General features: G+C 34.0%; 1 protein-coding gene across 6 annotated transcripts; it reads right to left on the reverse strand.

The window, feature by feature from the left end:
- Nucleotides 1-46,025: 46,025 nt before the first annotated feature.
- Nucleotides 46,026-60,681, reverse strand: LOC147393101 (subtilisin-like protease SBT2.5). Of its 6 annotated transcripts, none has more exons than XM_086455489.1 (13): nt 60,532-60,681; nt 60,212-60,337; nt 59,823-60,076; nt 58,908-59,142; nt 58,186-58,330; nt 57,687-58,081; nt 57,121-57,216; nt 56,941-57,013; nt 55,499-55,784; nt 50,258-50,583; nt 49,158-49,425; nt 48,339-48,620; nt 46,026-46,845 (listed from the first exon to the last, which is right to left on the reverse strand). In XM_086455489.1, exons 4-13 carry the CDS (start codon nt 59,072-59,074, stop codon nt 46,439-46,441), a joined length of 2,445 nt encoding a protein of 814 aa, XP_086311615.1. In that variant the 5' UTR covers nt 59,075-59,142; nt 59,823-60,076; nt 60,212-60,337; nt 60,532-60,681; the 3' UTR covers nt 46,026-46,438. The 6 variants fall into 6 exon arrangements, with proteins under 6 accessions (XP_086311615.1, XP_086311612.1, XP_086311614.1 ...); XM_086455486.1 differs by having other exon boundaries at nt 60,206-60,337; XM_086455488.1 differs by having other exon boundaries at nt 60,206-60,268; nt 60,532-60,598.
- Nucleotides 60,682-65,109: the final 4,428 nt, after the last annotated feature.

Consider the following 65,109-nt stretch of genomic DNA (forward strand, 5'->3'; position numbering starts at 1 on the left):
AATCCAAATCCTTCCTTTTCTTCATTTGTTATACTTATACATCATGTACGTAAACAATAAATTAAAAAAAAAAATAGCCACTTACCAACGAGCATTGGGTATAGTGACCTAATCATCCCCAAAAAAGGAGAGGTCTTGTATTCAAGCTCCCTTGTTGGCCACTTAGAAAGATGTATCCCTATTTACCTAGTATGTGTGGGTTGTTGGGTATTGCATGTACCCAAGGGATTTGGATGAGATATGGTGCTTTAAGAGGTCAGTTGCCTCACCCTTGCTAGTCGAGCTTACAGATCCAAAAATCCTATCATCAAAAAACACAAAAACGGGCACTATTATTTTAGTATTAAATCAAGTAACACTACTGATCATTAGGCCTAAGAAGGAACTTCACGTGCCTATATTGCTTTTTCTTTTTTATTCATTTTATGTTGTGAAATATAAAATTCTGCTTCAATTCATTCTTGATTTGAACTATATAATGAGGACATGTAAATATCTATATATATATATATATATATATATATATATGGGAAATGTTGAGCACCAAACATTTTGGCAAAACATGAGTTAGAAGTTTTGGAATGAGCTGATTTTTGGTGAGGATGATCTCTACGGTGAGGAGATCATCATCACCAAAAATCGGCCCATTCCAAAACTTCTAACCCCATAAAAAATGGTTTATAAAAAATGGACGATCCACGATTTTTCAACTTGTAAACATGGGGCTAGAAGTTTTGGAATGGGCTGATTTTTGGTGAGGATGATCTCCTCACCGTAGAAATCATTCTCACCAAAAATCAGCCCATTCCAAAACTTCTAACCCATGTAGAACAAAAATGGTTGGCTAAAATGTTGGCCAAAATGTTTGGTGCTGAACGGGACCTTATATATATAGGGAATGCTAACGTTCAATACTTTATGGGGACGTTAACATTGTCCAACACATTTTTTTTCCAATAATACCCATCTTCGTTTTGTCTTTTAATAAAAAGACAATGGTGTATTAGTCTTTTACATAGTAAATGCTTGTTTACATAATAAATACTATAAGCATTTAAGTATTTTGAATTAAATATATATTTTTTTGTAGTAAATGCTTTGACAATCAATGTTAACATAATAAATGTATTTTCTTAGTGACATAATAAATGTATTTATTATGTAAAAACTAATATGACTTTGTATTTTTTACTAAAAGACAAAACGATGAGTGTTATTATTGAAAAAAGAGGGTTGGACAATACTAACATTTTATATATATGTGTGTGTGTGTGTGTGTGTGTGTGTGTGTGTTGATAAACGACAAATGTATAGAACTTTTCAATGAGATAGTGCTTTTTCAAATCTCTTAAAATGGAATTTGTTCCAAACATATATGCCATAGTTCTTTACTTCAACAGGGTGCAAATATCTAAATTTTGTCCTTTTAGATACTTTTTCAGACCTATTGCCGATACTAAGTAGCAGTAAAAAATTTGTATCCATTTTTCATGATATTATGCATGGATCAGATATATCATGGCCAATTCCTCAGAAAAAATTGTGGGCGATTCTTCCACAATGGAATCTGATAAGTGAGATTTCGAGTAAGTGTTTACATAATCTTCTTCTGTCCGAAGAAATGATTCATCGAAATAATGAGTCACCCGTTCCATTGATAGGGGCACATCTGAGATCACCAAATGCTCGGGAGTTCCTCTATTCAATCCTTTTCCTTCTTCTTGTTGCTGGATATCTCGTTCGTACACATCTTCTCTTTGTTTCCCGAGCCTCTAGTGAGTTACAATAATGAAATGATATTGAGCATGTTTCCCATCTCTTCACGAGAAACACGTGTAGTATTTCTTTGCAAAGTTGTACTTAATTTCATATGTGGCAATTCTACCAAGATCTCTTCATTAGTTGGGGGAAGAATTTGCACAAATCGAATTTTTTAAAGAACATATTGAGAGAGAATTTGATTTGGTTAGACAATGCGTGGTTGGTAAACAATGATCGATTTATATGTATAAGGGGAATGTTAATGTCCAAAACCTTATGAGGAAGTTAGCATTCTCCAACTCTTTATTTTTCTAATAATACCATTTTTTTTAGTAAAAATAAATAGGGGTATGTTAGTTTTTTATACAATAAATACTATTGTTTATTGATTGCCAAATCATTTATTGTAACAAGATATTTAATTCTAAAGATTAAATACCCTTAATGTTTATTATGAAAGAGATAAGTATTAATTACATAAATAAATATTTATTATATAAAAGATTAATATATTCTTGTCTTTTTTATTAAAAGACAAAATGAGAAGGGGTATAATTGAAAAAAAAATGTTGTGTGGTTATGCCTTGGGAGATGCAACCGCACATACACTCCCCACGTTTGCATATAATCAAGATTATTTTTCTCGGGATACACAATTTCACATTTTTTTAAAGTTGTGTGGTTATGCCTTAGGAGATGCAACCGCACATCCCAATGAAAGAAAGTCTATGATTCTTACACATGCCACGTTATGAGGTTTTTTTTTAATATGCCACATGGGGGTGTCAAATTATCATTACTCATAAAACAAATCCGCTACTCACGCAATTTAAAGTGATTTTTTGCTCACAGCCCTACAAACATTTGACATGTGGTATAAATGACATAAGCAATAATGGATAAGATTTCTCTCCCCATATGTTCTCTGCCCACAAATTTTATTTTTAAGATTTCAAATCTTAAAAAAAGTCCTTGTACCCGTACGGATTATCACATTAGCAATCTAACACAACAATCTTCTAGATTAAATGAAAATACTCATATTTAAAAAAAAATAAAAATTGAAAGAAAAAAAGAGATTTCGAGCTTAATCCAAGGAGTTGAAAATGGATGGTTGACGAACACCCAAATTTACAATTAAAATTCAACAATGAAAAATAACCCTTTTTTATAAAGTTCATAGAATTTCATCATCTACAATCTCGTAGCATCCGATCATGTTTTTAAATACCGCAAGGTGATTCAATCAGCAAATTTCCATTTTCCACTGTGGGCAGGAGAGAAATTTTCTCTCTTCTTACTTACGTCATTTGCGCCACAAGTCTCAAACGGCTGTTGGACTATGAGCAAAAAAATCACTTCTCAATTTATCTGATGTGTAATGAAGAAGATCCAATTCTTGATGGATCCATATACAAAATGAAACCAAAACATGATCTGTTCCAAAATGATAGATTCAAAATCAACTGATTAATTTTGGATACATCAGGTAATTAGGTAATTGTGTGATATAATTTATGAAAACTTAATCAAGACAGGTGATGCCAATATATAGTACTTATTGGAGACCCCATGGCCTCCTATTATAACAATAACAACAAATAAAATGCGAATCACAAAGGGGTGGTGTGTGGTTGAGTTGACTTCGAAACTCATGGTGGGAATGGAGCCACTGAATAAATGCACACCTAATAAATCTGCTACATAACTCTATAACCATATAAGTGGAACTTCACCTACTACCCATTAGCTCTATACTTTAAGACGGATATATATATATATTTTTAAATTCAAAGTAAATAATATTAAATTAAAGTGCTTAATGTTTATTAGTAAAAGTGTAAATTCTTAATCAAACACTACCAACCGAGATTTTCGGCACTAATTCTGCTGAGCATGATTGGCAATCAGAAAACAGAGATCTTAGACATACCCTTCAAACTAATGACATGTCCCTTGAGGTTGGTTTTCTCTATATTTCCAATGGAAAATTAATTAAACACATTCGTCTTCACGTAGTTAAAATCCTTGGTTTTTTCTTCTCAAAACTAGGCATTTCTAGTTTTTTGTGTAAAATTTTTCCTTTCTTCCCATCTTAAACTGTAAGAATTTATCTACTCTAATATCAATAAAGAAGATAAGATTTTTGGAGAAGTAACTGATAGAATTTGGATAGAAAAATCAAGGGATTTCTACAAAAGGATTAAAGATGAGGTCAAAATGATGGACTGAAGGTAAGGTTTCTTGGATTAAAGTTAATTTACTTTAGAGAATCAAGAGCTAGAAAATGATCTATTTTTTATTTAAAAAAAAAATTCAAGGGTTTTGGCTAAGAGGGTTCTATTTACACCTACTTTTTCGCTCACCACACCCACTTAAACATTAAATGTCAATAATGTTAAAAATGTGTAAGTACGTAAATATCCTTTTGAGTTTTATATTTTTTTATTGCATACCCTTACCTAACACCACTGAAAAAAATGCAACTTTTCTCTCCTGCTGATTCCAAAGCATATTTCAATAGGTACATATCAAATGCATTTTTTTCTCATGGGATCTCTCGGTAAAGAACTGTACAATATGTACTTACCAAATGATAATGTATTTTTTCAATATGTTTCTATTGAATTTATCGTTCTTAGATCAGGAGTTACATACCAAATAATTCCTTACACGAGATCCCATGTGAAAAGTGTTCGATATGTTATTATCGAAACTTTTTGAAAAATGTTTCGTATGTATTTATCGAAAATTATTGAAAATTCGGTAGGTTACTATATATATATTTTTAAATAAATCAATAGGTAAAACTAGTAGAGAATTTTTTGCTGCATGCACCCACAAATACAATGGGTGTATGCAGTAAATAGGTGTATCAAGCAAAAAAGTGAGTGTACATAGCGCGCACCTTTATCTAATGATTTAAAGTGAGGGTATTTATAAAATTTATATTAATTTATCTATAAGAAAAGATTGAGATCAAGAGGGGCTTGTTGTTAGATTAAAAATATAAGAGATTATCTCAAATCTTCATCAAAAAAATTGAGCGCTAAATCACTCTAAAAAATATTATTTTAATAAGTTTTATTGTAAAAAAAATCAAATCTTGAACTATATATATATAGGGTTGGGATCCATTGACTCCTAAGAATGACCATGAAACAAACATATGATCCCAACCTTTTAAACGGAAAATCGAATGGTTGAAATTTATAAGTATCTTGATAACACAAATCTCGAAGATATATATCTCGAGGATAAATCTCAATCATTGGATTTTGCATTTAAAGGGTTGGGATCATGTGTTTTTTTCATGAGTCACTTTTAACAATTAAGGGATCTAAACCCATATATAATCAAAATATCAAATATAATGTGGGTTCCACTTTACCTACAGCTTTGGGATGTAAACATCATATTCTATCTACGGTGGAGTAGGGTCCACATTCTCTTATTTTATTACCTTTCCTCTTCACCTCTTCAATTTTATTGTCTTTCCTCCCCCATCTTTTCAATAATATCTCTCTAATTTTACTTTCTTTCTTCTTTTACCCCATTTTTCAATAATATTCCTATAATTTTACTATATTTTCTTTTTAACCTTAAAAGATAAATTGTGATATATTGACACATCTAGAATGAGATAAAATCATAACGTATTTAAAATTAGAATAATACTGAAGTGACTTCAAGATTGCACCTCACATCACACATACTCACATCAAAGTGAATGGGAACCACAGATACTTTCTCGAGATACAAATGAAAATGTATCGATGGTTCTTATCTGCTTTCACATCAAGATGTGCCATATGAGATATGAAGCTTGAGGTCACTCCAACCCTAAAACTTACTTTAGGACTTGTCTCAAGACCTTATACTATATTTTCAATTTATCAACTTAATGAGAAAGGATTGGAGGTATGAGCCATTGCTTGACATATTATAATAATAACATCAATGGGCTTATTAGTATAAAATATCAAATTTAATACATACCAATCATTAGAAAATTTTATTCACTCTTCCTGATTGTTGCATCAGCTTTACCTTGTCCAATAATAAAATGACATATGTAATAGAAGATACATGTCAGTCATCAATTGGTCATCACAAAATTTGTTCAGGGTAGCGGACACTTGTAATCTTCTATCTGAGTAGAAAATATTTTCCCCTTGAATTGATAATGAATCTTAAAAGTCTAGGTTAAAACAGTCAATTACTACCCAAAAAAAAACAAAAAAGGGACCCATTGAAAAGACATGGTCGGTTTAGGGGTACCCCATTTCTTAAATTCAAGACAGTGACACTCTACGGTACTAATTAATGTGCTCATGTTTCATCTTAATCAGACCAAAAACTCCCTCCATCTTTACCTAAATGTCTTGACTACTATTTCCTTTTTATCTGAAGAAAAAGAACTGAGTCAAGTCACATTAGAACTAGACACAACATCGATGAAGGTGATCATCATCATCATCTGACTATATCTATGGATCTTCACCTCTTGATCATTGTGGGTCACCAAAGCACAAGAGTTATAATGAACTCTCACAATCAACTTTCATAAAATTTGAAATTCAGAAATACAATTCTAAAAGTCAAATAGACCAATAATAAGATTCTGAATCAGATGAATATTAAGTTAATTTATTATTTCCCGTCTTTCATATTTTTTAATACAAAAAAGTTATCCTAAATTATTTAGAACACAGACTTTGATGATGATGGTATTTTCTAATACAAAAAAATGGGTATTAATAACAAAACAGAACCCAAACACCAATAGATGAATGAAATTGAACCAGACACCAATGGGTCAACCAAACCCAGAACATAAAACGACTTTTTATGACCAATTTGGTCAACTTAATTGATTGAATCACTAATATTAAAAAAGAAAAAATTAATTGAGGAGAGGAAAAGAAAGAGTGATGGCAATATGGTCATTTTTGAAGTGGGTCTATAGTTAAAAATGGAAATAAAACACCATTAAATGCAATATATGCTAATCTATATCCATAAAAAAGAAGTCCACTACATCCATACTTGATGTAATTTAGATTTGTGAATCTGTGTGAGCTTCAAGAGAGTGAGAAATGGGTAACTGTTACTCATGCAAATCATCTTCTTCCTTTGATTCCATACGTGTGGTTCATCTAAATGGTTATGTAGAAGATTTGGTGAATCCTGCTACAGTAAGTGAAGTCACTGGCAATCCTCCAAAACATTTCCTTTGCACATTGGCTCAGCTTCTCCCTGGTTCAAAACCATTGAAACCTGATACTCAACTCGAACCAGGACACGTTTACTTCTTGTTACCCTATTCTGTTCTTCAATCCGATACCTCTCCTGTTGACATGGTAGCTCTAGCCACTAGGCTCACTTCGATTGCCAAACGTGGTGGCTCCAAGGCCCAACAAAATATTTCTATAGATTCAAGTGCTAATGGTGATGTTGTGAAGAAAGAGTTTGTTCTAGGAAGTGGAGGAGGAGGAGCATATGGAGAACAAATTTCGACTAGAGTTCGATCATGGAAACCGATCTTAGAATCTATCAACGAGAAATCCATGGATCATCATTGTGAATGAGATCTAAATATTTCTCTCATATGTAGAATTGTTATACAAATCCTAGATTCATCTATTTAATGTAAAATTTTAAGTTTGGATATGATCCTCACTTCAAAAAAAAAAAAAAAAACTCTCTCTTTTGTCTTTTGTCTTTTTTTTTTTTTTTTTTTTTTCTACTACTTTCTCATTTCTTTGATCTATAATCATCTACTTTTATTTCACATTTTTCAATCTCCCTCAACGTTGTTATAGATGCACTAAATCCGACAATTGATCCAATCGAATTATACTAGAAGATGATGAGCGGGATGAAACAGAGATGGAGACTTATTTACAAACAAGCGATGATCACTTAACCTTTTAATTGCTGAGATCATGATTGATACATACTTTTGTGGTGAGTGGTGACTGAGACTTTAATAAATTGATGCATATGTATATATGTTGAGAATGAGATTACTGTTTTATGGCTATTGATGATGTGATCTTATGCACTATGTTGTGGTGTCATGAAAAATCCGATTCTGTTTTAAACCAAGACTATCTTGTATTTTTAAGTCTAATCTTTGTTTGTTTTCACTGCATCATCGTTGAGAAAAACATGTCCTTTGGAATCTCCAGAAATTAGGGGAAGCGAATACTCTATAACTGATTTTTTTTTTTTTTTTTTTTCAGTTTGTATCGTATGCACCAAGGTATGAGGATTGAGGCCCTCCTCCCACACCTCAATTAATGCCATGTTGGGTGACGTGATGTGTATTGGGTTGTGGGATACGATCTAGATTTTTTTTTTCTTCTCAATGTCACGTTTTTTACCTGGTTGAGAGAGTTCCACATGGCTAAGACGACTCAGTCCTCTGTAAAGTCTAGTCTCAATCATCTTTAAAATAAAAATTACTTGAACAAAGATTTTGAAAATGGATGGTCACTAAATTTTTATATTTAATCGAAGTGATTTTGTAATTAGGCCATGTGACTCTCAACGGTTAAAAAAACTAACTATGAGTAGTATTAAAAAAAAAGCTACAGAGGAGCTGCTCCAAGAAAATGCTTGTCCCGTCTTTGATGAATGACATTGACTTAGGTGTAAGAAGAGAACCACATTCCAACCATCTAAATTTTTGAGGCAGCAACAATAGTTTTCGCTTGTGCAATCCTTAAAGTCCATAGAATTCTTAAAATTGTTGTTACCACAATAGTTTTCGCCTTTGCAATCCTTATTTTGTAGAGTTAGACGGGACCTACTTTATGTATGTCGTAGTTCTCACTCATATTTGCAAGATACTGATTGAAATAGTGAATATGTGATTTGTTGGAAGTCTTGGCCAGCTTTCCGTGATCAATTCTTTCCCCTACTCGATATAACGTCTCTCAACTGGTGTTAGATGATCATGATCATGGTAAGTAGCCGCTCGCCCTTCCCCTCCCAAATTGTCGGACCTCCTCAATTGTATTGGTCAATATTCTTGCACTTCACCTAATAGTCACCAAAATTAAGTTTCATAGAGAAAAAAGAAAAGGAGAGAATAGAACAAAATTGGGATGGGATCAATTGATCTGCAATTGAGTATGGAAACACAGATAATTAACATGGGTAAGAACTTTTCTATACAACGAAAGTACCCATGTTATTAAATATTTAATAAGGCCGTCCAATTTTAGATAGGCACCAAGACTGATCCGAAAGGTGTCGAAGGGGTCTAAGGGTGTTTAACGTATTCCTTGATCTGAATAGGTTCCTAGTAGTTCCAATGGGTTTCATACCTATTGAGATTCAAAACCATTTACGAATAGGTGTGATTTTTATAATTGTTATCTATTTATGGAGATCAATTCTGTTAAAATAAAATAATTCAAAAATTTTCGACAAAAAAAAGAGGCATTCGTGTATTCGAGATTCTGTGTGACAGATTTTCTCAAAATATTGAAAATTTTGAGGAAATATACAGTTGTGTTAGAACTGGACTCTATTGTATCTAAAGACAAGTTTGCCAGCAACCCATCTGCATCTTCGTGTTCAATAGGAGTGGGGGCATCTGTTGTCTATAAGACAATGTAGATTACTACTTACCTCAGAGCAATTTTTTCAAGTTTTATTTTTCTAACAATTTATAGACAACAGACTATTGCTCTAATGGCACAAAACATCCAGTTTATGAATCAAGACCTTATAAAACTTGATCGTTTTGATGGGTCAAATTTCAAACGATGACAATAGAAGGTGTTCTTTATGCTCCGTCAATTTAAGGTCGCTTATATTCTTACAACAGCATGTCCAACTATTTCAACGGATGTAACTTCTGAACAAATCGACGCTCAACAAAAATGACAAAATGATGATCTGGATTGTCGAGATCATGTACTCAATACAATGACTGACAAATTGTTCAACTCATTTTGCAAGTACACAACTACTAAAGAATTATGGGACTTACTAGAGAAGAAGTATTTAACCGAAGATGCGGGTATAAAATCTTGTTTAGTTTCTAAATACTTCGATTTTAAAATGACAGAAAATAAACTTATTCTTGAACAAGTTCAAGAGTTGCAATTTATTGTTACTAAGATGGAGGAAGAAAATATTAAAATTCCTGAAAGTTTCCAAGTGGGTGCAATAATCTCTAAATTACCACCCAGGTGGAAAGACTATAGAAAAACCCTGTCTCATAATAAAAATTTGCAAACTCTAGATGAGATTTTCAAAGGTTTAAAAATAGAAGAAGAAAATAATATCAGAGATAAAAAGGATGATTGTTCTAAATCAATTAAGGCTCATATAGTTGAGTATGTAATTCAAGAAAAGAAAAAATACAACAAGTCTTTTACCAATAGAAAACCATTCAAGAAATTTATCAAGAAAAATGATCATGGTCAGTTTAAAAAGAATGAAGACGACTGTTATGTGTGTGGGAAAAAATGACATTTTGCAAGAGATTGTAGAAAACATCAAGATAAAAAATTGAAAACCGAATCTAACATGGTAGGAGATGTAGTGATTGTCGTTGTGTCTGAAGTAAATATGGTTGAAACAAAAGGACATTGGTGGATCGACTCAGGTGCAACACGACATGTGTCATTTGATAGATCTGCTTTCAAATCATACAAAGTTCAAGATAAATGACAACTTTACATGAGAAATTCTTCTACCATCAAGATTGCAGGGTCCAATACTGTGAAACTCAAACTCACTTCTAGAAAGATTCTCTTGTTGAAGGATATTCTACATGCTCCAGAAATTAGGAAGAATTTAATTTTTGCTTGTATGTTAGACAAAAATGGGTTAAAGTTAGTCCTTCATTCTAGAAAACTGATCTTGACCAAAAATGATATTTTCATTGGTAAATGGTATATTGTAAACAATATGATTAAGTTGAATGTAATCAATAAAAGTTCTTTTGCTTATATTGTTGAATCTTTTGATTTGTGACATAGTAGATTAGGACATTTAAATTCTCAAACTATAAAGAATATGATGAATTTAAACTTAGTACCTAAATTTAATAAAGAAAATGATGATAAATGTCAATATGTATTCAGTCTAAAATAGTAAAGAAATCACATCGTAGTGTAGAGAGAACTTCTACTATCTTAAAATTAATACATTCAAATTTATGTGAATTAAATGAGATACTAACTAGAGGTGGTAAAAAATATTTTATCACTTTTATTGATGACTTTAGTAGATACTGTTATATATATTGGTTAAGAAATAAAAATGATGCTTTTGAAGCTTTTAAATTATATAAAGCAGAAATAGAAAATCAATTAGAAAAGAAAATTAAAATTTTAAGAAGTGATAGAGGAGGAGAATATTTTGATAACGATTTTACTGTTTATTGTGAAATTTTTAGAATTATACATGAAACTTCTGCCCCTAGAACACCTCAACAAAACGGTGTAGCAGAACGTAAAAATAGGACATTTATAGAAATGATAAATTTTATGCTAATAAATTCTGATTTACCTATGAATTTATGGGTAAAGCTTTGTATTTTGCATGTCATATTTTAAATAGAGTACCGTATTATAAAGTGAACAAAACACTATATGAACTGTGGAAAAATAAAAAACCGAATTTAAAATATTTACGAGTTTGAGGTTGTTTAGCCTATGTTAGAAAACCAGATGCTAAGATTAAAAAATTAGGTTTTAGAACATATAAGTATGCTTTCATAGGATATGCTCAAAATAGTAAAGCTTATCGATTTTTAAACTTAGATGATAATGTTATTATCGAATCTGTATAAGCATAATTTTTTGAAAAACTTCAACATAAAGATAATGTTTTTTATTTAAAAAATGAAACATAATTTGAACAAGTGTTAGAAAAAAGACAAGAAAATGGAGAACTAGAACTTACGAAAAGTAAGAGACCAAGAAAAGATTTACATTATAATTTTGGTCCAGATTTTTATACCTATGTTTTAGAAGTAGATCCTAAGACTTACAAAGAAGCCATAACATCTTTAGATCGTGTGTTTTGGAAAGAAGCTATGGATGATGAAATATAATCTATTAAATCTAATAGAACTTGAGATTTAATATCTTTACCTCCAGGTTGTAAGGCTATAGGACATAAGTGGGTTTTCAAAAAGAAACTAAAACCAGATGGTAGTATAGAAAAATTTAAAGCAAGATTAGTAGTCAAAGGTTTTAGGCAAAAAGAAGGAATAGACTATTTTGATACATTTTCTCTTGTTGCTCGATTAACCTCTATTAAAAGTTTTTTAGCATTAGTATCTATTCATAACTTATATATACATCAAATGGATGTAAAAACTGCATTTTTAAATGGTGATTTAGATGAAGAAATTTACCTAGAACAACCAGAAAATTATGTAGAATCAAATAAAAGTAATTTGATTTGTAAATTGGAATAAAAATCATAAAAGAAGATAAAATCATTAGTTTATCTCAAGCACATTATGTTGAAAAAATATTGAAAACATATAATATGTTTGACTGTTCACCTTCTCCTACTCCGTGTGATTCAAGTAAGAAATTATTTAAGAATACGAATAAAGCGGAGTCTCAATTAGAATATTCTAAAATAATTGGTAGCCTTATGTATTTAATGCAATGTACAAGACCCGATATAACTTTTATAGTGGGGGTATTGAGTAGATTTACAAATAATCCAAGACCTAAACATTGGGAAGCAATTAGAAGGGTTCTAAAATATTTAAAAGGTACTCAAAATTATTGTTTACAATATAATAGTAAACCTGAACTAGTAGAAGGGTTCTCAGATGCTACATGGAACTCTGATTCTCATGATTCAAAATCTACAAGTGGTTGGATTTATACTTTAGCATGAGGAGCTATATCGTGGGGGTCAAAGAAATAAACTTGTATTTCTGCATCAAGTATGGAATCAGAATACATAGCATTATTGGCTGCGGTAAAAGAAGTAGAATGACTTCGAAGTTTTAGTAAATTTATTCCATTAACTCCTATTCGGGATTATGCAATTACTATTTATTGTGATAATAAAGCTGTGTTAGCCATTTCAGGAAATAGAAAATATAAGGGTAAATCAAGGCATATAGGCCTTAGATATAACATTGTTCGACAGATGGGGTGATCGTGCTCGAGTACGTACCAACTTCAGAAATGCTAGCGGATCCGTTAACAAAAGCACTACCTAAAGAGGTAGTTTTGAGAACATTGAGGGGGATGGGCTTAAGACCGATATCCATGAAAACAGAGTAGTGGAACCTCAACTTAGTAGATTTGAAGATCTCATTTTCTAAGTTCAAAGAGATAAGAAGCTACTTTACTATCTTTGTAAGTACACACAATATTTATATTGGCTATCCCTATGATATTATTTAGTGCACATATCTTGTAATGTGAAAATGATGAGCTAAGCTCTTAATGAATTTGTAGGCTATTTTAAGCTTGGGTGTTAAAGAAGTTACAAGAGCACTTATGACAAATTCACCTATATGAGTAAAAGTTTAACTACTTTAAACAGAGAATTGGTCATCTCTCTGAAATACTCATGAAAATCAGGATTTAAGCGCTTGACTGCTAAGCGTTTTTCTTTGTCACTAATGAGTTAGATTATAATAAGTGTATATATAATTCCGGTTTATTACATAGAATTTAAGTTCAAAGCTATAAGCTACTTAAATATCTTATAAAGTTTGAATTATATATATAAGTCAAAGGTTCAAACCGTTAGGTACCTATGGTTATACTTATTATGATCATTCTGATACACATCCAGTTTGCATCTATTCAATTAATTATTTTTTAATCAAGTTGGAGATTGTTAACATAAATGTTAATAAATATTTATTAATATTTATTTAAAATTGATTCAAATAAAATTAATTTAATTTATTTTAAAATAATATTTGAAAGTTACTTTATGGTTGGTGTACTTTTTTATTAAAGAAAAGTAAGTATTTTTAAAAAGAACATTTCTATTGGTTGATATCTTTTCACATGGATTGAAGTGTGTAAAAGTTCTTTTTGGCTCCTTTTTCAAATATTTTATAAATCCCATATTGCTTTTTAAATGTTTTGTAGGAATTTTTAAACCTATAAATAAGAACCAATTCTCAACTCTTTCTTCATTCCAAAGACTCTCTCCTGGAGAGCTCCTAATGACTTCTAGCTATATGGAAAATTTAATAATTCTTTTTTAATATATATAATAAAAAAGAATAATTAAATTTTCATATAGCTATAAAAAAGAATTATTAAATTTCCATATAGCTAGAAGCCATTAGGAGCTCCCAAGGAGAGAGTCTTTGGAATGAAGAAAGAGCTGAGAATAGGTTCTTATTTATAGGTTTAAAAATCCCTCCAAAACATTTAAAAAGCAATGTGGGATTTATAAAATATTTGAAAAAGGTGTCAAAAAGAACTTTTACAAACTTCAATCCATGTGAAAAGATATCAACCAATAGAAATGTTCTTTTTAAAAATACTTATTTTTCTTTAACAAAAAAGTACACCAACCATAAAGTAACTTTCAAATATCATTTTAAAATAAACTAAATTAATCTTATTTGAATCAATTTTAAATAAATATTAATCAACATTTATTAACATTTATTTTAACAGTAGTCATCGAATTCAACGACTTATTAAAAAAGTTACAATTAAATCATGGCCTTTTTTCCTTAACAGATTAAATTGTGATTTAATAGTGACTTTTTCAATAAGACACGACTTTTACAAACTTTGGAATTAAATTGAAGAAAATAAAAAACTAGTATTTCGGTATTATTTTAGTAATTTAGGATATACCAATCATGACAAAATTTCAATCTTCCCATATCCAATCTCATATGATGTACTAGTAAGAGGAAGTAACATTGATAATATTATGGTGACTATTTTACCGTTAAAGTGTCAAGGACTGTAGATGCCAACAAGGATGAAATCGAATTTGATGGATATTTTTTTATAAGTGAATTTGATAGTTTTTTATTGTTTGATGAATCCCAAATTGGATTCATGATTGTAATCTTTTCATATTTTGAACAATATAAACCTTAAATATTTGTGGATGTATGAATGATATTAATAAGAGATTTGGCGATTTATTATTATAGCTTAACATGGGATTTGATGATATAATATTTAGAACACCACTTAGTATGAACAATTACACAATCTTAATCTTAGCCCGATTCTTTTTCTGATTATTTCTCATTTTTTTCCAAATTTTTTGAGTTTACTCTTTGCTGATTTTCCCAAACCTCGACTTGGTGACCATTCATGTTAACTTAGTAGGATACCACCACTCAACTGGAATCTTGTATAACACTTTTTGTTTTTCTTTCCTTGTATTAGCATATTACGTAGATTATAAACCGTTCTTTGCCAATAAAAACTTTCTATTAAATAAGCACATATAAATATATATACATATATATATGTATACATATATATGTATATACATATATATATATATATATATATATATATATATGTATATATATTAATATATTATAGATAAGCCTATTTTTAATGAAATCACTAATTTGGTGATCGGTAGAATTGAACCCAGGTCTATTATATCATCACCCATAGATTTAACCACTTAAGGTAGCTGCCCCCCTTCAACAAGCACACACTATTACATTCACGTATGCTCTTCTCTATTGCTATGTGATACTAATCTCGCTTGCTTATATATATATCGGGCGGTTCATGGGACAATAATTGTGACAAAATCTATGACAATGTTTTTTGTAAATCACTTTTGATGGGGTTAGAAGTTTTATAATGGGCTGATTTTTTGTGAGGGTGATCTATGTCGACAATAAATTTTAACAAATCTACCTCGAGAATTGTGAAATAAGATTGCAAATGATTTTATGCTTGATCTTTTCTTTAGTCGGAATCTAGATCCCTGAAAAATTTTGCTTTATCTCTGGAAGAGGACTTGAGAGTTTCTTCTTTTCTAGAGAGAGAGTTTTTGTCTTCTGAGAGAAAGTGATCCCAATCCCCCCTCAATGAGAGATGCTCTTGTATTTATAGACTTAAAGATAATTTAGCTTTCCAATTATACCCTTAACTTAAAGAGGTTTGATTGATTAGTTTAAAGGCTAAACTTTTCCAAATCCAATTTTTAAAGATAGTATGGATTATTATTGAGCCAGACTCATTTATTTGGATGTAGGGCCCAATATTTAATATGTGAATCACTTGATTTTGTTTAGATCATGGGTTTTATCTACGAGAACCCAAAACCCAAGTTTGTGTGGGTCACATTCCTAGTTAGTGGACTCAATTGCGAGGCTCATTTATAACTTTAGGGACTTCATTTTTTTACTTATAAAATTTGTGAAGCCCTCCTCAAAATTTTAGTGTCTACAAATGCTCATCTAGATTTCTCCTCTTTTTTTTTTTTGTATTTACTTTGTTACTTGAAAATTTATTTAACAAAGATCCAAGTTTAATGGATGCACGTCTTTCCTTAGAATTCATGAATCTAAAGCTTTCAATAGCAATGTCAAGTAGTGTTTGCTGCTTTCTTTCCATCGCAACAGTAAACCTTAAACCAACTTGATCGACGTGGTGCCGGTGACAAGCATATTCAGCAGTTAGACATGTGAACTTGTTCATATTTGGCTTGATGATAATGAGACGGCATCCTTGTGGGTTATAGAATTCCAATGAGTATATGACCATATGAAAGTGGTGGCGTATACATACCTATAACATCTTAGTCCATTTGAAAAACTAGTTCCCTTCCATTTGTTTGTTTGTTTGTTTTTTTTTTTTTTGTGATAGGCATCCCGGTTGTTTTTTGGAAGAGCATCATATCATGTTTTTCACTTCATCAAGTATGGCTTGGAAGCCACAGAAAGTGAATAACTTGGATCCATGAACATCCTTCCACCTTATACACATGAGCAAGACTTGCAATTGGAGTCAATGGATTGCATGTTGATTTTAGGAGCTGCACATACGAGACTTCAACGTGGGCTATGGTGTCACGGCCGTATTCTTTCGAAGCGAGGTTGTGCGGCGCAAGGGGATCAAATCCACTTGCAAGCCTGTAAAATGATCGTACACCACACACACGTAACTAGCAAATAAGTAAAGGAGGCAACACGAGGCAAAGTCTGGATGCAACTTTGTTGATATAATATTGATTACATGGGGTAACGCGTTACAAAAGCAATAAGATGCGTTACAAGCAATAGATGATCCTATGACACGCGGGACTTCCACGGAGCTGGGCTTTAGGGATTCAACAATGTAGGTGTAGGTCGGGGATTGGGATAGCACTAGACATCCTTTTTACAAAGAGTACGCTAAATCTTTCCCAAGTTTCCATAAGGAAACATCAAAAGTGGAGGCCGATCATACTCTCTTATTATAGAAATGCCACTAAGCTAACAAGTATGCCCTGGCACGGGGCTGATATGTACCTTTAAACTAATAGATATGCCCTGGTATGGGGGTTGACATAGCTTCATATCGAGCTTTACATAGTATTACATGGATGCTCCCGAGTAGCTCCGGGGTGAGCTTACACCTAACTCTAGGTGACAGATGTTATGGTCGTTACACATGAGCCATTTATTGCGGATAGTGGGTCAATAATCTATACTGCATTAAGGTGGTGAATTGGTGATGATGTAGTAGCTATATGGATGCTAGTAGAAATTGATGACTAATAAGAGATGTTATGGTGGCCATATGTAGAACTCTTCTCACTGTTGGTTTTTGTTTTTTCGATCTTTTGGTTTACAAAGAAAATTTTGAGATGTGCACCATGAAAGCCCTAACTTGTGCCAAGATTAAAAAAAAAGTAATAAATCCAATTTTGATCTCCCGGGTGGGCTGAACTAATAGCATAATTTTGATTAATAACTCAAAAGAATTTCACCTATAGGTTGATTGGGTGTATCTGAAAAGCATGGAACAAAATCTCATGTATTTTCTTATTCCACGGAACTCTCAAAAATAAAAATTCATTTGTGAAAAATAACATTTTCATCTACAACCCAGTGCCATCAGATCATCTCTTGGATGCCCAATGTGAGCTCTATTTACAATCTATCACAGCTTGGCACTACCAACAATTGTGAGAGTTAATGTACAGATAAGGATACACGAGATTCTTGGAGAAAAAAGGGTGAAGACTCTCACAATCTAGCCTCAATTAGTAGAGAGAAGTTGGGTGATTTTGGAGCTTTAACGGCAACATATTTAGATCAAGATGACAATCCAATCGAGCCTATAAATTCAAAAAATTCAAATTTGAATTTAAATTTGCATGGTAGTTCAGCACATTCCAAATAAAGAGGGATTCTCTCTTATCAAATTCCCCTATTATCAAGCTGTCAACGCAACAACTTCTCCTGTTATCAAGTTGTCATCGTAACAAATTGTCATACAAACCAGATTTCATGGGATTTATCTTTTATTTGTTTTACAACTGAATCATTATTTTTTTTTTATTTTAAATACTGAACTTGTATTGCCTAAGTGTTCACGTTGCAATTGAATAAAATTTGAGTTTCATTTTTTTTAAACAAATACTCAATTGGCTTAGTTTTTTCATTATGGTATCAAAGCCTTTGTGAACACTAGGCGCAACCCATCACAGCTCACAGCTCCTGCATTTTATTTCTCTTCAACTTCCATCTTACCTTCTACTCATTTCTTTCACCATGACTACCTTGTCACTTAATGTTGGCAACTTCATCACCCTCTGACTCACCCCAAACAATTACCCCTTGTGGAGTGAGCAAGCATTGGCTCTTGCTAAGAGTCAAGAAATAGTCAGGCACCTCACAAATGAAGATCCCGCTCCAACCAAATACACAAATGCAGAAAATTCAACATCACAATTAACAAATGCTTTTATAGCATGGCGAAAGTCAGATCGTCTCCTTCGAGGGTGGATCATTAGAACACTCTCTGAGGAAACTTTCGGACTCGTTGTTGGTCTCGACACAGCTCATGCTATTTGGGAAGCTCTCAAAAATGCATATGCACAAGACTCACAAGAACGTGAGTTCACACTGAGACAACAAGTGATCTATCTTCGAAAGGAAGACAACACAACAATCACAGAACATATTTGCACCTTCAAAGGTCTCTGTGACAATTTATCAGCCATTGGAAAGCCCGTACCAGACCAAGAAAAAGTCTTTTGCCTTCTTACTAGCCTTGATCCTCATTATGAAACATTTACAACAACCATGTTGAAGCCTCCCAGGCCATCATACTTTGAGTTGGTCTCCCAACTCCAAAACTTCGATCAAAGTCACAATTGGTTCTCTAACCACACAGACATCCCAGCTTCTTCCCTCACTCATTAAATGGCTTTTTATGGACTGCAACAACAACGCCCACAACCAAAATCTTCAGGCTATCGTGTATCTTCACAAAAATTCACCTCCAATGGTCGTGGATTCCAGGCTCAACAGCAAAGGGACTCTTCTTCAGCAAACTCACAACGTCGACTTCCACCACCTAGTGAGTGTCGCATGACACCTGCGGAGAGGGACAAGTACCGTGAACAACAATGCCAATATTGTGGGATGATGGTCCATGTTGCTAAGATATGCTGGTGGGTGTTAAAGAAACCCGCTCAAGAAGATGAGATTCCACAATCACTTGCAGCACTCACTTTGGACACCACCATTGCTGACACTGAATGGACAATGGGCATTGGGACTTTCAATCATATGACAGGTATGCTAACTAACCTTTGTAAATACTCTGGTGCTGACTCCGTGCTAATTGGAAATGGGTCTTCCATGCCAATTCTTGCAATTGGTGATTCTTGTATAAAACAAAGGTGTCTGCCTTACCTCTCAATGATGTTCTATTGGTTCCTAACTTAACAAAAAAATTTACTTTCAGTAAGCCAGTTAACTAAACAATTTCCTGTTAATTGTGAATTTTCTAATGTTGATTTTTGTGTTAAGGAACGGGACACAGGTCAGGCAATGATAATAGGGAAATGCAAGGATGATCTCTATGTCCTACCCACTTCACCAGAGTTATATTTCTCACATCGTTTCAAATTAGGCACTGCAGAAGTTTGGCATCAACGCCTAGGCCACCCACAGTCTTTAGCTGTACAAATGCTAAAAAATAAAGGACTTATTAATGTCGTAGGGACAACAAAATTTCAACATCTTTGTGATAGTTGTCAACTAGGAAAACTTAGTCGTTTACCTTTTTCTTGTTCAGAACATTCAAGTACTAGTGTCTTTGAAAAAAATTCACTGTGATTTGTGGGGACCTACACCTGTTTTATCAATTGAAAATTTTAAATATTATGCTAGTTTGGTTGATGATTTTTCTAAGTATACTTGGATTATTCCCTTGCGCAACAAATCTGATTTTTTTAATGCATACTTAGCTTTTGAGAAATATGTTGTAAGACAGTTTAACAAGCAAATTAAATTTTTTCATTCAGACGGAGGTGGTGAGTTCATCAATTGAAAACTGTAGAACCATTTTCTTTCTACAGGCGTTGTTCATCAGGTATCATCCCTATGTACTCCTGAGCAAGCTGGTATAGTTGAGAGGCACCATAGAACTATAAGAGAATTAGGAATGACTATGTTATTTCACTGTGGTGCACCCTTATTCTTATGGATAGAGGCCTTCACCACAACTGTGTATCTTATGAAACGCCTACCTTCATCTACTCTCAACTTTGAAACACCATATTTTTCTCTTCATGGGACACATCCAGATTATTCCCCACTCCGAGCATTTGGATCTAAGTGTTTTCCCTACACTTGGGATATACGAAAACACAAATTTGATCCAAAAACACTTCCGTGCATTTTTGTAGGCTACAGTGAAAAACATAAGGCTTATAAGTGTTATCATCCATCAAGTAAAAAGTTTTTCATCTCTCGTCATGTTGTCTTTGATGAATTAATTTTTCCAAATAAACCTATCAACAAACCTTGCATGACAGCAAATCAGCCACAGGTAATTAGTATTTTTGATTCTTGGTTACCACATACTGACATTTCTTCTTCTACAAGTACAACTTTAGACTCACCCTCACCCTCATGTGAAAGTCCCTTGTTGCCAATTGACACTTGTCCTCCATTAAGTTTTTCCCAAAATTCTAGTCCGATAGAGTCATCACGACAATCCCCTTCTATTGAGTCTCAGATCAATGCAGAAATTAATGAATTTCATGAGTCTCTTCACAACACTAGTTCACCTTAAACAATTCTATCACAAGAATGTTAAGATTCTCATGGGGCTGCCCAAGAAATAGCTCCAGAGATTGTATGTGAAACACCTGAGTCCTCCCATCATAGTTCTAGTCCTTCAACACCATTGGTCCACTCCATAGTCACTCGGTCTAAACTAGGTGTGGTAAAATCAAATCCTAAGTATGTCTTAACCACCATCACCTCAGCTAATATACCTCGTGAACCTCACAATATTAAGATTGCATTGGCACATCCTGGTTGGAAAGCAGCCATAGATGAGGAGCTGGCTACACTACATCAGAATGAAACCTGAAAACTGGTTCCTCGAACACCAAGCATGCATGTCATTGGTTCAAAATGGGTGTTTAAATCAAAAATCAAACCAGATGGTTCTTTAGATCGACTAAAGCACGTTTAGTTGCAAAAGGGTATCATCAAATTGATGAAGTAGACTACACATAAACTTTTTCTCTAGTTATCAAATCAGGAACAATACGCATGATAATTACCATAGCTCTTGTTCAAAAGTGGTCCATTCGTCAACTGGATGTAAAAAATGCCTTCTTGCATGGTTTAATTTCTGAAGATCTATACATGCAACAACCACCAGGAATGGCAGACTCTCAACATCCGACACACGTTTGCAAACTACAAAGAGCACTCTATGGCCTAAAACAAGCACTACATGCTTGGTTTGATTGTTTTAGTGCCTTTCTTCTTAAATATGATTTCTTTTGTAGTCTAGCTGAACTTTCATTGCTTGTTTTCCATTTAGACTATGGCTCATTGATTTTACTCCTTTATGTAGATGTAGACACCCCATTTTTGCACTCGTCTGATTAATCAACTCGTCAACCCGATCGCAACGGTTCCCAATGATGGATGTCTATTCCAATGCTTTATTTTGTTACTAGATATGTTTCAAAAATCCGGATGAGGTATCTCGAACTGACAAAACTTTAGAAACCACGTTACGCTAGGAAAATACGACCCCAGAAACATAGAAATCATCATCTTGCAAATCAAAAAGAAGCTTCACGGTAAAAATCACTAAAAATGACCAAATTACCAAAATACCCCTAACATCAAAACAACCCTAGAACCTACGTTACACTTAGGAAAATTCATTCAAAACACATAAAACAACAAATCGAAATCAAATAAACCACTTCGCCAATTTTCACAAATTTGATAAAATTACGAAAATACCCCTCATAAAATTCACGATCATTTCACACAAAAAATTTCATAAATGACAAAAACCAACATTTTCATTGAATTCCTTACGAAAAATCAATTCCAAAACATTCTGAAACATTGAAAAATGACTTAAAACGTAAAAAATCCTCTCCGAGGGAAAAACGATAATTTTACAACTTTAATAATTAAAAATTTAGAAATTAATAAACAAATCATTAAATAATGTAAAGTGAGATATTAAAAGTCAACCAAGAAAGACTAAAGTCAAAATATTAAAGTCAATCTCATAAGACTAAAGTCAAAACCCTAAATCAAACCCTAATCTAAACTAATCAAGTCAGCTCATAAGAATAAAGTCAAAATCCTAATCTAAACTAATCAAGTCAATCTCATAAGACTAAAGTCAAAATCCTAAATTGAAACCCTAAAGACTAAGTCAATCTCATAAGACTAAAGTCAAAACCCTAATTAAAACTCTAAAAGAAACCCTAATCAAACCCTAATGCTTCTAAAAAACTTTATCAATAGGAGCCTCCACACCCTATTTTCGTATCAAAGAAAAAACCCTAGAAAAAGTAGGTGAAGAAGCCTTTACAACCTCTCCAAAATCCTAATTTTGAAGTCCCAACTCCTTACCTAACACCCATGCTTTGATTTTAGCCTAAAAAAACACCTAAAAGCCTTCAAAAACACCCCAAAATCCATAACAAATTCAAAACACCCAAATCAAAGAAAGAGATACCTTACCTCGGAGATCAGAAATCAGATCCAGAGACAGAATGAAGTAAGGAGTACGGTACAAGGAGTATTTTCACCAGATCTGAGGGAATAAAACCTCTGTAGATCGAAGGTAAGGATTTTGTTATTTTTTTATCTAGGTTTTGTCATTAGCGATGTAGTTATATTTGCGATAAGTAGAGACCGGCATTGGCCGGGCGGGGTTGGTGCCTAACACCTTCCTACCCCATAATGTGATCTCCGGATTCAGTTTTTCTGTAGTAGATTAGTTTTTTTATCCATTTTAGAGTCAGTTTGGTTCCTAGACCGTAATAACTAGGTGGCGACTCCCAAACCTCAAGGGTTAAAAGCGGATCCGTGCACCCGACGAATCGAGGGAGCTTTCAGTGGCGAATCCATTGGGGACTATTGATGATCAAACTTGAAAAATCCCAAGTATGGGAGCATTGCCAAGATGACCTAGTTTTTTTATTATTTAGTTCAATTTATTTTATTTATTTTTTTCTGTTTATTTATTTTTGTGACTTAATTGTAGATGATTTTGGGTATTGTATTTTTTTTTCCAATTAAGGATCACTTTTTGATGACTCCTAAATAATGAAAGATTCAAATTGACATATGAAAATGATGGAATGATGAAGGTTGGGACAGTAATGTTAAAACATTTTTACAAAACATTCTAGTGAGAATTAAGTCTGGGAACCTCTTAATAAAATGTAGATCTCATCGAGTAGATTAATTTAGAACCTAAGTTCACTTAATTTCATTATCGAAAGCCTTAGATATCATCGATGCAAGTTCAATCTGTAAATCTGGAATTGTTGCTGAATGAAGGTTGGGACAGCAATGTTAAAACGTTTTTATAGAATATTCTAGTGAGAATTAAGTCTGAAAACCTTTAATAAAACGTAGATCTTATCGAGTAGATTAATTTAGAACCTGAGTTCACTCAATTTCATTATCGGAAGCCTTAGATATCATCGATGCAAGTTCAATTTGTAAATCTGAAATTGTTTCTGAATTAAGGTTGGGACAACAATGTTAAAACGTTTTTACAGAACATTCTAGTGAGAACTAAGTCTAGGCACCTTTAATAAAATGTAGATCTCATCGAGTAGATTAATTTAGAACTTAATTTCACTCGATTTCGTTATCGGGAGCCTTAGATATCATCGATGCAAGTTCGGATTGTATTTTCCTAATTCACAGGAAATCCGAATTTATCTAATGTTAGCACAATTAATGTTCCTGAGAGTGAGCTCATCTCAACAATTGTCATTTTATCATCAATGTAACATCTATTGGAATCTCGATTTATTTTGGATCACCCAAAAGTAACCCTTGATTGGATCATAGACAACAAATTTGTGGGCCTTTTTAATGTTGGATCAGATTAATTATTATTTGTATTATATGCCCATATAATGTGCCATGATCTCTACAGATATATTTGTGATGTATTTGCTTTCATCTTAATTTCGATGTGATGGATTTTGTATTATTTTCTTGATCAATATTCATTTAATATCTATATGTGATGACATAATCTGGTCCATTGGCCCATGTGTTTGAAAAAGGCCCCGGGCACACCCCACCCTGTTTTGCACACACCACATGCACGTTTATTGTTTTGCTCACTTACACGTCCTATATAGCCAACGTGGCACTAGTGCGTGGCCCGATCTCTTCGGAGATGCGACGTCATTCATGAAAACCACAACTCCAGTCACGTACCTTAGGGTATATCAAACTGGGGCATCAATACCGTCTGATCAGGTGATTCTGAGAGATGTATTGATGCACCCAGGCTGGAGCGACCTGAGCCTTTTACCTATTGTGAGCCACACAGTCACATGTCCCGATTGCCAACGTAGTACTAGTACGTGGTCGGTCCCCTCGTGGGATGCCAAACCATTTATGAAAGCTACAACTCTTGACTCGTACCCATAGGTATGTAAAAGATAATCTAAGTATATCAATTGCACTTCTTGGTCAAAACCAGTGCCTAAGCGAGATCTTGCCCCGCTGTACCCTACTGTACGAGTGGGATAGACTACGTCTATTCTAGACGAAAGGTATTTAAGTGGGCCCTTGCTCAGCATCGTGTGCCACCTCTCAACTGGAAATCAAATTGACTGTTTTTGGCTTCAAAGAAGTGGGTTGAGATTTTAGATTATCACCTATACGGTATATCAAACCAAGTCACCACGTATCGAAAGGTATATATGTGTGCTTGGGTAAGGGTGGCCAAATAAAAATGCATTGCACGTAGTAAGCTTAGAGTCTAGAAACCTTTCCTGTAGGTCACGATTCGAACTTATCGTGGGTGTTCCCGAGTTGTTTATTGAATGGAACCTATGGATTGATGAATGTATGTGAATGATGTGAATGATGATATCAGAGTGTATGATTATCCCCAAGGATAAAAAATGTTATTTTTGGAAATTAAAATGGGTGCACCAACCCAATAAAAAATCCATTTTAAACTTGACCCAGTCACTCTCGATCCAACAATCATTATGGGCCGAGCCATTTGAATCAAAATGAAATTCAAACTTTTTTCTGATTCGGATTTTAAACCCATTTTAAAAGAAGAAAAATGTTTTCCAGAAGAGAAATGCTTTTCAAAAGTAAAATATTTTCTAGAAGAATAAGATTTTCCAAAAGGAATGCTTTCCCAAAAAGTTTTCTAAAAGAAAATGTTTTCTAAAAAAAAGAAAAGGAAGAAAAATATTTTTCAGAAAAAAATGGTTTACAAAAAATCTATTTTTACATGAAAAATTATTAAAATATGTTTGTGGAAGTTGTTATTCAATGAAAACATTATTTGTCAATATTTTTCAAGAGTGCAATAAAATTATTTTTTTAAATAATCATTACATTAATGAATTATTTAATGGATTGGTGCACAGAATTCAATAAAATCTCAGGGTTCGTTTAAAATGTTATCAAGGGGGTAATCCTGGAATTGATTAAATTCATCTTCAATGAGGTTTAAGGGATATCATTATATCTAAGCTCAATCGTCCATCGTCTAACTAGGATTGTAAATCCGATCAGTTAGAGTAAACGTCAATATCAAGTCAATAGTGAGAAATGACCTCAAAATTTCTCAACATCGCCCAGTTGTTCTTTGAAGATCACAGTGCCTCAGTCATGCCGGTTGTAAGCAATGTCTCAGTCATCAGTCCTAATCAAACCCGGTGTGGGTAGTTGTCTTGAGTTTTCATGAGTCATTTGGGTTAGCTCGAGTCTTTTTTTCAGCAAAGTCATGTCTTCTTTAAATTGAGTCTACACTTTTCCTGTTAAGTCGAGTTAGTTTATCGAGTTTATAGAGGTGTTTGTCGCCCCTTCTAAATTTGATTGGATATAGAAAATTTTTGAATACCTCGAGCGCATTAACGAATTAACTAATAACTGGCTTCAAGGAGAAATTCCTCTAATAAGGAACCCCCTCTTGAATGAGAAGATAAATGTCTTGCTCGAGGAAGCAAGGTCATTGATCTCGGAACAAAAATAATTTCCAAGAAATTCATATTGGAACTAACTTATCCCTAGAGGAGCACAAAGAAATGATGAATTTATTCAGAAAATTCAAAAGACTTGCTTATATGGTCCTAGAGGATCTGTCGGTTAAATTTGGAGTGTTGTTCAACATGAAATATATACCCATCCTGTGAGAACACCACATATACAAATCAGAATAGACTCACATAGTCAGAGGAGAGATTACCAAATGTATTAGTGTGGACTTTTAAAATCGATGGAATAGTTGCAGTAGCCAGTAAAAATCTCAAGACAATCATCGTGAAAATGTGTAAATCACACATCACACCGGGATTGGCCAGAGAAGTTACCATTCGCGTTATGGACATATTACACTTCAATACAGTCTTCCACTGGAGTCATTCCCTATTCTCTACTGTATGATATGGAAGCAGTCTCACCAGTTGAAATGGAGATCCCGTATATCAAGGACTTGATGGAAAGTCAATTGTTAAAAACAAACTGAGTCCGACCTTAGTACAAAGAACTGAACCTGACTGAAGAAAATAACATAAAAGCTTTGTACCACGTGCAGGCTTATCAAAGAAGAGTCGCCCGTGCGTTTGACAAAAAGATCAAGGCCCGTCACTTACAAGTCGGAGATTTGGTACTCAAAGAGAATCAGGCACTTATTTTTTACCCTAGAGGGAAGTTCAAACTTAACTGGGGAAATCTGCTCATCATAAAAAAATATTACCTGGAAAAGCTGTCAGACTTCAAGACCATGATGAAATCGAACTATCAGAGTCAACCAACTTTGACCAGATCAAGCAGTACTACATTTAAGGAGGCCATCTTTGGTCAAATCAATTTTTCTACTACCCAGTTCAATATCTCATTTCTCAGCCCTTTGCAACCTTTTTCAAAAAATATATATACCTTTTTTCTTTCTCAGCCCGATCACCTAACCCAGGGGAGGGAAAAATTTGAACTACGTCTTGGTCTGATCCCAAAATTCTGGAATCTTGAGGCTCAAAAACCCAGGTTACCTACGTACCTGAGAAGTTACTTCAGGCCCGACCACATCAAAATAAAAAAATAGATTCCTTGACAACAAAAAAAAACTCTAAAAAGAAAAAATTCAAAAGAAAAATAAATATTGTCAGAGTAAGGAAGAAAATTCAAGGAAAAAGAAAATAATTTAAAAGGAAATGCCACACAAGGGGCATTTGGGTTTTTGAGCCTCAAGATTCCTCTTTTTTTATACCTAGTCCTAAGCCTATCTATAAAAGTCCTCCTAATACTGTGCGAAAAAGTTAATGAAGGTAGTAAAGCTGATCAGACAGTAACTCCAGAAATTTAGAATGAAAAAAAAAAGTAAAAAGCCTGCTAAGTTGAAAACCTGAAAAGGGCGGCTTAGGCAAAAATTAAGGCAAGCTCGCAAGGTTGAAAATCTGAAAGGACGACCTTGGCAACAATCAGAGCAGAGAAAAGAGAAAAAAATTGTAACTTCACTAAATCGAAAACCTAAAAAGGTTATCTAGGAAAAAGCTAGAGCATGCTCACTAGATTGAAAACCTGAAAAGGCAATCTAGGCAAAACTTAGAGCAACGAAAAAATAAAAGAAAATCTCCGTTGAGTTGAGAAGCTGAAAAGGCAGTCCGAGCCGAAATATCAGAAGTCCGAATGATCAAGTTTCAATACCCAGTTTGAATCAAATATAGATTCAGTGGATACAAGTATCTCGTCTATGATTGATTTGAAGAGTTTCATGTCCCTAAGCGAACCGACGGGGAGAAAGAACAAATTCTATGCTGAATTTCAGAAAGAAATATTTTGTTCCAATTTCTTTGAGCCTGACTCAAAATCTTCAATATAAAAAGTCAAAATTAAAAGTTAAAACTTTATTGCGCTTGCGGTAATCAAGGATTTCAAATTTTCATAACAAGGGCACTTCCTTTTCTAAAGAGTATAGTTTCCCCCCTTATACTAGGGGCATTCGTTTTCAAATTATGTTCAATAATCCCCAGTGCAATATTCCCTGTCAAACTAGGGGCATTTTGGTTCTGAAACCTGGTCAATTCCAACCCCAAAGGATAAGGTAAACTCTGAATTAAAAGGTTACCCTCTTGATAGCAATTTGTTGAAAACCCCTGAGGTTCAAAAGCAAGTTAAAATGTTGACCGGACCTTCATAAAATCCAACTCTTTGTTTTTTTTTCAAAAGAAAGAATCAAATGCGGTGTTAATCCCCCGTTCGTTTCCCAAAAAATTAGTTCATTACTTTTTCACCCTGGACAGGTAAAGTAGGACTCCCAAAATAATTAGTTCATTACTCTTTCACTCCAAGTAGGTAGAGTAGGACTCCCAAAACAATTAGTTCATTACTCTTTTACTCCGAGTAGATAGAGTAGAACTTCCCAAAATAATTAGTTCATTACTCTTTCACCCTGGGCAGGTAGAGTAGGACTCCCAAAACAATTAGTTCATTACTCTTTCACTCCAAGTAGGTAGAGTAGGACTCCCAAAACAATTAGTTCATTACTCTTTCACTCCAAGTAGGTAGAGTAGGACTCCCAAAACAATTAGTTCATTACTCTTTCACTCCAAGTAAGTAGAGTAGAACTTCCCAAAATAATTAGTTCATTACTCTTTCACCCTGGGCAGGTAGAGTAGAACTCCCAAAAAAATTAGTTCAATACTCTTTCACCCAGAGTAGGTAGAGTAGGACTCCCGAAAAATTAGTTCATTACTCTTTCACTCCGAGTAGGTAGAGTAGAACTCCTAAAAAATTAGTTCATTACTCTTTCACTCCGAGTAGGTAGAGTAGAACTTCTCAAAAAGTTTAGTTCATTACTCTTTCACTCCGAGTAGGTAAAGTGGAACTTTCCAAAAAAATAATAATAATAATAAAATAAAATAAAATTAGTGCATTACTCTTTCACTCCGAGTAGGTAGAGTAAGACTCTAAAAAAAATATAAATTCGTTACTCTTTCACCTAGAGTAGGTAGAGTATGACATTCGACTTTCTCCCAATTTTTGCTCAGATTTGTCTCAAATCTCATTCAAATTTTCTCGAGTTCTGTTTTACTCAGATTTTACTCAGTTTCACACAGTGCACACACTTGCACACACTTGCACAGTTGTTTCGTTAGTGAAGGAGAATTTTATAAAATTCAAAAATCTATCACTGTCAGTGAGAGCTCACGCTCAAGGACCTGACAACTTTTTAGTTCGGGGAGAGTTTCACCCTCAAGGATCCGAACACCCCGACGAATTGCTAAATTAGGCTACAAAATGAATTGTCAGTAGCTTTGGCATTCGGATATCGCACTATTTACCAAAATAGATTTGCTATTTAGTTTGTTTCAACCCTCTGCCAAAGAGGGGCATCTGTAGACGCCCCATTTTTGCACTCGCCTGATTAATCAACTCGTCAACCCGATCGCAACGGTTCCCAATGATGGATGTTTATTCCACTGCTTTATTTTGTTACCAGATATGTTTCAGAAATCCAGATGAGGTATCTCGAACTGACAAAACTTTAGAAACCACGCTATGCTAGGAAAATACAATCCCAAAAACATAGAAATCATCTTGCAAATCAAAAAGAAGCTTCACGATAAAAACCACTAAAAATGACCAAATTACCAAAATACCCCTAGCATCAAAACAACCCTAGAACCTACGTTACGCTTAGGAAAATTCATTCAAAACACATAAAACAACAAATCGAAATCAAATAAACCACTTCGCCAATTTTCACAAATTTGACAAAATTATGAAAATACCCCTCATAAAATTCACGACCATTTCACACAAAAAATTTCATAAATGACAAAAACCAACATTCCCATTGAATTCCTTACAAAAACACCGATTCCAAAACATCCTGAAACATTGAAAAACGACTTAAAACGTAAAAAATCCTCTTCGAGGGCAAAACGATAATTTTACAACTTTAATAATTAAAAATTTAAAAATTAATAAAAAAATCATTAAATAATGTAAAGTGAGATATTAAAAGTCAACCAAGAAAGACTAAAGTCAAAATATTAAAATCAATCTCATAAGACTAAAGTCAAAACCCTAAATCAAACCCTAATCTAAACTAATCAAGTCAAGCTCATAAGAATAAAGTCAAAACCCTAAATCAAAACCCTAATCTAAACTAATCAAGTCAATCTCATAAGACTAAAGTCAAAACCCTAAATTGAAATCCTAAAGACTAAGTCAATCTCATAATACTAAAGTCAAAATCCTAATTAAAACTCTAAAAGAAACCCTAATCAAATCCTAATGCTTCAAAAAAAATTTATAAATAGGGGCCTCCACACCCTATTTTCGTATCAAAGAAAAAACCCTAGAAAAAGTAGGTGAAGAAGCCTCCACAACCTCCCCAAAACCCTAATTTTGAAGTCCCAACTCCTTACCTAACACCCATGCTTTGATTTTAGCCTAAAAAACACCTAAAAGCCTTTAAAAAACACCCCAAAATCCATAACAAATTCAAAGTACCCAGATCCAAGAAGGAGATACCTTACCTCGGAGATCAGAAATCAGATCCGGAGACAGAACGAAGTAAGGTGTACGATACAAAGAGCATTTTCACCAGATCTGAGGGAATAAAACATTTGCAGATCGAAGGTAAGGTTTTTGTTATTTTTTTATCTAGGTTTTGTCATTAACGATGTAGTTATATTTGGGATAAGTAGAGACCGGCATTGGCCGGACGGGGTTGGTGCCTAACACCTTCCAACCCCGTAATGTGATCCCCGGATTCAGTTTTTCTGTAGTAGATTGATTTTTTATCCATTTTAGAGTCAGTTTGGTTCCTAGACCGTAATAACTAGGTGGCGACTCCCAAACATCAAGGGTCAAAAGTAGATCCGTACACCCGACGGATCGAGGGCGCTTTCAGTAGATGACATACTGCTCACAGGATCAACTCCAACACTTGTGTCAAATTTTATTATGTTGCTAAGAAGTGAGTTCGCAATGAAAGACTTCGGACCTATTCACCATTTTCTTGGGATGGAAATAACGTCAACAACAAGTGGCCTTCATTTATCCCAGTCACATTATGCATTGACGATATTTGAACGCTCAAATATGGTTGACTGTAAGCTAATGAGTACACCTCTTGAATCTAAAATAAAAATATATTCCAAGTTGCTATCGAGGACTTGTTGGAGCTTTATAGTACCTTACACTCACTCGTCCTAATCTTTTATTTAGTGTTAATTATGTATCTCAATTCATGCATGCTCCCACAATGACACATTTAAAATGGTTTGACGTATTTTACGATATGTCAAAGGAACAATTGAAATGGGATAAATATTTCCTCACACTACACTTGATCTGTTTGCTTTCTCATATGCAGATTGGGTAGGGTACACTACAACGAGACGATCCACTACTGGCTATTGTACATTCCTTGGAGGAAACCTTATCTCTTGGTGTGCAAAGAAACAACATACAATTTCCCGATCAAGCATGGAAGCAGAATATCGCGTAATGGCTAACACAGCGGCTGAACTCACTTGGATGACTTTCATTCTCAAAGATCTTCGCATTACATTGTCATCACCTCCCATACTTTATTGCAACAACCTTAATGCACTTTATATGACAGTAAATCCGGTATTCCATGCCCGAAGCAAACATATCAAGTTGGATTATCATTTTTTGCTCGAACGTGTTGCCTGTGGACTGCTTGTCACACAACATATCTCCTTTGATAATCAAGTTGTCGACCTCTTCACCAAACCAATGTCAAAAACAACTATTCAATATTTCTGCAACAAACTTTGCCTCCAACCCCGACAACATTTGCGGGAGGGTATTAGCAACCTGTCACAGCTCGGCACTACCAACAATTGTGAGAGTCAATGGAGAGATAAGGATAAACAAGATTCTTGGAGAAAAAAGGGTGAAGACTCTCACAATCTAGCCTCAATTAGTGGAGAGAAGTTGGGTGATCTTGGAGCTCTAACGGCAACATATTCAGATCAAGATGACAATCCAATCGAGCCTATAAATTCAAAAAATTCAAATTTGAATTTAAATATGCATGGTAGTTCAACACATTCCAAATAAAGAGGGATTCTCTATTATCAAATTCCCATGTTATCAAGCTGTCAACACAACAACTTCTCCTATTATCAAGCTATCATCGTAACAAATTGAGTGAATAACAGATTGTCAAAGAAACCAGATTTCATGCGATTTATCTTTTATTTGTTTTACAACTGAATCATATTTTATTTTATTTTAATTACTGCATTTGTATTGCCTAAGTGTTCACGTTGCAATTGAATAAAATTTGAGTTTCATTTTTTTAAACAAATACTTAATTGGCTTAGTTTTTTCATTAAGCTCCATGTCCCTTAGTCAGATTGGAATCTTACTAAGTTAGTAAGCTTAGTTTTGCTTTTATTTATCGAATTTTTTTTCATCTCTGTTCTTTTTCCTCACGTCTCTACTACGCTCAGCCACTTAGACTCCCACTCCTCTTCTAACTCTACTTCTTCTATTTTTTTTCTCCACTCTTTCATCTGCAACTACTCGCAACGTAGACAAGTACATGTATGCATCTATCTTCTTTTAATTCTACTCAAACACCAACAAACGGTTTAATAAGGACTCTTCTTCTACGTATCTGCTCCTATAAATAGAGCACACGACTGTTGTTATTGATGGCTAATTATTGAAGGGGAATTGCGACAACACAACTGTTCTTGGAGGGATACATGCCTGCAAGTACTCCCTTCTCCTTTTTGTTTTCTAATTCTTTTTCTTACTAAAACAACGACTGCGACCTCCACATTAGGGATTAAAGGCTATTGATGTCAAGTTTATTGCTCCTGAAATAGAACCTTCAAATTGGTCACAATAGCAACGAGGTCCTCCTCCAATCTCATACGAAACTTTAGTAACCCCTCTCTTAGATTTCATGGTTTCAGCATCGATTCGTTGATTTTTCTTCTTCTTTCTCCCTCACCTGTAATAGAGGCAATCTATTTTGATATGAGTTCTTCGACTCTGGAGTTCGAATCTGATGCCATTGATGGATGTAGAGATTTGTAAACCCTATTATCACATCGACTATTATTTGTAACAGGCCAAAGGGGTGGCTGTTTGCACATCGACTTTTACTTGTAACAAACCATAGATTCTTTTTTAGGTAGGACTCTTGAATTGGAATCCTTTGATGATTTCATTTTGAACCTTTTTATTTGTAAGAAATATTCTTCTTTTCCCCCATTAGAGCTTCTTGGGGCATTATAAACTTGAAGATGTTTCTTCTTTTTTTCACTTTGATATATATATATATATATATATATATATATATATATATATTGCTTGATTCAGGTTCTCTTTTAATTCTTGGAACGTGGGAGGCAACTAAGAGCTTTAGTCCTTGTTATTGTTTCTCAACCACTTAGAGTTTCTCGACAACTTAAAACTTAAGTCTTTGTCATTGCCAAAAAAAAAGGTAATCTCCCAAACTTAATAATTTTTTAATACATTTTGTTCTTGTATACAATGATTTGCAATAGGGTGCATCAATCAAGAAATTAGGAACCCATTCTTGTTAAACAGTTCTCGAAGTAACTATTTATGGGTCGTACATAAGAGCTGACAATACCAACTATCTAAAGGTGTTGAGTGATGAGAGATATACTCGTAGAAAAGCCATGTGACGATATATTTGTACAACCGATTGTTCAATCTCTAAAACAAATGTTCATCAGTAGTGCTTGGGAGTAGACAACGTCAACTGGCTGACAAACGTCAATTGGTTAGAAGAATCACGAGACGCAATATTTGTAAACTTGAAGAACCATGCGACGAAATATTTATACAACTAGTTGACCAATCTCTAAATCAACTATTCATCAATAATGCTTAGGAGTAGACAACGTCAACTGACTAACAAACATCAACTAGCTAGAAGAATCAGGGGACATAAGATTTGTGTATATAGAAAAATCATGTGACGAAATATTTGTACAACTGGTTGGCCAATCTTTAAAGTAACTATTTATCAGTAATGCTTAGGAGTAGAAAACGTCAACTGGCTAGAAAAATCATAAGAGCAAGATATGTACACGTAGAAGAACCATGCGATGAAATATTTGTACAGTCGATTGGCAAATCTCTAAAGCAAATGTTCATCAGTAGTACTTAAGAATGGATAATTTTAACTGACTGACAAACGTCAACTGACTAGAAGAATCACAAGAGCAAGATTTGTACACGAAAATATCTATATGATGATATATTTGTATAGTCAATTGGCCAATTTCTAAAATAATTGTTCATCAGTTACTTAGGAGTGGACAACGTCAACTGGTTAGATGAATTACATGCGCAAGATTTGTACACATAGAAAAATCATGCAACGAAATATTTGTATAGTCGGTTGGTCAATTTCTAAACAACTGTTCATCAGTAGTGCTTAAGAGTGGATAACGTCAACTGGCTAGAAGAATCACAAGAGCAAGATTTGTACACAAAGAAGAATCATACGACGAAATATGTGTACAGTCGATTTGCTAATTTTTAAAGCAACCGTTCATCAATAGTGCTTAGGAGTGGACAACATCAACTAGCTAAAAGAATCATGCGACAAAATATTTATACATGCCAATTGGCCAATCTCTAACACCAGAGTATTATTGAACATAATGGTTTTTTTATTCTTACTCTTATATATCTTTAATCAATGTGATACTGGTATTTAGTGAGACATGATATTTTTGAATAATTGTATTTATTCTTTTTTTTTTCTGAATTCTATAGAGATGATTAAGGATACTCTTTCCAAAGGTTCAAGGAATAAAAATCATTCCAAATGGAGTTTACCGCGTGAAGGTTGGGTAGATAACCCTACAAATCCTTCTCAAAAGGGAAAATAATTTTGTTTTTCCCATGTTATGATAGTTGATCATTCTAGAGGAGGAAACATTTTATTTGTGGAATTGAAGTTTGTCGTGCACACACTGATGACCGGTCCTTTGAAGGCACATGATACAGAAAAAAACACATCACTTGATATGGCAGTTTTGAGTGAATATCCTTCAACAACTGACGTACTTCTTGGAGATGAGATTGATATGGAGCGTCAACCATATTTATGTCATTTTCCACATCATGATCAAACTCACAATTGTCCATGGACAGTTCTGATGCAAAAAATTATGCAACATTTCACTCGATGGGGTTCGAATATTGAACCTCGAGGCAACATTCGATATCTCAGTGATTTTGGGGACTAAAACTCGGATGTGAGCTATAAAATGTAAAACAGAAAGTTGACAGCTTCCCTTGGTGAAGCTATATGTACATCTAGTAAGGAGTACAGCTAACGACATGCATTGGGCTTTATATAAGTTTTGGTGTCCCGAGACCAACACTTTTGTGATTGGTCGTGGGGAAGTTGACATTTTTTTATGAGAAATGTAGAAGATTTCTAAGTTTTTTATCACGAGTAAGTATTATGAAGAAGTGGTGCCCAGTTTTGATGAACTTATGTGTTAAAACGATGTTTTATGACTTCCTCTTTCTTACCAGTATATGTTCAAGACATATGTTTTACTGATTTTTGAAAAAGGGAGTGACTGTGTTAGCCATATTGAGTGGTTTGATTTTCTGGTACACCAAAGCTGAATGGACTTCTAATCCTCGTCTGACAGTAGAGTATAAAGAAAGGGCAAAATCATTCTATTTTGATCGTAGTGGTCGTCAGCATCCTATAACAAAATTACGAAGACCCTTTTCTTCTCGAGTTACTTTGGCTAAGAGAAGTCGTAAAGAGGGAGAAAATTTATTTATCAGACTCAATTTTCTTGTGAATCAAAATGTCGAAGATGAAGCTATGATAGCTACATATCTCTCCTTGTGATTGTGTCACTTTGTTCTCTCTTGAAAGGATGGTGATGTTCTTCGTCCAAGTACTTTCAAGATAGTAGTACTGATGGCCCGAGGTACTATATTCAACTTGGTACCTCCACTTCTGTGTTGTTTGTACAAATGTTTAACTCAAACCTATTGGGGTATGAAAACAAAGATAGTTGTAAGTGTTTCCACGAGTTATTGTCCCATTCATTATTTGTTTAGGTGGGTTGGACTTCATTTTCCTCAAAGGGTATTTAGTAACCTTGATGTTGACTTTGGACCTCTGTATTTGGTTTGCATAGATGGTGTTTCCAACTCGTACTTTTGTTGGGAAGATACTACTAAGGATACGAGAGATTTAATCATCACCATGAGTTCTAGTAATTTTAAATGATATCCTGAGGAGGTTTGGCCACCAAAAGTTCATAGAAGGATATAGACTGATAATGGTGATGACCTTTTTGAGATTCAAGCTTTTATGATAAGCTGTCACTTGGGATTTGTCGTGTTTCGATGGGGTAATGTTTACGAGGTGGAAATGTATAGTCCTCACAGGTTTGCTCGTCAACAAGACTTTCGACAACGTATTCCTGGAACTTCGATTCTTTTTATAAGATTCGTGGACGTGATAGAGCTACACAGTTTGTAACTATCTTTGACCTAGACCATGAGCAGAGTCAACTTTTTTATTCTTTCGAAAGTACAAGACATGAGTTGGCAATTTGATAAGAGTTATAGAGACTAGTAGGTTCAAGACATAATGCCTCACTTGAATGCCCTTGATTTTCATCTTCTTAAGGATAGTGTCTCCGTTCCGAACTTTAATTTTGAAGCGCGTCGTACTTTGCTTGCCACCCAAAAACCTTCTAAAAAAATAAGAATAGAACATACGCATATTGATGAAATGCAAAAGGTCATTACAGAGCCTATATTGAAATTGTGTTTCAAAAAAATACTGCCGACTCTAACGACTACTCAAATGGAGCAAGCCAACATTCTTGGGGTAGATGTAAAGCAGACTATTCATAAATCAAGCCTTGTGGATCCTTTAAAGGATGTTGTTCAGACTTGGCCTAATGATACGAGTATGACTTCAGGTAGGCAAGAAGTTGAAACTAAAAATGATGTGTCTCCTAAGAAAGGTAATTTTACACACTTTCTTTTTATTGGAAATTTCACGCTTCTTATGTATGTATGTATATGTATACACATAATTTTTTTGTGATTTAATTGTTCTCGTAGGATCATCAACCGATATATACTCTGTTGCTAATTTGTTTGTCTTGGAGGATTTTATAGACCTCATTGCCTTCTCGAGTATGGGAGATGTTTGAAATGTCAACCATCTTAGCAAATGGATTTCGAAATTGGTTGATACTGAAGACCTTTCAAGGGTAATGAGGATGAGGTTTATTCCTGTCCTAATCAAAGTTCGTGTGGTACTCCATCAACTTCAACTACACATATGGATCCTATCGCATCGATGTTACCTACTTCTAATAAGTTGGTTGATTCATCTGTGATTGCCCCAAAGCTACATAGAATGTTTACTATTTCTACTCAAACTCGACAAGCTTCCTTGCATGATAGTGAAATTGACTTATGCTTTCAACAAGCATTGCATAGAGCTCATGATAAATTTCTTCGATTTAGGGTTGAATAGATGCTCAATATTGGTTTCCCAACTAAGAAAATGACAAACTCTTCATATGCCTGCCATCGTCTCTTTTCTTAAGGATGCTTTCAGAACTGATCATATGCCTTTTGTAAATTTCTTCAAATCACTTATAATTAGAGTGGAGGCATATATTTTGAGACGAGAGAGAGCTTTATCATCTTTGTCAGTAGATGATAGGAATCTTTAGTTATCCGTCTTAGACCAAGAAGCTCAATTAAAGCATCAATCAATAGATAACACATAACTGACTGAAGTTGAAGAGAAAAGAGTTGAACTGACTAAACGAGAAGTTGAGTTAGAAATTGAGTTGACTCATATCAGAAAACGGCTATCACAAGTCGCTGCTTCTGAAGAATCGCTTAGTACCCAAGTACGAGAAGATGGAGAGGCTCTACTTACTGTTGAGATGGCACTCACCTATTTAGTACTCCAATCATTGATAATGATAAAGTAATTGCTTGCAAGACAAAGAGGGAGTCTTTGAAGAAGAAGTTTTGGAAACTTATTTCTTTATATTAAGTTTATTTTATTTATTTATTTTTTTCACTATATAGGACTTAGAAAATTATGACACTATTTATTTCATTTGAAATTAATAAAATTCCCTTCTTTCCTTATACAAGTATATATATATATTTTTTTATATGGTTGAGCTTAAAGTAACTTTACAGGCTGCTCATGAAATTGGCTTCATTAAGGCAGTATTTGTTTTCGTTATTTTTCAGTGCTTATTGCTGAAAAAAATTAAATTAAGCACTTTTTGTCAAAATAGCGCGTTTGTTTACTCTATATTTTCAACGTTTATTGTTGAAAATAAGTACAAAAAATTCAGCACTATTTTGATGCTGAAAAAAAGTGTTGAAGCGGTAAGCACTTTGCTTTTTTTGACACGGACAAGTATGCCCTTCATTTTTTTTAACATGGACAAATATGCTCTTATTCTTAAAAGGATATTACCTCTTATATCCCATGGATAAGTATATAAGCACCCCACAAATTAATAAACCCACACCATAGTTAAATTATTTTGTCTTATATGGATTAAAAAATTTAGAATGAGTTGATTTTTGATGAAGATGATCTCCTCATTAGTATATAAGCACCCCACAAATTAATAAACCCACACCATGACTAAATTATTTTGTCTTATATGGGTTAAAAGTTTTGGAATAAGTTGATTTTTGATGAGGATTATCTCTACAATGAGGAGATCATCCTCACAAAAAATCAACACATCCTGAAACTTCTAATCCTATCAAAACAAGTTCAAGAACCGTAAATCGTCCCTTCTTTTCTTTTGAAAACTATTTTTGATGAGTTAGAAGTTTCAAAATGGACTGATTTTTGGTGAGGATGATCTCTAGACCATATAGACCATCCTCACTAAAAATTTGCTCATTCCAAAAACTTTAATCCATATAAAACAAAAAAAAATTGGCTATGGTGTGGGTTGCCCTTATTAATTCATAGGGTGCTTTTATAATTACACATCCTTCATTTCCATCGAAAATTATTCATCCAAAATTAAGTTCTTTTAAATAGAAATTATTATTTATAAATTGAAGATTTGAGTATTATTTATTATTAAAAAATGAATTGTATTTTAATTTTATAAGAAATAATATATTTTATTGTGTTTGATAAGAAATAGGCATTTGAAACATGCAAACAATGTATAATATGATTGTAAGGGTAACAAAGACAATTTACCAGTTTCAGTAATGTGTAACAAACATGATTCAGCATCTAACAAACCACTTTTTCAGCACTTAAATTCAGCGTTTATAAGTTTTAGCGCTTAATGCTATTCAGCACTTATTTTTTCAGTTTAACAAACAGCACCTAAGTCTAAGTATGATACTTGTATTTATTACAAAGACTTGGAAAAGCCTACAGCTGCTTTCTTACTACTTTATGTAGATGATATGCTTATTCTTGGCAAAGATAAGTATGTTATCAAAACCATTAAAGAAAAGCTGATAAAGGAATTTGAAATGAAAGACCTTGGGACAACAAAGAAGATACTTGGCATTGAGATTTCAAGGGACAAACTGAATGGAAAAATGTACTTGAAGCAGGCCAACTATATTGACAAAATTCTGAAGAGGTTCAATATGCAAGATGCAAAAAGGACTGCAGGACATTTCAAGCTCTTCACTGAACAGTGCCCGAAGAGTGATGTTGAAAAGGAGGAAATGAGCAAAGTTCCCTATGCAATGGCTCTAGGATGTTTAATGTACTTAATGGTCAGTACCAGACCTGACATTGCTCATGCATTAAGTATCCTAAGCCAATATATGTTCAAACCAGGTTTAGAGCATTGGCAAGCTCTTAAATGGCTATTGAGATACATCAAGAGAACTGCAGAATATGGTCTAATCTATAAAAAGAAGTTAGAAAAGGTTATGCTTGAAGGATTTGTTGACTCAGACTATGCAGCAAACAGGGACACCAAAAGGTTGACAACTTCCTATGTTTTTATGACTAATCATAACTGTGTTTGTTGGAAATCACAGTTACAGCGGGTAGTTGCATTGTCTACCACAAAAGTTGAATTCATGGCAACTACAGAAGCTTTAAAAGAAGCTATTTGGATACAGGGACTGCTGCAAGAATTAAGAATGATAAAAGGGAAATGAACCATCTACTCAGACAGCCAATCATCGCTTCATCTCTACAAAAATCCAATCTACCATGAGAGAAGTAAACACATTGACATCAGGCTGTTTTGGATCCGAGAGAAGATTGAAGACAAGGTTTTGGAACTCGAGAAAGTCCTAACATAAGAGAATCCAGCTGATCTTGGAACTAAGGTTCTTACACTTAGTAAGCTGAAGCATTGCCTAAGCTTACTAAGTATTAGTAATCACTGATTGATGAAGAGTATACCATCATAAGCAGGTTATTGGTTCTAGTTAAGCTTTGAAGAAATAAGGTGGAATTTGTGGTGGTTATTTCTCCCAACCTTAATCACTTTCTATTTTCGGAAATCAATAAGTACCTTAACAACTTAACAACTTTCGGTTAACATTTATTTAGAAAAGCAATCTTATAAATAGAGGTTGTTATTTGTATTTTGAATGAGATTGTATTATGAGAAATTAGGACTCAAGAAATAGAGAACTAACTTTGTGAGAGAGTTTTTAAGACTGTTAGGAAAGTTGAGAGCTCGGGTGTAATGGGGTACAAGACATGAGATCTTGAGTGCTTGTGTGAAAATTTATACTTTGAGTGTGCTAGTTCTGCTCAACTGTGAGGAGTGTGTAATCTCAAATTGTTGATGCATAATGAAGGCTTATGGTGGTGTTCAAAACTGGATATAGGACACATTGTCCGAACCAGTATAAATTTCTTGCGTTGATATTTTACTTTACTGCTTTTACATTTTATTGTTTTCTTGTTTTAAGTTCCTATCGTGTTTCATGTTCTTTGATATGTTGTTTGATCTTTAGTTGAATCTTATTGTTGAAATTTACAACAATGACATTGGATCACTTTTCTTCTCTCCTCACCTAACCTCTTCATCTTTTAGCTTTAGGTTTTTTGTTGTTATTATTTTGGAAGACAATGAAGATTTTGGTCAAGGAGTTCATTAATAATAAAGATAAGTATTTTGTTAATTTTTGTTATTGTATCTCTATGATCATGTTTGGTTAATCTTCCATTTTAGGGAGATTGATGAATCCATATTAAATTAGTTAGGTTTAATTTTACTATTTTTGTTCTTGCATCTATTTTTAAAGGTTTTCAATAAATTTATCTTTAACAACCTTAAATCCTAAGCATTCTTCAATTATTTCTCCTTATACGTCTTGCTCAGCGTGATCTATTACTATTGAAATAAAATCCATTATATGGGATGCTCATTGTGATGGAGGGTCATTGGGGAATAAAATATTTAAAGAAAAAAAAATTTTAACCAATTAATTAGATATACTACACAAGGATTTTTAAGGAAAAATATTTCGAGTCAATATCCTTACTTGGATCTTGATTTGAGTTATATGGCAAGAACTTAAATATTATGATTAGATTTAATTAGGTTATTTTGGTGGATTCATGTTGTCTAGGTTTTCTTAAATTGCAAGTTTTTTTTTTTTTTAATTAGTTTCGATAAAATCTAGTTTTTCTCCAAAATCGCATACTTTTTCTTTTGATTTTCTAAGATTTGGAATATTAGTCCCCTAATCCTTAATGGAACGACATTACTTGTCAATCTAAAGTTGGTTTTTAGTTTTATATTTGTTCATGTTCTTTTTAGAAATATATTTAAGTGTTAAACACTCAGGCTCAATGCTCGGGCTGTGTTGAGCTTAAGTTGAGGGCTCTGCCACTTGAGTTGAGCTTGGGTCTTCCCTCAACCCACCTAAGTTGCAGTCCTAATGCTACTAAAAACTAGGATTTAGGTAAGATTAAAAAATTTCATGATTTTTTTTATAATAGATTTTAAATAATTTTTTATGTAATAATTATAATTTCAATTTTTTTATGGGTTAAGTTGGACGAGAACACCACGACCTCAAGGTTGTTTTGCAATGTGTACGGGTCTAAGTCCATTTTCAATTTTTGTTTGTTTTGACCAAAAATTCCTAATAATTAGTAAGTTTAGATGCATTTGTGGGATTTAAAATTTTGATCTGTCCTCATTATAATAGTAAAAAAGGACTGAGTTGTTGCACATAACTAGTAGCTAATTGTTGCACGTTAACCTTGAAAAATAACTCAACTTTTTAATAACCTCTATTTTAATCTATTAATTGCAATTCATTATCGGTAATGACAAGCTCTAGGTTCTGCGACCAAGAATTTCTTATAAAAATCATTGAACAAAAAATAATATATTTAAGCTTGGTAAAAGGAGAACCAAAAACAAAAAAACAAAAAGCGAAAGAGTACAATGGTTTTATTTTTATTTTAAATGCAATCATCCAAATGGAGTGCAAAGGAAAATTCTAAAATGGAGTGCAATTGATAGTTGGTGGCGTGCAACCAGTCAGTTCCATGTAAAAACGGGATGAATTATATATTTTTTAATAAGAGAGCGGATTAAAGGATTAGTATTTAGTGGGTGAAGATGGATTTTGAACATAGGTGTCGTATAAAAAACTCCCAGATTTGAACCAACTTAGCAAGTTGGCACCTTCAAAAATGTATGTCATTCATAGGCTGCCTTACATGTAAGATATCTCACAGTAACGACAGTCAATTGAACCGAACCTATGACCCAATCTAAACTGCTGAAGTCAACATGGACAAATTTTGGTTTAACAAATTATACAGTACAAACTGACCCAAAATATTAAATAAATTAGTATTTTCTAAGACCAACTCTCCAAAAAGCGGCTGAGATGAGCAGAAAAAGAACAACTTTCCTATGATAATTTCCATGGAATCGTAAGGAAATCACGCTTTTTGTTGCTGATGGCTCAAAGAAATCTTGATCAAAAAATATTTGAACCCTGCGTTTCTGGGCCCAATTTGCAATTGTTCAAGGTATAGATTTTCTAGGGATAATTTCTTCTCAGGATGTCCTGAAAATTCTTCATATCTAAATCATATGTTTGAGGCTATATTACAAATTTTTTTTTTTTTTTTTTTTGTTAATCAGAAAATTTTGGTGTGTAAGCTGGACTTGAACCCACGACCTCGAAATTTCTTTACAATGTGTCAAAGCAATGGGCTATGGTCTAAGACCACCATAAATTCTTATCTTATTAGAGATACCCTGTAAATTAATTTTAATCTATTTAAGCTTATCTTGCACATGTTTTCAAGAAAAAATAAAATAAAATAAAAACCCTTCATTTTCTTACCTAAAATTCCATTGTTTTTTTTACCTTAAACAACATTTCTGTCCTCGAGGTTTGAAGTAGATAGTATCTTTAAGGTTGAAGATTAAAAAACAAGTGTCAAAGATTATTGGCTTTGAGAAAAGAAAAAAAATGGAGTGTGTTGGCTACATGTTGAAGACGAGCCACTTTGGTCACTTTCTATCATTCCACTATAAGATTGAGTTCAAGGGTGGCATTTCATCAGTTGGACAACATAAGGTGCTAGATATCTCAAATATTCTCTGAAGGCGCAAGAGTATGCCAAAATTCTAAACTACTTTTGTTGGGGTTAGAAGTTTCAGATTAGACTAATTTTTTGTGGTGATGATCTCTTCACTGAAACTTTTAAGTCATATAGGACAAACGTTTTATGCTTCTCTCAACATTGTCTCTTTAACATTGTATGTTGACCACTGTCCATATCTATATAATAGAACACAATGGTAAAGATCATTCTTAGGAGACAAATATCCCATCCAATTATAGTGTCCTACTTTATTGCTTTCCTCCTACTACCCTTTAAATTGTATTGCTTTTACTCTCCTCTTCCCCAACCCTCTTTCCTTTTTCAGTAATGCTCATCTAACTTTACTATCTTTCATACGTCATCTTCAAAGATTTTTTTTAATAATACCTCTCTAATTTTATATGTGTGTGTGTGTGTGTGTGTGTGTGTGACTCATGAGAAAATACAACCATTTACACACAAAATTCAACAATTGAGATTTATGCATATCTTAATAACACATATCTCAAAGATACTTATCCCGTGGATAAATTAAGGGTGGCAATGGGTCAAGTCAAGTCGTGTTGAGATAAGGATATTATGAAAATTTACCAAACCCAAACCCAACCCAATTATTAATAAGTATACCTGACCCAACCCAACCCATATATAAATTATTTGATAAAATTATAATCTTTATTGGAAAAATTAAGTTACATTTCCACCACTAAAAATAAAATACCATAATTAAAAATAAAGTCACATAAAAGTAAACTAAGTTCTATAGTAAAGAAAACTTCCTTCTGATTTTTTTTTTTTTCAAACTTCAAATAATTTTGTCCTTTCCAATCATGTGGCATCAGATCATGTCTTTAAATGTCATAAGACAATGTGGTCAGAAAATTTTCCTTACTATCTTAACAAGCAAAGTGTTTTTATTATTATTATTGATTAAGCAAAGTGTATTTCATTATCACAAACATGTTAACCCTATTTAGTAAGGATTAAAAATCAAACACTACATGCTTTAAATGTCAATGAAAAAATAGATTTAAAAAAATATAAAGAAATAATTTGGTAAGGAAAGTATTATTTTTTCTATCCAAACTAAAAACTTAACCATTAATTATATAAAAAAATTTCTTAAAATACCATATATATTTTATAGAATTAAAAAAATAAAATGCATTATAAAAAGGTTCTACGAAATTCATGTAAACAAAATGGGTAATTTAAAAAATTGTTAAATAATTATTACTATATTTAAAATCACATATTAAAAACAAATAACTAAACATGTCAAAACAGGTTAAGTGGATTGATACCCCTAACCCGAACCCAACCCATTTAATAATTGTGTTATGTTGACACTATTATGACTCAAACCCAATTATATATATATAATTTAATGAAGTGTGATAAGTTTAAAAAAAACCTTTTTTTTAAGGAAAAATAGAAGAGAAAGCAACCCCATTCATGAAAAAGGATTTTTTTTTTTAATTTCTTAATAATTCAAGAGACCCCCTTCCCAAATTAGTAAAAATTATTGAGAAATATTTCAAATAAAAGAAAATAAAGCAATCCATTCATGAAGAAGGAGATTTATTTTTAATGCCTTAACAATTCAAGAGACCAGTCAAGGTTCCCCTTCGAGTTGTCAAAACTCCAAAGGGAGTTTTTGCAATAAACATGCAACACTTACGTCTGCCAGTTAAATCTCTCTGAAATAACATGATGTGCAGTGGTCGGACCCATGTGTTGGGGTCATGCCCTGCTTACACGTTACAATTAACAGAAAAATCTTCTGCGAAAAGAATGAATTTAAAGGTTTTCACTTTTTCAGGCAATTTCCCATCAAAGAGATTAAATGGACTTCCAAAGCCCCCAACTTTTCTCCCAAGTTTAAAAAAAAAAAGTCCCATATATAATTCGAGAGCACCTCATTTAGGGTTACAGAGAAAAATATAGCTTTGATAGAATCAAAGTTCGAAACCTCAAATGTAGGTAACAAACTATATATATATTTAGTTATGGAAACAAGGAGTCTCCTTATATAAATTACATTGAAACCTTTCTACATATATTTTTAGAGTCGTGTCGGAGTGACCTCAGCCTAGAATCTTGTATCGCACTTCTTGACGTGAAAGTGGATAGGAATCATAAATGTTTTTCACTCGTATCTCGATGAAAAGCATCTATGGTTCCCATACACTTTTACATCAAGAAGTGTGATATGAGGTTCCAAGCTGAGGTCACGTCAGCATTATTGATATTTTTAATAGAAAACATATATACCCTTTATATCTCTTATTCCTTGAGACTACAAAGAATATCACGACTGCTGCACATAATATAGACCACTCTTACTTATAGTAACCCATGGCAACTACCGGGATCCTTACCTTGTGACCTCTACTACCTTTCATCAGTACCTCACCAAAACTGTAACTACCCATAACTGATCTAACGGTCAGAGACACCGTGAAGGTTCGTGAGGCACCCGGTAGTAGAGTCATGGCTGGGGGGTTGGCTTCAATGGAAATCTGAGGCGACATCCTAGTTGTGATGACGTAAGTTTCCTCCCCAGCAACATTAGTGACAGTACGAGCAACGGTTCGAGTTCCTACGAGATGGGATACAGCGATTGATGGTGTGTTGAGATCAGTCGGATGACCGCTGGTAGAGTTGCACGATGTGCTTGTAATGTTTGCAATTTCACGAGTATCAATGCCAGGTGTTGAACACAAGAACTTCATGTAGTCACCATGGCCTATAAAACCAGAGTAAATGCTTAGAGCACCAGGTGGGGTAGATTTTTGTAGGGGTGCAACTTGCTCTGGTTCAAACTGAGAACCAAACCCTCATGTAATAAATATATATGGGACAGGATCACCATCCAACATGTTTTGTAAACTTGGGTTACAAATTTTTGGAATGGGCTAATTTTTTGTGAGGATGATCTCTATGGTGAGGAGATCATCCTCACCAAAAACCAGCCCATTCCGAAACTTCTAACCCATACATTGAAAAAATGTTTGGCTCTCTTTAGGACCTCCGAACGCCACCCATATATATATATATATATATATATATATATATATATATATATATATATATATATAGGGTCAGGTTCAAGGGCCATGTGAGAAAACATGTAAGAAAACTTTCGGCGGTAAATAAAATTTTAAAATATGGGTTAGAAATTTTAGATTGAGCTGATTTTTTGTGAGGATGATCTCTATGATGGGAAGATCATCCAAAAAAAAAAAAATCAGCCCAATCTGAAACTTCTAACCCCATTAAAAGTGATTTAGAATGTGGACCGTCGATTTTTTTTCAATTTTTATCACTAATTTGTAAATCACTTTGATGGATTTAGAGGTTTCTGATTGAGCTGATTTTTTGTGAGGATGATCTTCTCATCATAGTGACCATCCTTGCAAAAAATCAGCTCAATCCAAAACCTCTAACCCTTATTTTGAAAAACGAAAGTTTTCTTACATGTTTTCTCACATGGCCCTTGAACCTGACCCATATATATATATATATAGATATATATATATATATATGGGGGCGGTTCAAGGGCCATATGAGAAAACATATGAAAAATCTTTCGTTTTTCAAAATAAGAGTTAGAGGTTTTGGATTGAGCTGATTTTTTGCAAGGATGGTCACTATGATGAAAAGATCATCCTCACAAAAAATCAGCTCAATCAGAAACTTCTAAATCCATCAAAAGTGATTTACAAATTAGTGATAAAAATTGGTAAAAAATCGACGGTCCACATTCTAAATCACTTTTAATGGGGTTAGAAGTTTCAGATTGGGCTGATTTTTTTTTTTTTTTTGGATGATCTTCCCATCATAGAGATCATCCTCACAAAAAATCAGTTCAATCCAAATTTCTAACCCATATTTTAAAATTTTATTAAAAACGAAAGTTTTTACATATGTTTTCTCATATGGCCCTTGAACCTGACCCTATATATATATATATATATATATATATATATATATAACAATTAAAAATATGTGACTTCCAAGAAACTTTATAGAATATTGGCAACCATAGAACCAAACCGACCTTAATTCAGTTTGGGTTGGTTTGGTTCTATATGCATTTCGGTTCAGTTCAGTTCTGATTGTTATTTAGTGGAACCGACCTATGTTGATTCGGTTCCAATTTGACCCCAAACCGAACCAAGTTGCACCCGTAGATTTTTGTGAAGCTTTTCTGAAAGGAAATAAAATAAAATAAATTACCTGCATTGAAGATAAGTCCAGGATCAAGAGCAGCTCTTGGGTTGACATGGCCACTCCCATAATCAAATGGTGTGGCAGTACCCAGCGTCATGGTTTCCGAACCGGAATATTTTTGGGCTTGAAGAGGCCTCTCTCCTCGATCCAACGTTGTTGCCGTAGTCATCAAGGATGATTTGATTGCAGTTGGGCTCCACTTGGGGTGCTTCTGCTTTACAAGAGCCGCTATTCCTGCTACATGTGGTGCCGCCATGCTAGTTCCAGAGATCATGGCAAATTCTTCTCCTGCTCAAAACACATTGAGTACGTCAACTTTTATAAACTTAGTCATCTGTTCCCCAATTGTTTGACATATTAAGCCGAACTTCTCCAAATATTTTAGAGAGCTGATATTGACACCCCACGTTTTACTTATTACACCCCAAATTCTTAAATTATTAATCATACCCCAATTAAAGATTAAACACTCTTCAAACATTACAAAAGGTTTGGCTCAAATTATAATCTCAAAATTACAAAACATTATAACACTCGTTCAAACAATTTCAGTAGTTGTTTACAATTATGTTTAGGCTCATTAAAATCCTAAACTCAAAAAATAGAAATCTAGCAACAAAAAAAAAAAACAAAGAGAGAGAGAGAGAGAGAGAGCTTCTATTGGCACCCCAACTTTTACTGATTCTCAAATATTCAATTATTTTCTTTTATTGTTAATTGGGGTGTAATAAGTACAAGTTGGGGTGCCAATAGCAGCTCTCATAATTTATTTGGAATCATACTCAGAGCAGCAACAAAATTGGAAATTACCGAGCCATTTATTACCTAAGTAATTTACTTCATCTGTGCCATTTGGAGACCAGGCTGCCCAAATAAGACAACCAGGAGCTAGAATATCAGGTTTGAGAAGATCAGCATCTTGGAAGCTGTAATCTTTAATATTGGGCCCTCGGGAAGAGAATAGTGCCACCTGGGGTGCCGATTTGTAGAGTATAGGCTTCAAACCATCCCCAATGCTAGCTATTGCTTTGAAACTCCTCACCCGTCCAGTCCAATCTCTCGATGTAGATCTGTTGTAATAGTCTATTAGATCCTGCAGTAATAGAGATGTCCCACAAAGGTAAAATTTACTTGGAATAGCAGAATCAAAATTATAAGTAACAATAGGGGCAAAAACTGGATAGCACAAAAGAAGAAATATTGAAAAACCTATAATTTTGGATATTGGACAAAATTCAATTTGATGAGATAATTGGGTTGGTAAAGGAAGTGGAATTCTTCGAAAGCCACAAATGAACTGTTTTTTCACAAATGTCGCATCTTAGGCCCTGTCTTGGTATGCTGCAAATCATTTCCAAATGCAAATAATTTTCTAAAATCAATTTTACTGGTGCTTGGTTACACAATACAAATTATTTCCATTGCAAAAAAATTTGCATCACCTAAATTTTTAGGAAATTTCAGCAAATCATTTGCAAAATTATTTGACTCAAAGTCAAGCAAATCAAAATTACAAAGATAAGCCTTATCAAGCATGGTTTTAAATCTCGAATGAGACGACTTGTCCGAGTTATCTCGGTATTGTCCACTAACAAGACTCGTTGACAACTCGTCTCAAAGACATGGTTTATTCTAATTCTATGGCATTTTTTAAATCTCGTCCGAGACGACTCAAATAAATCGGCATCTCATCCAAAAAGACTCAGTCTTGTTCATGGACGAGATGAGACGAGACGGCAAAATGAGTTTTACAGCCATGTTATCAAGGAAATTAATCAAACTATGAAGTACTTGAACAATCTCCACTTTGATAAGAAAAATCTCCATTTGTAAAATTTGAAAAAATTGCCTATCTATAACTAAAGGAAAGTTGAACTACTTTCAAAGTTTTATATGAACAAAGAAACTGAAAATACAATGTATACCATTGACTTGCTGACATCAGTGATGAGAATCCCAGGAATGCCAACTGGAACTGGATCAAATTTGATTCCCGGAGAAACATTTTCTACAGCAAGAACAAAGCCAATTGCGCCAAGACTCTTGGCCGTTTCAGAAACTTTCTTGACCGATGCAGTACCGGAAATAAAATTGTAGGAATAACCACAAAGAAGAATATTGCCCTTCACCAAATTCTTGTTTAAAACTTCCGGGCTTTGGCAGTCTGAAGGACTGTACTTTGTAAGTGATGAATCCAACATTACATCATTTGCGGCAACCAGGGTGAAAGTCTGATTCAAATGTGTAGCAGCTGTAGTGAACCACGGAAACATCATTCAGCTTAAGAAAGGAAGAGGTTAAATTTCTGTAAGAAATTGGGTCAAAATAATTCTAGTAGCTAAACAAATGGCAGACACCTGAAACATGGTGCATGAGAGAGCTAAACATTAAGTTACAAAACTACAATGGTAGAACAGGAGTTTTATAGTCGAAGTATTGCTGGCTGTAAATACGATCTATAGCAAGCAGAGCATACAGTGGTAAGGACCATTGAATCAATACCAAAAACACCCAGGAAACTATTAAAGCAATCACTATAGGCATCAGACATCGTGATTGTAAACTTTTTTCATGAACTGAAATTCCCGGATAATATTGATCTTTGGTGAGATTAATTTAAATAGAGAATGTGGTTATAGGTAAGTTACATAACTACCGTAACTATGTCAACTTGATCTGGCGCATCCCGACACACCTTAATAGAATGCAACTTAACTACCCTAACTACATGATTCAATGCATCTCGATACATCTTAATAAATTGCAATATAACTAATACTTTAATACCCTCCAGCAGTCAAATTTTACCTTGAAGAAGGAACATGCAACTGATTACATGATATGAATGCCCTTGATATCATGACTTGGTTGTTGATGGATAGTTAAAAACATCAATCGTTCTTGTTGGAGATCACCATTGACTTGTTGCTGAATTTGGTTGCCAATTGCATGTCTATGATTCAGATGAAGTTCTCTGTTGTCTGAGAAAAATGATGTATGGTATGCCGTGTGTGTAGAAGAAAGAGGAGCATTTCACTCAACTCAAATGGGCCTCAATTAGGCAAAGATCAGTTTAGGCTAAACTGAAACCAAGCAAATTCTAATCCGAAAATAATTTGATAATCAATTGATCTCCAATGGACCAATATACAGTCTCAATGTCAGCTATATCATGGACTCAATCATTGGCCATAGCCTCTATTGGGCTTGAAAAAGAGAATGGGATGCTATGAGCCAATGTGAGCTTGATCATAGAAAAATCATAGGCCTGAAAAAGGAGATTGGTCAAGTTGGTCTCTATCAAACAGGGTTGAGATAAACAGGTCCTATTTCGGGGGGCTGACATGTAGTACCCATAAGCAACATAAATGGGCATAGGTGGGACAAGCAAGGTAGGATACAACTGGCATTGGGCCCACTAGTCATGAGACTATGGACTTCGCAATCAAAAGCAACCCAATACGGGCAAAATTAGTGGACTTGTTTGCTAATTGATGGATTGGAAATCATCAATCATGCAGAATTATGTAATGATTTTTCATTTGTTTTTATAAGTATAAATTTATTGCAAAACGAGAAGAAAGTACAAAGACAATCTAAATGCCCGTCCTAAAACAAGAAAGAAAACTAACAGGAGCACACAGACTCCCACCTAAAAACAAATTCCAAAAATATTCTTAAAATCCCAAAACAATTTGCTCCAGAAAAATAGCAACCCAAGAATGTTTAAATACATCTCCTGAGTTGATGCTTCCACACCTTCGAAAACCCTCTTGTTCCTTTCCAACCAAATAACCCAGCAAAGTGCAATTAAACATAACAAAAAGAGAGAACATCGTTTTAGGAACCACCTATTTGTAATCAAACATAACAACAACAACAAAAAAAAAAGACCACAAAGGCGAGGAGAAGGGACAAAGAAACAAGTTGTGAGCAACAGACTTGCCATTTGATTTACAAAGGCAAAAAAAGTTTGGCAAGACAAAACCTCTTGCAATGAGATGATCAATTGAGGGTAACCTATCAAGAGAGCCTAACTAAATGAAGAAAGCAACTTTTGAAGGGACCTCTGAACCCCAAATGGAGGATGGACTTAAAGGTGGGAAGAGGGGGGGAAGGACAAAGCAACGAAAGAAGATTTGACAGAAAAGCGATTACCTTTGGAACAAATCCACTCCCTCCTATCACCTTTTGAAGGCTCTCAATGAGCTTTAACATGGATGTTAGTTAGGTCTACAAGCTCCTAGATCTCCCAATCATTGAAATCCCTCCTGAAACCCAGGTCCCACAAGGGAACGCTTCCAACCAGGTTCAAGAAAGCCCCAACTGGTAACCTTTTTTCCTACCAAAATAAAGAGACGAGGGAATTGAAGATATAGTAAAGAAGCACCAATATTCCCAGAATCTGACTCTATCTCCCCTTCCTACTTTGAATCTAACCCACTTTCTAAAATTTGAGCAAACCTTCATTATTCCTTTCCAAACACTGCAACCAAAAGACGACTTCACTTCCTCACTCTCCCAACTATTCTCTTTCTCCCCGTACTTTGCCCTAATCACTCTCTTCCACATACTCGACTTCTCTTCCCGAATCTCCAAATCCATTTTGCCATTTTCCTAGAAGCATTGAATTTAAGATTCTACAACCCCTTATTCCTAACCCTCCATTTTTCTTCAGTCCACAAACAAGCTTCCACTATACCAAATGAATTTTTTTCTTCCCGACTTTGTCATTCCACAAAAAATTTCTCATCAATTTCTCCAATCTCTCTTCCACACTTCTAGGGATAGTGAAGAGAGATGAATGACACACTGGAATGCTTGGAATGACTCTTGTCCAAAATGAGCTCCCCCCCCCCCCCCCTCTCGACAAATACCTCGCTTTCCAAGATGACAAACATTTGTTGATTCTCTCATTCATTGAATCCCAGATTGCCTAGCATTGCACCAAGGGGAAGGCCAAAATGAGTCAAAGGAAGACAATCCCTCTACCAAACGAACAAAATTGCCCATCTATTCACCTCCAAGTCCTCCCCTACTCCAAAAAAAGTTGTACAATAAACAATAAGAGAAATAAATTGCAGAATCGTGCATTGATGGCTATAAGAAGAATTGAGTGGGCCTTATACTAGGATTTGGTTTGGGCACAAGACCGTTTTTTCCCTTAAGTGGGATGGACCAAACAAAGAGAAAAACTAAACATGATAAATATCTGAGTGGGAATTTGAAAAAACACATAAGGCATACTCTTCAACCATTTTAACTCAAGGGAATTAGTCATTTGTTTGATGAATGGAAGAGGTTCAGTGGTTACAAAGATGAAGAGGGTGTGAATGGCTCTCGATCCTCTCCTCACATTAGATATGTTATTTGACAATGACTCATGTCCATGTGATGATGAAGATAACAATAACGTGGAACAATGAAAATGGTGGTTACATTGTAGTGGTTGAGTGTAAGGGACAACGAATAAGAACAGATTTGGCTAGGTTGGGTATGGGTGTCAACATTAAACATGGATAACAATCATTGGTGGTGGTATTTTGATTCAATTTTCAAGATGTAGGGGATCTCTCTCTTATTTCATATTTTTTATGTGCGTTGGTGCTTTCAATGAGGATGAAAGATTTGAAGACACTCCAAACTGCATGGAACGTGTCTATTGGATGGTCTCAATGACTTTCAGGAAAAACAAAGAGAGAGAAGATAAATCGAAAAAAAAAAAAACTTTAATCTTTGAAGAAGAAACAGAATGAGTAGAATTCTTAGGAATTCGTGGATACTGTTCCCGTGATATTCGAATTTTAGAAAATTAAAGTGAAGATATGGGACTTAGATGAATCATAGGATGATGAATTCCAAAGAAAACCAACCTAATATGAAGGATGAATAGTAGAACGCTTGATTTCACTGAGAATGTAAAAGTTTATAGATGGAAAATGAATTATTTTTTTCTTGGATGAGATTCTTCCTAGTGTTGTTAACAATTGGAGAGAAGGAACCATAGGTTTGAAGAAAGGACAGGGGTGAGAAATGTTGGTGTTTAGAAACTAGGAGCATGATTGGCATGATCACAAGATCAGAGCTGACCATGGCTCTGATATCATGTAAACTTTTGTGAAGAACAGAAATTCCCAAATAATCTTGATCTTTAGTGAGATTCATTCTACATCAACTTGATTCAGTGCACCTCGATGGGAAGGAAGCCTCCTCACAGGAAATTTTAGTGTCTATAAAGGTTTTTTATTTTCTTAGTGTAAAGTTTTTGTCGAGTTCTAAGGGGTTTTCCTTGATGACTTCATGGGGAGATAGGACTGGGTTTGTAGATTGTGTGTTCTTTGTTCTTTGTTCTTTGTACTTCTTGTTGGTCATCTTGACCAAGTTTTAATATTACTTGCATTTACTTATATATATTAAAAAAAAAGGTAACATCACTACCCTAACTACATGATTCTACGCATCTTGATATAGCTTAATAGACTAATACTTTAATAACGATCAGCCGCTAATCTTTTTGAAAATCACAAAAAGGAAATAATATAAAATAAATTTGACAAGGACATCAAGACATCACCATCTATCAGATGAGAAGAGCATCGCTACGATCATTGTGGATGGATGATCTCTATTAGGGCTCAGTTCAAGATTTGGTGGAGCAGTAGAAGTAGAATAGTTGCATAGATTTTAGAAAACCAAACATTGCGAAGATTCAATGGATTGCTTTATGGAGCATGGAGAGCTCATTGGGCCACATTTTAGTATTAATTTATGTTTATTTCATTATTTCCAGCCACAAAAATTTTTGTGTTTTATTCTTCAACCATGGGTTTATTTAGTACTATGAGATAGTGAGGGAGTCCTAATTAAATATTTGTAGTTAGTCAAATTATGTTTTAATCATTACGGCAGGTTAGTTTTGATGAGTGAGATAAGCTCTAGGTCTTAGAAAACCTATAAATACTAATTGTAGGGATTTTATTATTATTTAATGAATAAGATTTACAGAAATGTTTTGCAGGTGCCAGCTAGCTTAGTTGGTAAAGTCTTTGGATGATGATACCAGAGACTTGGCTCAAGTTCCTGAAGGTTCAGTAGTACTTCTTCTCAATTCCAACCAAATCTAACTTATATGAGATAGATAAAATAAGTACTTAATGCAAACTTACGTGCCAAATCAATCCCAGGTAAGATTTTTCCATTTCCCATGAACAAATGATTTTTGTATCTGCGGTCATCAACTGCAGCAGCTACAGTAGCAATCCATGGACTGTAAGACACCACGGTTTTTGCGAAAGGGCCTCCATTTCCTCCTGCCTGTACAACAAACACTCCTGCTTTAACAGCTGAGAGAAGTGTAGCATCGAAAGGGTTTAAAAATGTGGTCCTCGTAGTTGCTGGTGGACTGTTTGGCCCCACTGAGAGATTGAGAATGTCCACGCCATCCTGAACAGCCTGTTTACACATGGAATGGCATTAAAATTAAAGAGCTGCTATTGGCACCCCAAATTTTACTTATTACACCCCAATTTCTTAGAGTATTTATTCCACCCCAATTAAAGATTAAAACACACCATTCAAACATTACAAGGGTTTGGCTCAAATTATTATCTCAACATTACAAAACATTATAGCACTCAATCAAACAATTTCAGTAGTTGTTTACAATTATGATTAGGCTATTATAAAATCTTAAACCTAAAAGATAGAAGTCTAGCAAAAATTAAATAAAAACAAAATGAGAGAGAGAGCATCTATTGGCACCCTAATTTTTACTTATTCCCAACCATTTAATAAATTTTCTTTATTTTTAATTGGGGTGTAGTAAGTAAAAGTTGGGGTGCCAATAGCAGCTCTCTAAAATTAATATACTGGAATAAGAACAGTTGATAGGTAATATTATCATTGCACTGCAATTAAGTGTCTGAGATGCACCGAACCATTATTGGTGTATCTTGCCACAATTGGCACTATCTTAATAAGCATCAATTAGGGATTTATTATCATCGATTAGGATACTAGATTAGAAACAGAAAAATATTAGTTTAAGTTTCTATATTTAGATGTGATTCTTTACGAAAACCCATGATTCAGGTATATGTATACCATACAGTTCTCAATATAATTTATTTAACACAGACAAACCAAAGAATGCCTAATGGATTATCTAGGGAATGATTTAATAAATAGTAACAAACAATTCATGATTCTGAGGGAGTGAACAAAGTAGAGTTACTGAACTTCCAAAAGAGGGTCTGTTGTAATCAATCCATCATCTTTAGTTTATTTTAGTGCAAGGAATTGCACAACCATCAACATCAGCTCTTCACTAATCAAAACATAATTAAATAATTATTTGCTGTCGCAATTATTGCAATTTGAATACCATCATCATCATCCAAGCCTCAACCCAAGGATTTCAAGTTGGATAAGGCCATTTCAATGCCAAAGACCATAAAAATCAGCTGGTGTAATATTCAGAAGGTTAAAATCAATGAAATTATGGGACCGAAGGGAAGAAAGTATCCCAGAATTCAAATGAGCTACATACCACTTAATGCCAAATAACAGTCTTTCTGAAAGGGAAAGAAGAAGAAAAAGAAAGGCACACCTGGTCAATGGCAGCTACTACATCAGCTACAAATCCTCCGAAAAGCCTGTAAAGGGCCTTGTATACAGCAATCCTGAAAAGTACAAACAAGGCAATGATTGTACCAAAAAACACCAAAAGAGACAGAGAGAGATTTAAATAATCAACAGACATTGTCAAAGCTGGGTCATAACACCTCACCTAGCACGAGGAGCCATTCCACTTGCTTTCCCAAACTCAAATCCATGCATTCGCACCGGGATTCCATTATTTCCGGCAGCAATTGCTGCTGTGTGGCTGTTAATCAATTTTAAAGTAACAAAAAAAATTGAGCAAAAACAGAAAATTTGGAGGAAACAATACAAAGAAGAAGAGAAATAAATTATCATACTCAATAAAATTTGCTTTTTTCCTATCAAAGAAGAAAAAAAAAAATATATATATATATATATATCATAAATCTTGATGGATATAATAGTTTTGTTTACAGATATAAACAAAGTACTAATTTTCAAAAATCAAGTACAAACATAAGAAAGGAGACAATAGTTCGAAGTAGAGATGGGACATAAAGTTGATTTTTAAGTAGATAATATGCATGCAACCTCATTGTTTGAATTTCTCTCAACTTTCCAGATGAACAAGCCAGAAGCCCACAAAATATCCACTTCACCATCACCCCCTTTTCAATGCAGATAACATGCAAATAATGGTTTTGAAAAATGAAATTGTCCTCGAGGATATTATAGAAGTGTAGGGAATCCAACCTTCCATGGCCATCACCATCTAAAGGAGACGCAAAATCAATTATTGGGTTAAATGCTCCAGCTGCAATTGCAGCGGCTGCAAAATGTTGGGCTCCAACGATTTTCCCGTTGCAGAAGTTCCTCTTCGTGTGTGGATCAGTTTCACACTTTCCTCTATAAGTGGGAACAGGACCATATGGTGCAGTATTGTGGGTTCCAAAGCTCGGATGTTGTGGATATATTCCAGAATCTACAAAGCCTATCACAATGTTTTCCCCAGCCCTCTCACAACCACCACCTGTCGGCCATACTCCCATTGGGAGCCCCAAAAATTGGGGAGTGTGTGTTGTCAGTCTCTTTACCTTCCAGTCTCTCACTACAGATTTCACTCCAGGGGCTTGTCTAAGGGCTTCTGCCTACCAATCAAATTGAATTTGCATAAGGGGATGGAGAGGTGACATATCGAATTAGTACTGAACAGGGAAGTAACAAAAACAAACTACTAGTCTATATAGTTCACCTGTTCGGGCGAAGCGTGAACAGCAAAACCATTGATAAGATGCCTATAGCTGTATAGTTTCTTGTAGCTTCCAGGCTCAAACAGCAATGCGAGAAGCAAGTCGTGTTTCATCTCGAGGTGACGAGAGTATGATGTAACCAATTCACTGCAATGGAGCCATAGTGAACAGAAAAAAGAGAGGGCAAAAAACAGTTCTAGTTTGAATTCTTTGAATTGTCAGGAAGCAAACAGTACCCCGAAAAAAAAAATTTATAAGAGCAACATTAACGGGGATACCTATCTCCATCTCTATTAATGGGTAATCATGTGCTTATGGATAGCCACTTTGGATATTCATGGGGTATGCACTCCAACAATGCTATCCAAAATGGCTATCCATAAATATTTTAATATTTTTTAATTCAACCCAAATTTCAAACAGTCTGAAATTTTAATATTTTTCAGCCAATTTTCTGAAATTTTTTCCCTCCAAAAAATGGAGAAGCCATGTCTTGCTACCCATTTTGGGTGGTGGAAATCCCCCAACCCAACATGGATAGTGGGATGGGTAGTGCGTTGGAGACCCCTATTTTGGATTACATGAACCAAAATAGCAGGTGGGAGGGGATGGAGAGCGATAGGTCATGCGTTGGAGCTGCCCTAAAGTGTCCTTTTCGTGACTTGAGCAAGAATCGAAACATGATATTTTCTTGACGGATGCACAAAGGTGAAATCGCAAATACCTGCTGAAATCAACTTTATCATCAGAATCGGAAGCAATGGCTGCAAATCCTTCAACACCACCTCTGTAACTCACCACAGGTTCCCCTTCAATTGTCACAATGTAAACCTCTGCCTTCCCCAAAACCAGAAAGCCTAAAAACACCAAAATTATATACCCAGACTCCATAACTTTATTTTTCCCCGAGCAAACAGCAACTACAGCACCTCCAAGATCTGTCCCCTTGGAGTCTTCAACTGTCAGCAGAAATAGACAAAATAGAAGTGTATTAAGATAGAAAGAGAAAAGGGATGACTGAAAAAATTATTTAAACCCATAAGCTCTTCAAACATGGTGAAAGGTGACGAGTATGTGTGCCAGTGAGTGTGTGTGTGTGTGTGTGTGTGTGTGTGTGTGTGTGTGAGAGAGAGAGAGAGAGAGAGAGAGAACAGTGGAATATACACCCTTTATAGATCACCATTTTGGGGCCAAAAAGATATATACTTCTTAGTGCATGTGGGCACAAAAAATATTGCGAAACAGGGCCTGAATTACCAAAAAAAAAGAAGAAGAAGAAGCTATATTTCTGCCATTAAAGGAATTAAAGATGCAGAAATACCGAAACAGCAAAAAAAAAAAAAAGAGAGACCTTGTCATTCACACACACAAACTGCACCATTCAAACGAACTAGTTGCAGAGGATCACAAGAAAGCATGGTTTTAACAGTGATTCTGAGTATTAAAAACGAAACAAAAAAAAATGTGTTTATTTCAACTGTTCAAGAACATATTTCAGTAGCCATTTTCCGTAGAAAGAGATATTTTTGAAAGATCTCCATCCAACAAAAAGATAACTTTTTTCTGGCACAAAACTAGCAATCCAACCACGCTTAAAACAACTGAACTTGTTTAAAACGAAGCAGATTTCAATTCTTACCTGAAACAACAATTCAACGAACACCAAAGTGTACACTGTTCTGCCACTAAAGAAGTTCAGATTGACAACCCAAGCCAAAAACACGGATCTATTTACTGATAATTGAGACAACAGTCAAGATCCTTCCATCAACGCCGACAGAGTTCAAGAAAAAAACTAGGGTTTCATCGACTATAAAAAGAGCTTCGAAATTTTGTGTTTTTTTTACATTATCTGAAGCCGCGAATTACTTGTTGCCTTGAAAGCATCTGAAACTGCATAAAATCCGAATAAAGTTGAATTATTTTTACGAGCAAAATACACGAAAGGAATCACCAAATCTCCTACGTTCACATTTACGCCATTAAATAAGTCCAAAAGAGCAGAAAAGCTACAATTTTTACCATCACCGATCCACGAAAGGAATCAAAGAAGCTGTGAAAATCACATTTACGTCACCAAAGAAGCTGAAATCGTTGAAAAAAGAAAGCTTGATTCTACAATGTTGCAACCGAAAGCAGAACGAAACAATGAATCTGACACATTACGTTACCGCCATTAAAAAAGCAAAAAAAAAAAATAATAACATTAAAAAACTAGGGTTTCAAAAGATAGATCGAATGGCAGGAATCGATAAAGATGGTGATCGCATTTACAAACGGTCTGACTCTAAATAATCAGAGGAGAAAACGAGGGTTTCTGAAAAGAGTAAAAGTGTTTAAGAGATTACATTTATGATTTCGCCATTAGAGAAGCTTTCGAGTTGCAGATACAGTAAGAGTAAGACACTGAGAGCTTATTTTTTTCAGGCTTTTCGGACGCTACGAACAACGACACCGAAAATATAGAAAAATTATATAAAATGTTAAATAAATTAATTAAACTTGCATAATTAGCTAATACTTTTTGTTGGAAGTCAAAAAGTATGAGGGAAATGAAAACACGAACATTCGAGCATCTCTGTCTGTATTTTCAAACCACATGCTTCTTGACCTTCGTCCTCTCTTATTGCTTAATTAAAGGACTTAAATGCCCTCCTCAACTTCATTTTGTAATAAATAAAAAACTTCGAATTATCTTCCATCATAAATTATGAGAGTTGCCATTGCCACACCAATTTTTACTATGCCACGCCAATTGTGTTCACTTATATGGGGATTGGTGTGGCAATAGTAACTCTCTAAATTATCATTTATAAAATCTCATCCTCGATTAATCAATCTTAACGTGGTCTTAATCCCTTGTGAGAGGTTGAAAATAATCATAATAACAAAAGTTTAGATTCGAACAATTATTCACTTCAATTAATTCAAATAAATTTATAAAATTTTATTAAATATTTGGGAAAATTTAGGGAATTATATAAATGATCTTTTTTGGGATTCATCCTAATAACCCTCTTCTTCAATGACCCTATAAGTCCTATCTTGTTCTTGATTTTTTTATTTTATTTTTTATTATTTTTTTATTTTTTATTTTTTTATTGTTGTTGTTCTCTTTCTAATTTAATGGATAAGAGAAGGGTGGCACATCCTAACCTGTCATCTTGACTATAACTCATGCTTCTAGGTTAGTGAGAGGTCAACTCACGTTTCGTTAAACTCCCAACTCTCATGATCATTTGGCCCACTAGTTCGACTTATCTCGTATGAAAAACAATATTTTGAACTCAAAATTTTCAACCTGTTATATCATTATATGTAGTAAGTTTACGATTTTACAATAAAAAATAACTAAAGCATATTATAAAATAACAAATTTACTTTCATCTCTTACTTCTTCTTTTTTTTTCAAGTAAGATGGACATCGGATCCCTATTTTATGAAAACTGTCATTAAACAACTTTAATGGATATTGGATCCCATTAGGGTAGGACTTGGGCTTGGTCAACTTAGGTCTAGTGGAGATTCAGGATTGGTATATGGAACATCCCAACTCTTTAGGGCAGGATTAGGGCTCATCCAACCTCCACCCAAACCTGTTCGTTGATAACCCTACTTAAGTCCTCACTCTACTTGAGAGAGACATTTTGCTATGTCATTATTTATGTTTCAGTGATGGGTCAATCTTGTATCATTCAGTTATTGTTTGTTGTCAATCTTCTTTTTTTTTTTCTCTTTTTGAGGCGTTATTTTATGAGGTATACTCATCTACTCCACATGTGTTATTATTTGCATGAATACGTACAACCCAACATTAAGAAGTCGGAGATATTTTAGTTTATGAAGTTGTTCCTTATTGTAGAAAGGGGATTCTTAATTTCTGTAGGTAGTTCTACTGTTAGGATTTGAATTTTATTTCAAACTTACATGTGCCATTGTGAAATAATGTTACATTAATACCATTATAATTTATATATATAAGTTCCTATTTATGTATTTTTCTTATGAGAAATACTTTCCTGAGTAAGATTTCAAATCTTAGTGAAGGTTGTTGAGCTCAAAATGATTATCAAAGATTACGCGTCCAAGTAGCATAGCATTTAACTAAGAGATAAGTTCATCTTTTCATAGACCACATCTATATATGTATTATATTTTTATGGGGATTCTATCTATCGCTGTAGGATCCCTATTCAAGATCACTGCAGTTCCTTTTCGGGCGGCTGTAGGACGGACGGCCGCCTATAGGTGGTAGGGTAGGGTGGGTGGTACCGCTCAGATTGCGGCCAATCTTTCCTAACCGCGCGCGGCCAGACTCAAAATACGTGAAAATTGGCCAACACTATAATATTCTAGATTTCTCCGTAAAACTTAGATCCAAAGAAAAAAAAAAAAAAAATTGGACTTGATCCAAGGTTTTGGAAATGAATAACTATTGAACTCCCATGAACTTCGAAATTTAAAATTAAAATTTAACAATAAAAATAATAGATTTTAAGCATTTTTCATAAGTCCAGATAATTTTATCCTATATGTCCTTGTGGCATTGTATCATGTTTTTGATACCACAAGGTGAGATCAATCACCCTTAGTGAGATTTGCAATCTTAGTAAATTAGTAAAGGTAGACTTACTCTTTTGGTATCCCCAAGTATTCATACCCTGTAATCCACTACATAGATGTTGAATAAAGTAAAAAAAATATTCAAAATGTCAATTTCAAGCATGAGATGAGTTGACATTTCTTGATTGTGGTCGAAGCCAAATCACATGCAATGAGTAAATAAATAACTTTATCCCCAAAATTCAATAAGCAAGGACAAAAATATGAGATTACAGATTTTTTTTGGACTACTCACAACTACTTTCTACGAAATCCTTGTTTAATTGTTGTAAATTGACACCAAAATTTAGAATTCCATAAATGCCCTATCTTTACATTTAGATTAATATTATAAATGTTTTTTTCATCAAAAATTAATAAAATTATAATTTTATGATTAATATAATCACATTAATTAATTTAAAAAAAATTATAAATGCATCTTTTTATTGTAGTTTCTTTAGAATCTCCTTAATTAATATTTTAAATTATAAAAGCATTCTTATAATACATGTGCATTTGCACATCTCACCAAACCCAGCAATTAATTATAGTTAAATTTTGGAGGCAATATTGCTACTAAGAAAAACATTTCATTGAAATTCAAAAGAGTTTATATTAGAAAATAGATATTTGAGAAAATCACTTTCGTGGCAGGAGATCAACATACTCATCTCTTGATCGAAATCAAGAAGCACAAAAATGCTTTAGAGATGAGGTGATAGAGGACCCCATTTATCTTTTTAGATATATTATTTTTGAAAATTTACTTAATACATCGTAGTATAGGGTTTTCTTTTCTTACTAAACGACCCCTAATTTTTGGGTGATTACTGAATAATTTAGTTAGCATAGTTTTTCTTTTTTATTTATTTATAGACAATTGTTGAAAAAAAAACATATTTTAAAAGTGCTTTGAGTATTTTAAAGTGTGAGTAACGAAAACATGTGAAAAAATCATTTTATTTACCAGGATGATACACATTCCAAACTATTTACCAAGTCAGTAAAAAAGTATTTTTGATAAATAATTTTTTTAAATGGTTAAAAAGTTATTAATAGATATTGTAAATACCCCTAATATTAATATAATGAAACATTGATTTTGCCTTTGTTATTTTTCCCATTTAAAATAAATAACTAATATAAGAGTAAAAAATCATGATTTCGTAAATATTTGGAACATGTATTATCACAGAAATTTGGAGATCCCTCATCCATTAGTTGGTAAATTTTATAAAGCTCTTGGAGTCTTCGATTTGGCCTCCCTAATTCCATCCAATGTCGCACTATTCTTTTAGATGACATCACTAGAGAAAATTCTAACCTTGGACAATTTGATCAAGCGAGACTTTGTTGATTCCAAATTTTTGCTCTTTCTATAAGGCAAATGGAGAGTCAGGATATCATATTTTGATCAATTATTTCTTCATTTTGGAGATTTAGGCTCATTTTCTCTCACTCTTACATATGAATTGAATTTTATCCAAATTTATTTACATTTTTTTATTTGGGTGGAGTTACAACATACTCTAGTAGGAGAAGATATCTCGTAATCATTCTCCTATTTGCAATTTATCGAAGAAAAAGTCTTTGAAAGTAAGTCTCTCGGGTGAAGGAAAAATCGACTCATGATGTGATCTTGGATATTCTAGGATTGCTTCTCTTTTGATGCAAGTCGAGCAAGGAGTTTGAAGGCGTGTCTTTGCGGACTTTGTGTTTAGATGGGTTGAGTTGTGTTCTTTATAACTTTGTGTTTAGATGGATTGTTTTATTTTTGTTGCAGCATTTTTCTTTTTTATCATTTAATTTCTTGTACTTTAAGGGTGTCACCTTGTCCTCCTATTTTCCCTTTTTTTTAATAAATTTATATTTATAAAAAAAGGCATTTAGTTGGAAAAAATTATTAACTAGATTATTAAAATACTGTCAAAACCCTATATTAGTATTTTTTTTTATCTTTTATTTTTTAACCTTGCTAAAAGTAGGAGCATTTAGCAAGACAACTCTACTAAGTATATATTAAATAATTTTCTCCATTACTTTTGATCCTCGGTTAGTGTATAGTACTTCGGTATGTGAAAAGTAGAAAAATAGAGAAAATCGTTGAGATTCTAAAAAAACTTAATCTCACTTGATTGACATTTTTCGAAACTCCAATTGAATGAAATGTCTTGCCAGTGGAATCACAATTTTAACAAACCCATTAATCACCACACCATTGTTAATGCAATTGAAATTGTACACAAAAAAGTTAAAGTTGTATATGTGGCTCACATGCAAGCGTTCATGCTCGTTAAAAGCAATAAATAAATCGACCAGTA

The sequence above is a fragment of the Akebia trifoliata genome, chromosome 10 (genome assembly GCF_017979445.1).
Source record: "Akebia trifoliata isolate Shusen 1 chromosome 10, ASM1797944v1, whole genome shotgun sequence".
Taxonomy (NCBI): Eukaryota; Viridiplantae; Streptophyta; class Magnoliopsida; order Ranunculales; family Lardizabalaceae; genus Akebia; species Akebia trifoliata.

What these genes read in the sequence shown, in the direction of transcription:
- LOC147393101 (XM_086455489.1), bottom strand. Translation starts at nt 59,074, where the DNA reads ATGGAGTCTGGGTATATAATTTTGGTGTTTTTAGGCTTTCTGGTTTTG. An exon ending in GGAATGGCTCCTCGTGCTAG is followed by an intron (nt 57,014 to 57,120) that starts GTGAGGTGTTAT and finishes TGTACTTTTCAG; the next exon opens with GATTGCTGTATACAAGGCCC. An exon ending in AGATGAAGTAAATTACTTAG is followed by an intron (nt 48,621 to 49,157) that starts GTAATAAATGGC and finishes TGTTTTGAGCAG; the next exon opens with GAGAAGAATTTGCCATGATC.